This window comes from Henckelia pumila, chromosome 2 (assembly GCF_033568475.1).
Source record: "Henckelia pumila isolate YLH828 chromosome 2, ASM3356847v2, whole genome shotgun sequence".
Taxonomy (NCBI): Eukaryota; Viridiplantae; Streptophyta; class Magnoliopsida; order Lamiales; family Gesneriaceae; genus Henckelia; species Henckelia pumila.
The window spans coordinates 42,134,958-42,207,046 of record NC_133121.1 but is presented as its reverse complement, the minus strand read 5'-3'; the positions used below and the strand labels follow the sequence as shown (position 1 = coordinate 42,207,046).

The 72,089-nt window shown below is 38.4% G+C and overlaps 1 protein-coding gene across 2 annotated transcripts; it reads right to left on the bottom strand.

Moving 5' to 3' along the window:
- Nucleotides 1–34,379: 34,379 nt before the first annotated feature.
- LOC140880941 (aldehyde dehydrogenase family 7 member B4) lies at nt 34,380–48,428 on the bottom strand. Of its 2 annotated transcripts, none has more exons than XM_073285841.1 (15): nt 48,294–48,428; nt 48,013–48,149; nt 47,476–47,562; nt 47,231–47,362; nt 38,252–38,324; nt 38,130–38,152; nt 37,968–38,031; nt 37,760–37,805; nt 37,170–37,350; nt 36,659–36,835; nt 36,397–36,561; nt 35,565–35,705; nt 35,383–35,480; nt 35,025–35,174; nt 34,380–34,653 (listed from the first exon to the last, which is right to left on the bottom strand). In XM_073285841.1, the coding sequence occupies exons 2-15, from the start codon at nt 48,145–48,147 to the stop codon at nt 34,599–34,601; spliced, it is 1,527 nt and encodes a 508-aa protein (XP_073141942.1). In that variant the 5' UTR covers nt 48,148–48,149; nt 48,294–48,428; the 3' UTR covers nt 34,380–34,598. The 2 variants fall into 2 exon arrangements, with proteins under 2 accessions (XP_073141942.1, XP_073141941.1); XM_073285840.1 differs by having other exon boundaries at nt 48,224–48,325.
- Nucleotides 48,429–72,089: the final 23,661 nt, after the last annotated feature.

Sequence of the window (72,089 nt, the reverse complement as noted above, 5' to 3'; positions counted from 1 at the left end):
ATTCCGTATAGTTGGCGCCAGTCAGCTTGTTTTGTTCGAGGATCGAGAATAATGGATTTCGCGAATTCATTGTATGAAATACTGAAAAGGAAAACAGACATATATCAATGATTGTTTAACAATTTACTAAGACATAAAATAGGCGAATTTAATTTTATGAATCTCACTCCCACTATTTTAACGATTTCACCACCCTCTAGTGAAAACGGGAAACTTTTCCTTAGTGAGAACATGGAGTCCAATTGACAAACTTATGGTCCCGAATAATATCAGCCAACCATAATTCTCAAAAGGTAGAGCCCAATTGCTTCCAAAGCAACCCCCATGTATTTACCTCATGTCCAATAAGGGCCCAATAATATGACGCCGTTTAAAGTGACATGTCAAGATGACCCATCAATATTAAGTTGTGATGGACGGTCGCCATGTGGATCCCCCAATAATATGAGCCGATCCCATGGGAGTTCCACCCAACTTACAACATTTGTCGATCCAATGTACAGCTTTCCGACGGACGGGCCCCCCCAATAATATGAGCCGGACCGTATCCGCGGGTAGCATCACATACATTGACCGTTGATGGAAGGTAGGAACATTTAAACAATATTTAAATTTCCTTTATTTATCTTGATATAAATTTTAAATCATATTTAAAATGAGGGATTTTATTTAAAAAAATATTTGTCTCATCATATTTAATTTATTGCATGCATTGCCGGATTCACGCAATTTATGTCTAAACATGCATACAATCATAATATCACATATTATATAGGATGATCGATTCCATTTCTAATTGACCCGTGGTTGCCAATCACGGGTCTTAGTCCAATCCTAGGTAATATGCAGTATGCAAATGCAATCCTATTACATATGCTTCCAATTTACATTTCTTCAGTCTTCATTGTCTGCTGGGCCCACCATCTTCAAATCTTGATCTCCCACTAAATCTAATGTATTTACAATAAATAACACTGACAAGTAGGGGATACATTTTTAGGGGGTGGGAACGGGCTATAAACCAAGCCCACTTTTATTACATATGACATTCATATCGGGCCATAAACCAGGCCCATTAATAAAACCAACAACAATAAAGAGAAAATGTAAATTCCTAACATACACCTACAAAATTGGTCATGGCAATCGATCATCCTTATCCAATAACATTTAATTCAAAATTAATTTATTGGATAACATGCTGTGGCAATTCAAATTTAAACAAGATAAAATCATATTTTATATATAAAATCACATTTCACATATAAAATCATATTTTATCTCCATATCAAATAAAATCATATTTTATCTATAAAATCCAATTTTACAAATAAAATCATATTTTACTTAATATATCATAAGATCATATCTTATCATCAATTGTACCAAAATAATTGATTTCAAAATTCAATTTACGGATAAAATATTAAAATTTTCCAAAAATTCAAATTTATCCAAAATCAATTTTAAAATTTACGGACTCGAACAATTCGATCCGAAATCTCGTGAACCAATCAAAAACAATTTTTGACCGGACCAAAAATAAAATTTTAACATATTAAAATTAATTTTAATAAAATATTAATTTTTCCCGCGGGCCATCCGGGACACTCCCGGGTTGGCCCACACCCGGGGCGCGGGCCGGGGCAGCCCGGCTGCCCCCTTAGGGCAGCAACGCTTGCTGCCCTAGCGGCGCCTGGCGCCGCCGCTGGGCGGCGCTGTGCGCCGCCCTGGGCGGCGCCGAGCGCTGCCCTGCGCAGCGCCCAGCGCTGCGCTGGGCAGCGCACAGCGCTGCCCTGGGCAGCGCCGTGCGCCGCCCTGGGCGGCGCCGTGCGCCGCCCCTGGGGGCAGCGACCATCGCTGCCCCCTCCGGGCAGCGATCCAATCGCTGCCCGGGTTTCGCCCCCGGGAAAAAAAAAAATTTTTTTATTAAAAATATTTATTTTGTTTCATAAACCGAGACTCAAAAATTTTGTACAATTGATTAATTCAATCGATTGATCTGAGCAACCTGGCTCTGATACCACTGTTGTAAAACTGGCGAGTTCCCAGACCAATTACGATTGATACCCGGTGCAGCGGAAGTTTAAAATTTTTTTCATGGAACGTTTCCATGGTATGGGTATCAACCGTTCATCGATTGAATTACGTGTGTGTGTAAAATTTAAATAACAATTAAATAAATTTTACCTCAAATCTCGCAACGAGATTAATGGACACCAACAGATTTTATCTGTTCTTGTTGTCTCTCCCTGGAACCGATGAACTCCTTCAATCAGGTCCACGAACAGAGGTTTAATCCCTCTGATAGATTGCACTAGAAAATCTATCAGAAGTTTTCTGCGAAGAGAATAAACGAATCTGATTCGTTATTCCTTACTGCGATTCAAAATCACAGACCGGAATTTCTCTGTGACAGAGCAAGGGGGCGGCCGAAATATTATTTGAGAGGAACTAGGGTTTTCGATTTTTGCTCTCAAAAATTATGACCTATTGTGTGTAATTTCTGTACTGAAATAACTTATTTATAATGCAGGCCACTAACACCTTAGGGCCCATTAGTCATAAGTCAGGGCCCGACAAGCAAAGCCCGCTCGTTCAGAAATTAATATAAAATTCATCGTGACTCCGATTGATGAAACGATTTCACCAATGTGCACAGAAACCATTTCTGCACATTTTAAAGTCAAAATAAATTTTCCTGAATCCGAATTCAGTGGTTTCCTAAAATGTCCATCCCTATGTCATTTTAGGAAATCCTACTCCCTTACTCTTATTTAAGAAGTCCAACTCCTTAGTTCATTAAATTTAACTCTTTAAATTTAACTATCTCAACGGGGATTAAAACTCCATTACACTGTGTGACCCTCAATGGTTCAGGGATACAGCTAGCCGTGGGCTCACAACTCCTTGTGACTCGGAACAACACTTTCCGACTTGCCCAACGAATCATGGTAAAGCGCCTAGCAACATCGCCCCATGATTCCCTAGGTATCACTGATAGTGCCTACAAGAACCAGTAGATTTTGGTTAGCGTACAGTACGGTCCCTTCATCCATATATCCCGATCGAATCAACAACCATTGGTATATCGAGAGTCGCTCAAGATTCGATAACTATGCAATACATCTTGAAGATCAAATTAGTGACATCGCATGTGCTACTAAGAAACCATTTCTTAAATCACATCAAGTACTCTGGCCAGAGATTTGTCACACTAATATCTCCTCAGATCGCATAGGATATCCACACTCGCAAGTATGTGGTGAATCCTTGACAACAATGCATTGACTCCTATATGTGTCGTAACTGTACCCAATCTCGACACCTGATGACCCCCATAGAGTCGGTAAACGAGTCAAAGCACAGCACTAGCATATAGAGTCTCCATGATGTTTCAAGTCGTAAGGACTAATGGTGTACAACCAAAACCGCGGACTTAATCCACTCGATAAGTGATAACCACTTGGAAAGTCCGGATAGGGTAGTTCGATTATTCATCCTATGAATATCCATTTGCATGCTTCGAACATCTCCATGTTCCCTACCAATGAAACGTGGTACTCCGCATCGCAAATGCTAGTCTCAAACTCGAGCGATCCTTATCCTTATTATCGGACGGCTCAATCGACTAGGAACGGTTTTAGAATATACAGTGACTATAAGATGTATTTCATGATAGACATCTCCATGTTCTACCACATCTTACATACACTATAGTATATTCAAGGTCTTTATCAAAACAACAATAGTATATCACAATATAACAATATGAAGTAATATAAAGTCATTGCCATAAAAGTGTAAATAATATTAAACAAAAGATTGTTTATACAAAGAGTCAACAAAGCCCATAGCCACACAGTTGGCTCACTGGGCACCCACTCTTACACAAGTCAGCGAAGGTCTGGTTAGCAACAAGAGGGAGAGTTAGTCATGGGACTCGGTTTAAAAGTCAATTTCAGCATGTCAACCTAGTTATGTTAGAACATGTTTAGTTATCGAACTTTGTCATTATGTTGTTGTTGCATGTTCTCTACTTTTGAGCAGTGGTTGAACTCCAGAATTCCATGTACAAATTGGAGGAATTGAGTTGTAATGCATGTTTATATTTTGAAGCATTGAATGGCTTGAATGGAATTGGTTAGCCTTGCTTATTATTCTGTTTTTATTTTCTGGGCAGAGGGCGCGCTCGATCGCATGAGTACGTAGGATCGAGCGCGGCCCTTCAAATTTTCGAGGCAGAGAAGTTAATTTTTTTGGTGCGCTCGATCCCATGAGTTCGTAGGATCGAGCGCAAAGATTGATTTTTCCCGGCAGAACTTGAGGAATTTTTGGTGCGCTCGATCGCACAAGTTCATGCGATCGAGCGCAGCCCTATTTTAAAAAAAAAATTCTTGCTTTGTTTTTAGTATTGGATCTTGTTGCTTAATTGTTGACTAATCTGGGATTAGTTGTTTAGAACCGAGGTCTCACATTAAGTGGTATCAGAGAGTTAAGATTCTTGGTTGAACTAGAGTGAGCGGGGTAGTTCGAGTCCGCATGTATTGGCTCCTCGCATGTGTTTGAGTTCTTTAATTGTTTAATTAATACCATGCGAGCATGCTTTATTATTTGAGAATTAATCGAATTACATGAATTGAGATTTAATTTATAAAGCATGAACTACTTGAGATATAATTGCTTCTGTTATCGACTGGTATCCGGTATTCCAAGCGGTTGTAAGGGCACTGAATTGTAGCGATTGAGATATCTTGTGTCCTAACCTTTGATTATCAGATGGGTCCTCGTCGAGTGATTAACAGAAACACACCACCAGTCATTCCTACGACTGAACAAGCTAGCACTAAATTTGATCAGTTTGATGCTACAGCAACGCCAATGAAAACCTTGCTGAAGAGGTTTCAGTCGTTTAATCTGTCGTTGTTGATGGGTACTGAGAATCTAGTTGACTGTGAGAGTTGGTTGGATGACATTGATCAGTTTTTTGATTCCATTGATTACACAGATGACCGCCGAACCAGGTAGTCATTCATCAGCTTCGTGGTGTTGCTAAGAACTGGTGGATCATGACAAAGAGATCCATGGAGAACAGAGGTACAGTTGTCAATTGGTCTCTTTTCAAAACTGAGTTTTATAAGCGTTTTTTCCCTATTTCGTACCGGAAGGACAAGGGAGCAGAGTTTGCCAATCTAAGGCAAGGGAATCTGAATATTGAGGAATACGTAGCCAAGTTTGACAGCTTGTTGCATTTTTCACCGCACATTGCCGATAGTGAAGAAGCCAAAGCCGATCAGTTCATTAACGGCTTGAATCCCGACAACTTCACGTTGGTGAACACTGCTAGGCCAGATAACTTTGCGGATGCCATGAATCACGCAAAGAGAGCTGAAGCGGGCTTGTGGAGGCAGAGAGGTAATCAGATAGTGCATCAGCAGCAGAGGCAGTCTCAGAACCAACCATCTCAGCATCAGAATCAACCACCTCAGTATCAGAATCAACAGCAGATGTACGAAGGTGGAAATACTGGGGGAAACAGAAGGGATCAGTACAAAACAAGGGGGAAACAGTTCAAGAGGCAGGGGAACAGTTCTTCTAGTTCCAGTGGTTCCAAACAATTCGGTTCAGGACAGAGTTCTGGATCTTCATCCATGTACTACAGCAAGTGTAGGGGAAGACACTCACCGGATCAGTGTGTGGGAGTCTTCGGGAACTGCAACACCTGTCAGCAACCGGGACACTTTTCTAAGGTGTGCCCTCAGCATAGTAGAGATCGAACTCAGAGTGGGAGTTCATCTAGATCTACAGCTCAGCCTGAGAGGCAGTCTTCTGCAGTTCACTCTTTCCAGCCTCAGCAGCAGAATAGACAGGGAGGTAACCCTAGTGCGAACCAGCCTCCAAGACAGCAGGCACGAGTCTTTGCTCTGACAGAGGATCGGGCTCAGGCAGCACCGGATGATGTTATAGCAGGTAACTGTTCGATTTTTAGTTATTCTTCTCATGTTTTGATAGATATAGGTGCTTCCCATTCCTTTATCTCTGAGAAATTTGTGTTATTTCATGCTTTTCCTACTGAGTTGTTGCCTACTGTAGTAGTTGTTACTTCACCTTTGGGTAGAGGAATTGTTTTTGTCCGATTAGTCAGGAACTGTGAACTCTGTTTTGAGGGAAATATTTTAGAGTTCGATTGTATTGTACTTGGGCTGTCAGATTTTGATTGTATTATCGGTATAGATGCTTTAACCAAGTACAGGGCAACCGTCGATTGTTTTCTGAAATTTGTCAGATTCAGACCTCAAATGGCAAACAAGTGGAAATTCTTTGGTAAGGGTTCTCGATCTAGAATTCCTTTGATTTCAGTTTTATCTATGACTCGTTTGTTACAGAGAGGTGCAGAAGGATTTTTGGTTTATGCAGTTGATGTACTAAAATCTAGCCCAGCATTGGTTGATATACCAGTGGTTAGAGATTTTTCGGATGTGTTTCCGGAGGATGTTTCCAGATTGCCGCCTATTCGAGAGATCAAATTCAGCATTGACATAGTGCCAGGTACTCAACCTATTTCCAAAGCTCCTTATCGTATGGCACCTATTGAACTGAGAGAGTTGAAGGAGCAGCTTGAGGATTTGATTGCCAAGGGATACATCAGACCTAGTGTATCGCCTTGGGGTGCTCCTGTTCTATTTGTTCGGAAGAAGGATGGTTCTATGAGACTCTGTATCGACTATCGTCAGTTGAATCAGGCTACAGTTAAGAACAGGTATCCTTTACCCCGAATTGATGACCTTTTTGATCAGTTGCAGGGTTCTTCTGTCTATTCAAAGATTGATCTGAGGTCAGGTTATCATCAGCTGAGAGTGCGGAAGGAAGATGTTCCTAAGACCGCATTCAGAATGAGGTATGGTCATTTTGAGTTTATAGTCATGCCGTTCGATTTGACTAACGCTCCAGCGGTTTTTATGGGTTTGATAAACCGTATCTTTCAACGCTATTTAGATGAGTTCGTCATTATCTTCATCGATGATATTCTTATCTATTCAAAGAACCGTACTGACCATGCAGAGCACTTGAAGATCGTCTTGCAGATTTTGCGAGTTGAGCAGTTGTTTGCCAAGTTATCTAAGTGTGAATTCTGGTTGGATCGATTTGTCTTCCTCGGTCACATTATTTCTGGAGATGGGATTTCTATCGATCCCAGCAAGATTGAAGCAGTTATAAATTGGCCTAGACCGACATCGGTACCTGAGATCCGAAGCTTCATGGGTTTAGCTGGTTATTATCGCCGATTCATCAAGGGTTTCTCTTCTATTGTCAAGCCAATTACCCAGCTGACTCAGAAGAATGCGCCTTTCATCTGGACTGCAGATTGTGAGGCTAGATTTGTTGATCTGAAGAGGAGACTGACCAGTGCTCCGATTCTTTCTATTCCGAAAGGTACTGGAGGTTTCACAGTCTATTGTGATGCTTCTAACCGAGGCTTGGGTTGTGTTCTTATGCAGCATAATCATGTGATAGCGTATGCATCGAGGCAGCTGAAGCCGCACGAGACTCGTTATCCGGTTCATGATCTTGAACTAGCTGTGATCATTTTTGCCCTGAAGATCTAGCGTCACTATCTTTATGGTGAGTCTTTTGAGATCTTCTCTGATCATAAGAATCTTAAGTACTTGTTTTCACAGGCAGAGCTGAATATGAGACAGAGAAGATGGTTAGATCTGTTGAAGGATTTTGACTGCGAAATCAAGTATTATCCGGGAAAGTCGAATGCAGTTGCAGATGCCTTGAGCCGAAAGCTTTGTTCGTTATCTCTTTCTACTATTGGTGTTTCTCAGTTGATCTATGATTGTTGCACTTTTGGTTTAGAGTTTGAAACAGATAGGGAAACTTTCAGAGTGTTTGCTATTCAAGCCGAGCCGGAGTTGTTTATTGCGATCAAAGAAGCACAGAAGTCTGATACGAGCATTCAAGTTTAAGTAGAGAAAGTAAGATCTTAGCATCAGTCTGAATTCCAGGTTAGAGATGACGTTTTGTTTGTGAATAACCGTATTGTTGTGCCCGATAGTTCGGAGTTGAGACAGCTTATTCTCCGAGAGGCTCATTGCAGTCGGTTCAGTGTTCACCCTAGAGGTCCTAAGATGTACAACGATCTGAAGAACCAGTTCTGGTGGAAGAGAATGAAGAGCGATGTTGCGAGGTTTGTATCTCGGTGTTTGAACTGTCAGCAAGTGAAAGCAGAAAGGAAGCGATCGGGTGGTCTGTTGCACAGTCTATCTGTTCTTGAATGGAAATAGGATCACATTTCTATGGATTTTGTCATGAAGCTACCGTGATCTGTTCGAGGATGCGATGCTATTTGGGTAGTGATCGACTGATTGATGAAGTCTGCTTGTTTTATTCCGTACACGATGACGTATCGTCACGATCAGATGGCTGAGTTGTATGTTAGCAATGTTGTGAGATTGCATGGTGTTCCAAAGTCGATAGTTTCAGACCGAGACCCTAGATTCACTTCGCACTTTTGGCATAGTCTGCAAGAGGCACTTGGTACTCGATTGCATCTGAGTACAGCTTATCATCCTCAGACCGATGGACAGTCAGAGCGGACTATCCAGACGTTATAGGATATGCTGCGAGCGGTAGTACTAGACTTTGGCACTAGTTGGCAAGATTCTTTGCCTCTTGTCGAGTTTTTTTACAACAACAGCTTCCAAGCGAGTATCAGTATGGCGCCTTTTGAGGTTTTGTACGGTAAGAAGTGCCGATCTCCTTTGTTTTGGGACGATTTGTCCGAGTCACCAGATTTGGGAGCGGATATGCTTAGAGATATGGCAGAGCAAGTTAAGATCATTCAGTTGAGAATGAAGTCAGCTCAAGATAGACAGGCGAAGTATGTGAATGTCAGACGTAGACCTCTGAGTTTTGAGCAGGGAGACCGTGTATTCCTTAAGATTTCTCCTTTCAGAGGTACTGTCATATTTGGGAAGAGAGGGAAGTTATCTCTGAGATTCATCGGTCCGTATGAGATTCTCGAGAAGATAGGTGATCTTGCCTACAGACTTGTACTTCCTCCGTCTTTATCTGGTATTCACGACGTTTTTCACGTCTCTATGCTGCGAAAGTATCATCCAGATCCTTCTCATACTCATCAGCCTGATGAAGCCGAGTTAGAGGAGACTCTGAGTTATTTCGAGCGACAGATTCAGATCCTAGATCGAAAGGAGAAGCAACTCAGAACCAAGTTTATTCCGTTGGTGAAAGTGCAGTGGAGCTGTCACGGCGTCGAGGAAGCAACTTGGGAGACAGAATCCGACATGAAACTGTTAGAACACGTTTTCAGATCAGTGTGATATGATACCCGGAGCAGCGGAAGTTTAAAAATTTTTATTTTATTATATGGAACAATTCCATATCATGGGTATCAAATCCTAACGATTACAATCAACATGTAAAATAATAATAACAATTAATATTTTACCTCTTCAAGCTATGGCTTGATTATGGACACCAACAGAATTTTCTGCTCTTGTTGTAAATCACAGGAACTGATGACTCATTCGATCAACTCCTGAATTAAGTCCCCGAACAGAAAACTAAAACCCTCTGATTGATTGCACTAGAAATCAATCAGATGTTTATCGAAAAGATTAAATAGATTTGATCTGTCAATTAAGAATTTAATATTTCAGAAAAATCACACACTGAATTCTCTCAAAAAGGAGAAGGGAATTTCGAAAATCCCCTTAGAAAATATATTATGATTTTCGAAAATTGCAAGGTTGGAATCATTATTTTTTTCTAAAATTACACACACACATATATATATATATATATATATATAATTTCTAGACTGGATTAAGTTATATGTCTATTAGGACACTAACTCCTTAGGGCCCATAATCCATGACTTAAGCCCAACAAGCCAAGCCTGTTATTATAGAAATTAATATAAAATTCATCATAACTCCGATTGATAAACTGATTTTACCAATGTGCATAGAAACCATTTCTGCACCTTTTAAAGTCAAGATAATTTTTCTGAATCCGAATTCAGTGATTTCCAAAAATGCTCATCCCTATGTCATTTTAGAAAATTTCACTCCCTTTAGTTAAGAAGTCCAACTTCTCTTTCGTTAAATTCAACTCTTTAAATTTAACTATCTCAACGGGGATTAGTAATTCATTACTTGTGTGACCCTCAATGGTTCAGGGATACAGCTAGCTGTGGGCTCACAACTCCTTGTGACTCGGAACAACAATTTCCGACTTACCCATAGAATCATGGTAAGAGCGCCTAGCAACATCGCTCCATGATTCCCTAGGTATCACTGATAGTGCCTGCAAGAACAAGTAGGTTTTGGTTAGCGTAAAGTACGGTCCCTTCATCCAAATATCTCGATCGAATCAACAACCATTGGTACATCGAGAGTCGTTCGAGATTCGATAACTATGCAATGCATCTTGAAGATCAAATAGTGACATCGCATGTGCTACTAGGAAACTAAGTAACCTAAATCACATCGAGTACTCTGGCCAGAGATTTGTCACATTAATATCTTCTCAGATCGCATAGGATATCCACACTCGCAAGCGTGTGGTGAATCCTTGACAACAAAGCATCGACTCCTATATGTGTCGTAACTGTACCCAATCCCGACACCTGATGACCCTCATAGAGTCGGTAAACGAGTCAAAGTATAGTACTAGAATATAGAGTCTCCTGATGTTTCAAGTAGTAAGGACTAATGGTGTACAACCAAAACCGCGGACTTATCCACTCAATAAATGAAAACCACTTGGATAGTTCGAATAGGGTAGTTGAATCATCCATCATTCGAACATCTCTATGTTCCATACCAATGAAACGTGGTACTAGGCATCGCAAATGCTAGTCTCAATCTCGAGCGATCCTTATCCTTATTTGCGGACGGCTCAATTGACTAGGAACTGTTTAGAATATACAGTGACTATAAGATGTGTTTCATGATAGTGATCTCTCTTTATTCACTATCTCATCTTACTTATACTTTAGTATATTCAAGGTCTTTATCAAAACAACAGAAGTATATCATAATATAACAATATGAAGAAAGAAAAAAAATGCCATTAATGAATGTAAATTATATTAAACAAAGATTAATTATACATAGAGTCATAAAAGCCTTTAGCCACAAGTTGGCTAACCGGGCACTCACTCTTTCAATCTCCCACTTGCCCTAAAGCCAACTAGTCATACTACGTAGTCCCATTGCTTCGCGATGTTTGTCAAACAATGGTCCTGGAAAGGGCTTAGTAAGTGGATCAGCGATATTGTCTGCAGAGGCCACTCTCTCGACAGTGATGTCTCCTCTTTCCACGATCTCCCGGATGATGTGGTATTTCCTCAGTATGTGTTTGGATCTTTGATGAGACCTAGGTTCCTTTGCCTGAGCAATGGCACCAGTGTTGTCACAGTACACCGGGACTGGACCAACAGCTTCAGGAATTACACCCAACTCTTGGACGAAATTCCTCATCCAAACAACCTCTTTAGCAGCAGCTGATGCTGCAATGTACTCTGCCTTAGTGGTGAAATCCGCTGTGGTGTCCTGCTTGGAACTCTTCCAAGAGACAGCACCGCCATTGAGCATGAATACAAATCCAGAGGTTGATTTTGAGTCATCCACGTCGCTTTGGAAGCTAGAGTGGGTATAGCCTTCCAATTTCAATTCTCTTCCTCCATAAACCTTGAATACATTCTTAGTCTTTCTTAAGTACTTAAGAATATCCTTCACGGCTTTCCAATGCATTTGACCCGGGGTTGGCCTGATATCTGCTCGTGACACTCAGAGCAAAGGCTACATCCGGTCTGGTAGATATCATCCCATACATAATACTACCTATGGCTGACGCATATGGTATGTGTGTCATTTTCTCTATCTCTTCGTCAGTCTTGGGAGACATAGACTTGGATAGAGAAACTTCATGACACATAGGTAGATGTTCTCTCTTGGACTCATCCATAGAGAACCTCTTCAATATTGTAGTAGCCCGGTTCCATTTTACAAGATTAGGTGATTTTAAACATGTTAGAAAATGACATATAATTTTAAAAGTGTCAAAACATGTTTAAGGAGTCCTTATTTGGTTAAAATAAGTGGAAAATCAGATCTGGAACGTCCGCAAATGGTAGGATAGGTCCCGGGGGTCCAAAACCAGTTCGGAAGCACCCGGAAACAGTTCGGAAGAAGCGGTTCGATCGGAGCTTCCGAACCAGTTCGAAGCTTCCGATCCCCGTTCGAAGCTTCCGATCCCTGTCCAGTGCCAAGTGTCTTCGAGGATTGAACACGTAGCTGTAGGTGGAGATCGGAGCTTCCGATCGTGGCCTATAAATTGGCCATCCGAGAGCCTCATTTTTCATACCAAATCATATTATTTCTCTCTCGATTTTAGAGTATTCTAGGTGTTTTAGGGGTGATTCTAGCCTTCCTAGTCTTGGTCCGGAGGTTGGCGAGGCGCTCCAGGGTTACGGTGGAGTGGTGCCCAAGTTCTGGGGCAATCGTCATTAGTGGGCTGACGACGGACGCAGGTATAGCTCTGGCTCCTTATAGTAAATAGGGATTATGCTATATCATAGTTAAGGCTTTTAGAATAAAGTGGTAATGCATGAGTACTTTGCATTGTAGTGCGGACTGTAGGCTTGGACATAGTGCTGGTCTAGCTTGCCTAGTGTATGAGGTACGGAAGTATTATTCGAGATATCCAAATTGAGTATTCATGTATTATGTGTTTGCATGGATTATGTGATTGCATGTTTTATATGCCTTTATATATACAGCATGTCATGACTGTATGTTGCATACATGATCATATTGAGCTTTTACCTTAGAGGTATCCTGTAGTAGGGCGCTCACCCTACGAGTTTGTGGATGGTTGGATACGTAAGTCTTGTGTCAGGTCACCTTATGGTTGGACACATGTACTAGTATCAGGTCACCATTATCCACTGGGTATATGAGCCACCTTCTGATGCGACGGCGCAGTGTGCTATATACCCTGGGCCCGATCTATGAGCTTGTTTCTTGACCTGAGAGTCTTGGTACCTAGTTCACTTGCATACATGCACACATAACACCGTATACTCATACTCTCGTACTGAGCTTATCATGCTCACGTCCCGTACTTTGTTGTATCTGGACACCCTATTCCATGGGGCAGGTCTGCGGCTAGACGATGCGGGTGGTTCCTGGAGAGCTTAGGCGATGGAGGAGCAGCAGGGTTATTGTCTAAGATTTTGTTTCAGTTGTATTTGGGTTAATACACTGGTTTTATTCGATATGGTTGTAAACAATATTTTTATTATTGTTTAAGTTTCCGCTGTTATTTCTGATATTTTATTTGATTAAGTTAAATGCATGCTTAAGCTTCTGATTAGTAGGTGATCACGGTGCGGGTCACTACATTTATGGTATCAGAGCATGCATAGTAATCTTGGGAACTAGATTGTTGGAATTGGGTTTAACCTTTAATCATCATGTAGATGGCGGGTCATGGTGACGAGAGTAGTCAAGGCAGCATAGGTGGACGCTGGGGTGATCAGGACAATCGAGAGCATCGTCGGGGCCGTCATCACCATCGCCATGATGATCGCAGGCGTTTCAGCATGCATAGGTTTATGCAGATGGGTCCGAAGTCTTTAGTCGGAGGAGAGTCACCAGAGGATGCAGGGAACTGGCTACGACGTATAGAAGTTTGTTTCCAGGAGTTCCGATGCACTGAGGAGCAGCGGATGGAGACTCTTGATTTCCTGGTCAAAGGACGAGCTCGGAAGTGGTGGGATTCTACTTCTGCGCCTTTTATTGTAGCCCGTGGAGTTGCTACCTGGGATGAGTTCTGCACGGATTTTCATAAGCTGTATTTTCCTCCTGCTCTCCGACAGACAAAGACAAGTGAGTTGCTGGGTTTGCGGCAGGGATCAATGTCGATTGAGGAGTACCAGTTGAAGTTCTTTGATTTGTTGCCTTATTGCCCCCAGATTTTTGATAGTTCAGAGGTGAAGTATAATCTGTTCCTCCAAGGCCTTAATCCGGAGATTCATGACCGAGTTGCTATGGGAGATGAAATGACTTACGAGGGTTTAGTGAGTCGATGTCACCAGGCAGAGGACAGCATTCGACGCAATAGGTCATTCATCTCGTCAAGACCCACGAGTTCTTTGGGTCCCCGTACTCAGTCGTTTAAGAAATCCGGATCTTCTTCATCTACAGGATCTAGTGAGACTCGTCAGTCGGGCAAGAAAAAGTTGCAGTGTGATCATTGTGGGAGAGATCATCCCACTAAGAATTTTAGAGCCGCTGCTGGAGCTTGTTTCATCTGTGGAAGTGTTGATCACTTCAAGAGAGATTGTCCCAAGCGTAGCGGACAGAGTGGACAAGCATCTAGGATGGGATCTCAGGTGAGTAGACAGTCTGAGGCATCAGTACAGCAGAGGACCCAGAGTAGGCATCATGGAGATGGTCAACAGTCTCGGATGTAGGGTCAGATTTATGCTTTGCAGGGATCTCAGACGCAGTCAGAAAATAATGATGACACTCAGAATGATTTTGACGGATGATGTATTTGAGTATTCCGTTTGATAATTCTGTTTTGTGATAACAGAATGTTAATAAGTTATATTCTGATAATCATGTGGATTTATGATTTGGGAATTTTCTAAATTTAAATTCCAAGTATTTTCTGATCAATATTCAACTGTGTTGAATTAGTTGATATTTGCATAACCAAGGATTAGAGTTGTGCTAGTTTTTAGATGATCAGTTCTAGGATTTTTCCTTTGATTCAAAAAGTCAGTGATTTGACATAGTGCCAGAGTTGACTTGTTTCCTCAGATACTCAGTGTTTGAGTAATTGTTTATTGATGATGGATTTTCATCATACTTTTAGTGATGCATTATACCAGGTGCTAAGGACTGTGCTGGATTGTTCAAAGACGGGATAGGAAGCGCGACCTATGCCGGTGTTTTCTGGGAGGTTTATTCCAAATAGGCTATTGGGGGAGGCTACCTGAGTCTTGATATTTTGCACAGTTATAGCAAGGGGTATAATTACCAAAAGGAATATTCTTATGAATTTTATATTGGTACTGGATTAGTGCCAAGATAATTGAAAGTTATCGTCTGACTTTATCAGAGATACAGATTTTAGTTTCCGTTGACAGAATGGTCTTGGAAAGGATTCTTTGACAAGATTACATTCTGGATGGAAAGTTTTCGCAGGTGGTACTGGGGGAGAACCAGGAGATTCGATCAGTATAGTCTGGCCTTAGCAGAGTTTTAGATAGTGATCGGGGATATGATCAGCATGGTGATTTGGGTTTCTTATTAAGTGATTGTAAGACTTATTTGGGTGGTTTTCCCATGAGATTAGAGATATGATTTTGAGTTGTCAAGTTATTACAATTTTTCATCACGACACAGTGATGATTGATAATGAGAGAATAAAAAACTTGTTGTTCTTATTCAAGTCCATATCGGTACTTAAGATGTTTATTCAGTATTTTACTGCATTCAGTACTTAAGATTGTTCGAGGATGAAATATCTTAAGTAGGGGGAGAATGTAGTAGCCCGGTTCCATTTTACAAGATTAGGTGATTTTAAACAAGTTAGAAAATGACATATAATTTTAAAAGTGTCAAAACATGTTTAAGGAGTCCTTATTTGGTTAAAATAAGTGGAAAATCAGATCCGGAACGTCCGAAAATGGTAGGGTAGGTCCCGGGGGTCCAAAACCAGTTCGGAAGAACCCGAAAACAGTTCGAAAGAAGCGGTTCGATCTGAGCTTCCGAACCAGTTCGGAGCTTCCGATCCCTGCCAGTGCCAAGTGTCTTCGAGGATTGAACACGTAGCTGCAGGTGGAGATCGGAGCTTCCGATCGTGGCCTATAAATAGGCCATCCGAGAGCCTCATTTTTCACACCAAATCATATTCTTTCTCTCTCGATTTTAGAGTATTCTAGGTGTTTTAGGGGTGATTCTAGCCTTCCTAGGCTTGGTCCGAAGGTTGGCGAGGCGCTCCAGGGTTACGGTGGAGTGGTGCCCAAGTTTTGGGGCAATCGCCATCAGTGGGCTGACGACGGACGCAGGTATAGCTCTGGCTCCTTATAGTAAATAGGGAGTATGCTATAGCGTAGTTAAGACATTTAGAATAAAGTGGTAATGCATGAGTACTTTGCATTGTAGTGCGGACTGTAGATTTGGACATAGTGCTGGTCTAGCTTGCCTAGTGTATGAGGTACAGAAGTATTATTCGAGATATCCAGATTGAGTATGCATGTATTATGTGTTTGCATGGATTATGTGATTGCATGTTTTATATGCCTTTATATATACAGCATGTCATGACTGTATGTTGCATACATGAGCATATTGAGCTTTTACCTTAGATGTATCCTGTAGTAGGGCGCTCACCCTACGAGTTTGTGGATGGTTGGATACGTAAGTCTTGTGTCAGGTTACCTTATGGTTGGACACATGTACTAATATCAGGTCACCATTATCTACTGGGTATATGAGCCACCTCCTGATGCGATGGCGCAGCGTGCTATATACCCTGGGCCCGGTCTATGAGCTTGTTTCTTGACCTGAGAGTCTTGGTACCCAGTTCACTTGCATACATGCACACATAACACCGTATACTCATACTCTCGTACTGAGCTTATCATGCTCACGTCCCGTACTTTGTTGTATCTGGACACCCTATTCCATGGGGCAGGTCTGCAGCTGGATGATGCGGGTGGTTCCAGGAGAGCTTAGGCGATGGAGGACCTGTAGGGTTATTTTCTAAGCTTTTGTTACAGTTGTATTTGGGTTAATACACTGGTTTTATTCGATATGGTTGTAAACAATATTTTTATTATTGTTTAAGTTTCCGCTGTTATTTCTGATATTTTATTTAATTAAGTTAAATGCATGCTTAAGCTTCTGATTAGTAGGTGATCACGGTGCGGGTCACTACAAATATAGTGTCGATGTAGGTAGCTTGAGTGAGTCCTATCATTCTCTTAGATCTATCTCTATAGATCTGTATTCCTAGAATATAGGACGCCTCACCTAAGTCCTTCATCGAGAATCTACTTGATAACCATATCTTTGTTGACTGCAACATCCCTACATCATTCCCAATGAGTAGGATGTCATCAACATAAAGCACTAAGAACGTCACAGCATCCCTAACTACTTTCTTGTACACGCATGGTTCCTCCGGGTTCTTGATGAAACCAAAGTCCTTTATTGTTTCATCAAATTTTTGGTTCCAACTTCTTGATGCCTGTTTGAGACCATAAATTGATCTCTGAAGCTTGCATACCTTATGCTCGCTTCCCATGGATGTGAATCCCTCAGGCTGCATCATATAAATATCTTCCTTAATGTTTCCATTAAGAAATGCAGTCTTCACATCCATTTGCCATATCTCATAGTCATACCAAGCTGCTATGGCAATAAGGATTCTTATGGATTTGAACATTGCGACTGGTGAAAAGGTTTCATCATAATCAATACCTTGTCTTTGAGTATAACCTTTTGCCACCAATCGTGCCTTGTAGGTCAATACCTTACCATCAGGCCCAAGTTTTCTCTTGTATATCCATTTACACCCTATTGGAACAATTCCATCGGGAGGATCTACTAAAGACCAAACTTGGTTTGTATGCATCGAGTCTATTTTCGACTGCATAGCTTCAAGCCATAAATTCGAATCCGCATCAGAAATTGCTTCCTTGAAGTTTCTTGGATCACATCCAATGTCGGGTTCACTTTGATCCCCTTCAAGAAGTAAACCATATCGAATAGGAGGTCTAGAAGTCCTCTCAGATCTTCTAGAAAGAGACGTGTCGTTTAATGGTTCCTGAGGTGTGGGATCGTTATTTTGTATCTCGGGTTCTTCTCGAATTTTTTCAAGTTCCATCATCTTGCCTTTCTTATCAAGTAAGAACTCCTTCTCCATGAAGGTGGCATTCCTCGAAACAAACACTTTTGTTTCAGTAGGATGATAGAAATAATATCCGATTGAATTCTTCGAATACCCTACAAAATAACATAAGGTGGATCGATTATCCAACTTATCTCCCACTATCTGCTTCATATAAGCAGGACATCCCAAAATCCTCAAGTACGAATACTTAGGAGTTTTTCCAGTTCTTAATTCATATGGAGTTTTGTTCACTGCTTTAGTGTGGACATTGTTCAACAACAATACCGTTGTTTCAAGCGCATAGCCCCAAAACGAAGGTGGAAGCTCAGTGAAGCTCATCATAGATCGTGAAAGAGTGGGTGCCCGGTGAGCCAACTTGTGGCTAAGGGCTTTTATGACTCTATGTATAAAAAATCTCTTGTTTAATATAATTTACACTTTTATAAAGGCGTTTACTTTATCTTTTATCATATTATTATGTTGTGACATACTATAAGATGTTTAGATGAAGACCTTGAATATACTATAGTGTATGTAAGATGTGGTGGCACATGGGGATGGCTATCATGAAACACATCTTATAGTCACTGTATATTCTAAACAGTTCCTAGTCGATTGAGCCGTCAGTTAATAAGGATAAGGATCGCTCGAGATTGAGACTAGCATTTGCGATGCCGAGTACCACGTTTCATTGGTATGGAACATAGAGATGTTCAAAGCATGCAAATGGATATTCATACGATGAATGATCGAACTACTCTATCCGAACTTTCCAAGTGGTTATCACTTATCGAGTGGATAAAGTCCGCGGTTTTGGTTGTACACCATTAGTCCTTACTACTTGTAACATCATTGAGACTCTATATGCTAGTACTGTACTTTGACTCGTTTACCGACTCTATTGGGGTCATCAGGTGTCGGGATTGGGTACAGTTACGACACATATAGGAGTCGATGCTTTGTTGTCAAGGATTCACCACATACTTGATAGTGTGGATATCCTATGCAATCTGAGGAGATATTAGTGTGACGAATCTCTGGCCAGAGTACATGATGTGTTTTAAGAAATGGTTTCTTAGTAGCACATGCGATGTCACTATTTGATCTTCAAGATGCATTGCATAGTTATCGAATCTCGAACGACTCTCTATTTACCAATGGTTGTTTATTCGATCGGGATATATGGATGAAGGGACCGTACTGTACGCTAACCAAAATCTATTGGTTCTTGCAGGCACTATCAGTGATACCTAGGGAATCATGGGGCGATGTTGCTAGGCGCTCTTACCATGATTCGATGGGCAAGTCGGAAATTGTTGTTCCGAGTCACAAGGAGTTGTGAGCCCACGGCTAGCTGTATCCCTGAACCATTGAGGGTCACACAAGTAATGGATTTTTAATCCCCGTTGAGATAATTAAATTTAAAGAGTTAAATTTAGTGAATAAAGAAGTGGGACTTCTTATATCAGAGTAAAGGAGTAAGATTTCCTAAAATGACATAGGGATGGGCATTTTTGGAAATCACTGAATTCGGATTCAGAAAATTTATCTTGACTTTAAAAGATGCAGAAATGGTTTCTGTGCACATTGGTGAAATTGGTTTATCAATCTGAGTCACGATGAATTTTATATTATTTTCTGAACATGCGGGCTTTGCTTGTCAGGCTTGAACTTATGGCTAATGGGCCCTAAGCTGTTAGCAGCCCACATTATAAATAAGTTATTGCAGTACAGAAATTACACAACAGAGGCATAATTTTCGAAATTCACTAGGGTTTTTCTCCCTAGTGGCCGCCGCCCCCTCTCCCCTCTTTGCTCGAAAAATTCCAGCCTGTGAATTTTGAATTTGCAGTCTGGTTTAACGGATCAAATTCGTTAATTCTCTTCGTAGAAACTTCTGATAGATTTTCTAGTACAATCTATCAGAGGGATTAAACTTCTGTTCGTGGACCTGATTGAAGAATTGTTCGTCCATCAGTTCCTGGGATATACAACAAGAGCAGAGTTATCTGTTGGTGTCCATAATCTCGTTTCGAGATTCAAGGTAAAAATTTAATTGTTATTTAATTTTTACACGCACAATTTAATCGTAAAGTTTTGATACCCATGATATGAAATCGTTCCATATAAAATTTTAAAACTTCCGCTGCACCAGGTATCAATTATCAATTATGATTGATCTGATCACCATTTTTCAACAGTGGTATCAGAGCCAGGTTGCTCAGATCAAGCGATTAAATTAATCAATTGTACAAAATTTTTAAGCCTCGGTTTTTTGAAACAAATCAAATTTTTAAAATTAAATTTTTCGACGGGAAAAACATGGGCAACGATTGTCGCTGCCCAGGGCAGCGCACGGCGCTGCCCGGGATCGTCCCGGGCGGCCCGGGAAAATTTATTTTTAATTTTTTAATTAAAATTTTAATATGTTAAAATTCTATTTTTGGTCCGATCGAAAATTATTTTTGATTGGTCCACGAGGCGTCGGATCGAATTGTTCGAGTCCGAAAATTTTAAAATTGATTTTTGGATAAATTTGAATTTTTGGAAAATTTATAGATTTTATCCGTTAAATCAGATTTTATGAAATTAATTATTTTTGGTACAATTGATGATAAGATATGATCTTATGGAAATATTGAGTAAAATATGATTTTATGTATAAAATTGGATTTTATATGTAAAATATGATTTTATTTGATAAAAGGATAAAATATGATTTTGTATGTAAAATAAGATTTTATATATGCAATATGATTTTATCCTTTTAATTTAATTGCCATTGAATGTTATCCAATAAATTAATTTTGAATTAAATATTATTGGATAAGGATGATCGATTGCCATGACCAATTTTGTAGGTGTATGTTAGGGAATTTACATTTGTTTTTATTGTTGTTGGATTTATTAATGGGCCTGGTTTATGGCCCAATATAAATTGTCATATGTAATAAAAGTGGGTCTGGTTTATGGCCCGTTCCCACCCCTTAAAATGTATCTCCTACTTGTCATAGTTATTTATTGTAAATACATTAGACTTAGTAGGAGATGAAGATTTGAAGATAAAGGTGGGCCCAGCAGACAATAAAGACTGAAGAAATGTAAATTGGAAGCTCAATGTAATAGGATTGCATTGCATACTTGCATATTACCTAGGATTGGACTTAGACTCGTGATTGGCAACCACGGGTCGATTAGAAATGGAATCGATCATCCTATATAATATATGATATTATCGTTGTATGCATGTTTAAGACTAAATTGTATGAATCCCGCAAGCATACAAATTTTTAAATGATGAGACAAATTTTCAAAAATTAAAATCCCTCATTTTAAATATGATTTAAAATTGATATCAAGATAAATAAAGGAAATTTAAATATTGTTTAAATGTTCCTACCTTCCATCAACGATCAATGTATGAGATGCTACCCGCGGATACGGTCCGGCTCATATTATTGGGGGGGCCCGTTCGTCGGAAAGCTGTACATTGGATCGACACATGTTGTAAGTTGGGTGGAACTCCCATGGGATCGGCTCATATTATTGGGGGATCCACATGGCGACCGTCCATCACAACTTAATATTGATGGGTCATCTTGACGTATCACAATAAACGGAGTCATATTATTAGGCCCTTATTGGACATGAGGTAAAAACGTGGAGGTTTCTTTGGAAGCAATTGGGCTCTACCTTTTGAAAATTATGGTTGGCTGATATTATTCGGGACCATAGTTTGTCAATTGGACTCCATGTTCCCACTAAGGAAAACAGTTTCCCGTTTTCACTAGAGGGTAGTGAAATCGTTAAAATAGTGGGAGTGAGATTCATAAAATAAATTTCGCCTATTTTATGTCTTAGTAAATTAATTAAACAATCACTGATTATTGTCTGTTTCTTTTCAGTATTTCATTAAGATGAATTCGCGCAATCCACTATTCTCTATTCTTGAACAAAATAAACTGACTGGCGCAAACTATACGGAATGGTTCCGTAAGTTGAAGATTTTCTTGACCTTGGAGAAGATGCTCTACGTGTTATAAAAATCTCCTCCGAAGGAAGCACTAGCTGATATAAGTCCGGAAGAGTTGGCCAAACTTGATAAATGGTGGGACCATGATATCAAGGCCAAATGCTATATGCAAGCTTCGATCTCTGATGAACTCCAGAGGCGATTTGAGGATACCGTGAATGCTGCTGACATTCACGTACAACTCAAGGAACTTTTTGGGGCTCAATCGAGAGCTGAAAGGTTCGCTACTGTAAAAGAGCTAATGACGTGTCGCATGCGTGAAGGGACTTTGGTCCGTGATCATGGGGTACGAGTGATTTGGCTCATTCAGAAGTTGGTAACGCTTGATTTGGTGTTGGAGCATGAACTCAATGTGGACTTATTACTTCTCTCTCTTCTTTCATCGTTTGACGGTTTTGTGTTGAATTTCAATATGAACAAGATAGAGGCCTCCCTTGAAGAGATGGTCAATATGCTTGTAACATATGAAGCCACTTTAAAGAAGGATAAACCAGTTCTCTTGGTAGGCTCCTCTTTTTCTGCTAAGAAGGGGCCAAGTACAAAGGGTAAGAAACGTTCTGCCCCACCCAAGAAAACCGGACCCGAGAAGAAGAACAAGACAAAGGCTTCAAACATGTAAAAGTCCAAGGATGTTTGCCATCACTGCAAGAAACCCGGTCATTGGAAACGTAACTGCAAGGAATATCTAGAGCAGTTGCGAACTGCAAAGGGTATGTTCTATATTGAAATAAATGTTTCACTTAATACTACTTCTTGGGTATTGGATACCGGATGTGGATCTCACATTTGCAATGATTTGCAGGTGATGACAAGAAGTCGCAAGCTTAGAATGGGTGAGACCCAGCTGAGGCTCGAAAATGGTTCTAGAGTTGAAGCCAAAGTTGTGGGAGACGTTTATTTAATTCTGCAGAACGATTTTAAGTTACTTTTGAGAGATGTTTTATTTGTTCCAGATTTGATTAAAAACATTATTTCTGTTTCTATGCTTGATAGAGATGGTTTTTCTTGCAACTTTTGTGAATGGGATTTGCAATATTTACAATAATGAATGTTTGATTGGAAATGGACAACTTGAAAACGATCTATATAACTTAAAATTAAAAGACGTTCCAATAAATTATGTTGATAAACCGGTAACAACGAACAAAAGGAAAAACAATAGTCAAAACCCAGCAAACCTTTGGCATGCTAGGCTAGGTCATATTTCATCAAGGAGGATGAACAAGCTAGTGGGAGAGGGCATGTTTGATATGTCTGATATTAACTCTATATCTACTTGTGAGTCCTGCCTGAAAGGAAAAATGACTAAATCTCCTTTCAAAGGAAAACCTGAGCGTAGTCAAAATCTATTGGATTTGATCCATACGCATGTTTGCGGACCATTTAGAATTGGTACTCAATTTGGCCACACCTACTTCATTACCTTTACTGATGATTATTCAAGGTATGGGTATTTATATTTAATGAAATATAAGTCTGAAGCATTTGAAAAGTTCAAAGAATTCAAGGCTGAAGTAGAAAATAAGCTTGGTAAAAGTATTAAAGCACTTCGATCGGATCGAGGTGGAGAATACTTAAGTACCAAGTTTTTGAGCTATCTAAAAGAGAATGAGATTCTCTCTCAGTGGACTCCTCCTATGACACCTCAGCTGAATGGTGTATCGGAGCGTCATAATCGAACTTTGTTGGACATGGTTCGATCCATGATGAGCTTCACTGAGCTTCCACCTTCGTTTTGGGGCTACGCGCTTGAAACGGCGGTGTTGTTGTTGAACAACGTCCACACCAAAGCAGTGGATAAAACACCATACGAGTTATGGAATGGCAAAGCTCCTAAGTATTCGTACTTGAGGATTTGGGGATGTCCTGCTTACGTGAAGCAGACAGTGGGAGATAAGTTGGATAGTCGATCCACCTTATGTTATTTTGTAGGGTATCCGAAGAATTCAATCGGATATTATTTCTATCATCCTACTGAAACAAAAGTGTTTGTTTCAAGGAATGCCACCTTCTTGGAGAAGGAGTTCTTATTGGATAAGAAAGGCGAGATGATGGAACTCGAAGAAATTCGAGAAGAACCCAAGATACAAAATAATGATCCTACACCTCAGGAACCATTGATGGACACGCCTATACCTAGAAGATCCGAGAGGACTTCTAGACCTCCTATTTGATATGGTCTTCTTCTTGAACAGGATCAAGATGAACCCGACGTTGGATGTGATCCAAGAAACTTCAAGGAAGCAATTTCTGATGCGGATTCAAATTTATGGCTTGAAGCTATGCAGTCGGAAATAGATTCGATGCATACAAACCAAATTTGGTCTTTAGTAGATCCTCCCGATGGAATTGTTCCAATAGGGTGTAAATGGATCTACAAGAGAAAGCTTGGGCCTGATGGTAAGGTATTGACCTACAAGGCACGATTGGTGGCGAAAGGTTATACTCAAAGACAAGGAGTTGACTATGATGAAACCTTTTCACCAGTTGCAATGTTCAAGTCCATAAGAATCCTTATTACCATAGCTGCTTGGTATGACTATGAGATATGGCAAATGGACGTGAAGACTGCATTTCTTAATGGAAACATTAAGGAAGAGATCTATATGACGCAGCCTGAGGGATACACATCCATGGGAAGCGAGCATAAGGTATGCAAGCTTCAGAGATCGATCTATGGTCTCAAACAAGCATCAAGAAGTTGGAACCAGAAATTCGATGAAACAATAAAGGATTTTGGTTTCATCAAGAACCCGGAGGAACCGTGCGTGTACAAGAAAGTAATTAAGGATGCTGTGACATTCTTAGTACTTTATGTTGATGACATCCTACTCATTGGGAATGATGTAGGGATGTTGCAGTCAACAAAGATATGGTTATCAGGTAGATTCTCGATGAAGGATTTGAGTGAGGCATCCTATATTCTAGGGATACAGATCTATAGAGATAGATCTAAGAGAATGATAGGACTTACTCAATCTACTTACATCGAAACCATATTGAAAAGGTTTTCAATGGATGGGTCCAAGAGAGGACATCTACCTATGTGTCATGTAGTTTCTCTATCCAAGTCCATGTGTCCCAAGACTGATGAAGAGATAGAGAAAATGACACATGTACCATATGCGTCAGCCATAGGTAGTATCATGTATGGAATGATATCTACCAGACCGGATGTAGCATTTGCTCTGAGTGTCACGAGCAGATATCAAGCTAATCCCGGTCAAATGCATTGTAAAGCCGTGAAGGACATTCTTAAGAACTTACGAAGGACTAAGAATATGTTCATGGTATATGGAGGAAGAGAACTGAAATTGGAAGGCTATACCGACTCTAGCTTCCAAAGTGACGTGGATGACTCGAAGTCAACCTCTGGATTTGTGCTCATGCTCAATGGCGGTGCTGTCTCTTGGAAGAGTTCCAAGCAGGACACCACAGCGGATTCCACCACTGAGGCAGAATACATTGCAGCATCAGCTGCTGCTAAAGAGGCCGTTTGGATGAGGAATTTCGTCCAAGAGTTGGGCGTTATTCCTGAAGTTGTTGGTCCAGTCCCGGTGTACTGTGACAACACGGGTGCCGTTGCTCAGGCAAAGGAACCAAGGTATCATCAAAGATCCAAACACGTACTGAGGAAATACCACATCATCCGGGAGATCGTGGAAAGAGGAGACATCACTGTCGAGAGAGTGGCCTCTGCAGACAATATCGCTGATCCACTTACTAAGCCCTTGCCAGGACCATTATTTGACAAACATTGCGAAGCAATGGGACTGCGTAGTATGACTAGTTGGCTTTAGGGCAAGTGGGAGATTGAAAGAATGTGTTCCCGGTGAGCCAACTTGTGGCTAAGGGCTTTTATGACTCTATGTATAAACAATCTCTTGTTTAATATAATTTACACTTTTATAAAGGCGTTTACTTTATCTTTTATCATATTATTATGTTGTGACATACTATAAGATGTTTAGATGAAGACCTTGAATATACTATAGTGTATGTAAGATGTGGTGGCACATGGGGATGGCTATCATGAAACACATCTTATAGTCACTGTATATTCTAAACAGTTCCTAGTCGATTGAGTCGTCCGTTAATAAGGATAAGGATCGCTCGAGATTGAGACTAGAATTTGCGATGCCGAGTACCACGTTTCATTGGTATGGAACATAGAGATGTTCAAAGCATGCAAATGGATATTCATACGATGAATGATCAAACTACCCTATCCGGACTTTCCAAGTGGTTATCACTTATCGAGTGGATAAAGTCCGCGGTTTTGGTTGTACACCATTAGTCCTTACTACTTGTAACATCATTGAGACTCTATATGCTAGTACTGTACTTTGACTCGTTTACCGACTCTATTGGGGTCATCAGGTGTCGGGATTGGGTACAGTTACGACACATATAGGAGTCGATGCTTTGTTGTCAAGGATTCACCACATACTTGATAGTGTGGATATCCTATGCAATCTGAGGAGATATTAGTGTGACGAATCTCTGGCCAGAGTACATGATGTGTTTTAAGAAATGGTTTCTTAGTAGCACATGCGATGTCACTATTTGATCTTCAAGATGCATTGCATAGTTATCGAATCTCGAACGACTCTCGATTTACCAATGGTTGTTTATTCGATCGGGATATATGGATGAAGGGACCGTACTGTACGCTAACCAAAATCTATTGGTTCTTGCAGGCACTATCAGTGATACCTAGGGAATCATGGGGCGATGTTTCTAGGCGCTCTTACCATGATTCGATGGGCAAGTCGGAAATTGTTGTTCCGAGTCACAAGGAGTTGTGAGCCCACGGCTAGCTGTGTCCCTGAACCATTGAGGGTCACACAAGTAATGGATTTTTAATCCCCGTTGAGATAATTAAATTTAAAGAGTTAAATTTAGTGAATAAAGAAGTGGGACTTCTTATATCAGAGTAGAGGAGTAAGATTTCCTAAAATGACATAGGGATGGGCATTTTTGGAAATCACTGAATTCGGATTCAGAAAATTTCTCTTGACTTTAAAAGATGCAGAAATGGTTTCTGTGCACATTGGTGAAATTGGTTTATCAATCTGAGTCACGATGAATTTTATATTAATTTCTGAACATGCGGGCTTTGCTTGTCAGGCTTGAACTTATGACTAATGAGCTCTAAGCTGTTAGCAGCCCACATTATAAATAAGTTATTGCAGTACAGAAATTACACAACAGAGGCATAATTTTTGAAATTCACTAGGGTTTTTCTCCCTAGTGGCCGCCGCCCCCTCTCCCCTCTCTGCTCGAAAAATTCCAGCCTGTGAATTTTGAATTTGCAGTCTGGTTTAACGAATCAAATTCGTTAATTCTCTTCGTAAAAACTTCTGATAGATTTTCTAGTGCAATCTATCAGAGGGATTAAACTTCTGTTCGTGGACCTGATTGAAGAATTGTTCGTCCATCAGTTCCTGGGATATACAACAAGAGCAGAGTTATCTGTTGGTGTCCATAATCTCGTTTTGAGATTCAAGGTAAAAATTTAATTGTTATTTAATTTTTACACGCACAATTTAATCGTAAAGTTTTGATACCCATGATATGGAATCGTTCCATATAAAATTTTAAAACTTCCGCTGCACCGGGTATCAATTCTGATTGATCTGATCACCGTTTTCCAACAGATCGAACCATGTCCAACAATGTTCGATTGCGACGCTCCGAAACACCATTTAGCTGAGGTGTCATAGGAGGAGTCCACTGAGAGAGAATCCCATTCTCTTTTAGATAGCCCAAAAACTCGGTACTTAAGTATTCTCCACCTCGATCCGATCGAAGTGCTTTAATACTTTTACCTAGTTTGTTTTCTGTTTCAGCCTTGAATTCTTTGAATTTTTCAAATGATTCAGACTTATATTTCATCAAATATAAATACCCGTACCTAGAATAATCATCAGTAAAGGTAATGAAGTAGGTGTGACCAAATTTACTACCAATACTAAATGGGCCGCAAACATCTGTATGGATCAAATCCAACAGATTTTGACTACGCTCAGGTTTTTCTTTGAAAGGAGTTTTAGTCATTTTTCCTTTTAGGCAGGACTCACAAGTTGGTAGAGAGTTAATATCAGACATATCAAACATGTCTTCTCCCACTAGTTTGTTCATCCTCCTTGAGAAAATATGACCTAGCCTAGCATGCCAAAGGTTTGCCGGGTTTTGACTATCGTTTTTCCTTTTATTTGTTGTTGCCGGTTTATCAACATAATTAATTGGTACTTCTTTTAATTTTAAGTTATATAGATCGTTTTCAAGTTGTCCACATCCAATCAAACATTCATTCTTGTAAATATTGCAAATCCTATTCACAAAATTGCAAGAAAAACCATCTCTATCAAGCATAGAAAGAGAAATTCTTGTAAATATTGCAAATCCCATACAACTACCGTGTAGGACACACTTTAGCATATTGTCCAGGCTGATTGCACAAATTACAATTTCCTTTAACTCCCTTGCAGTTGTCACTAGGATGATTTCCCCCACACTTGTTACAAAACAAGCCCAAAAATCCCGAAATCTGAAATGAAACATACTGTCTCGATCCACTGAAGCTAGAGGAACCACTGTCATGCCTTTTAAACTATTTACCATTGGGTTTGAATCGGTCCCTTTGGCCACCACTGCTTTCACCTCCCTCATATCTGCTCTATTGCTGGAACTATGGCTGAGTGGTTGTGAGACCTCGGTTCTAATCATCTAATCTCGGGTTAAACAATAACTAAGCATAAAATATCCAAGATTAAAATCAATAAAAGAAAAAAAAATTGAAATGAACAGTGTCTCGCTCAATCGGTAAAACTCAACCGATCGAGCGAGCAAGTTTCTACATCCTGCTGTCCTCCTCAACACTTGGTCCGCTCGATCGGTAAACTTCAACCGATCGAGCGGGCAAGCTTTTACGAAAAAACAGAGAAAGGCTACAACTCCCTCGCTCGATCGGTCAAACTCTACCGATCGAGCGAAGGCAGCTCTGAACAAAACTCAGAATTATACTTGCCAACTCAACTTAATAAATCCATTCAATACATAATGAGGTACAAAAATACATGCAACAACAGCATACAAACGTCAATAATCGCATAAACGATACAACAGATATTAAGAAGTTCGAATTCTAAAACATGTTCCAACATATAACTAGATTGACATGCTGTTTCGACTTCTATATCGAGTCTCACTTCTATTCTTCGATCCTGATGCTAACCAAGTCTCCGCTGACTCGATCCTGCCCCACATGTTGTCAAGTACACATACAAAACAAAGCAACAGCCGGATAACTCCGGTGAGAATGATATTCCCAGTAAAAGCAACATAACATGCAATAACAAGTAATATCTCAATAACATGAAATAAAGACAACATATTCAATTTTAATACGAATGAAATGCATGTCTTTAAAATCGGGATATCAACTCTGATAAACAAGGGATTGCAGTTATGCTTTTGGGATCCCGAGGATGAGATCACGTAACAACTCACCGACTCTTCTAATCGAGGTGGTGCCACATATCTCCATCCTCTAGACTTTGGTGCGACTACAAGGAGTATGCTGACACTAGGTGAACTTCTACACCCAGGCCACTCGATTATATCCCCCAAATAGTCTAACAAAAAGGGTGTACAACCCGCTGAAAATCAAAGATTTAGGCTCGAGATGAATGCATAAGAAAAACGTAAAGCATTAATCCATATAACAAAAGTTCAAACAAAAAAATACAAGTTCCCCATTCTAGAACAAGTATTGATGCAAGTATGTGATTTAAGGGAAACTCAAGAACCAACTGTCTTGAGTGTTCTATCCCGCTAAAACGATGTCTGCTTATACATTTCAATTCGAATAGCTCCAACTCTGGATAAGCTACAGAAGAGGTTATATCAAAATTTATACAACCTAAAACAACAAAGGCTCAAGGAAAACTCTTTACCGCTCTTCATCCAACTCTTCGACGTTCGACTTCTGCTAACTCTGGCTCAACAAACTTCAAACGAATCTGTACAGAGGCAAAAGAAGATCACAATGACGAACAAACTCAATAGCCAAAATTTCAACAACTCAAACGGTTCAAATCCCAAAACTCAAACCGGCGTCATAACAGATATATACTGATCAAACCGGAAACATAGACAGCAGTACAACATCGCAAAAAACTCAAAACAATGCTAAAACATCAATAACAATCCAAATCTAACAAATCACAAAATCCACTTTTTCGAATCAACGACGCTCTATTTCAAAACTGACTGAGAATAATCGATAAAAACTAGCTCAAGAACAACATAACCGAAACTCAGTCGATTCTAACAACATCCAAAAATAAAAGTATAACTGATCGGAGAAATACTTACTATAGAACGAAGCTCTCGCTGTCGTGATCCCTAATCTACCTTCGGATTTAAATTCTACCGGACGGATCGACCGAAAACCGAAGAAGAAAGCTTGAAGATGGCGTTGGAAGCTCAACAATGGAGAGGAACCATGAAGAAGAAGGAGAAGAAGGGAATGAAGACTTAGTCAAATAATTTCCAAGTCCAATAATATAACAAACCCCTTTTTTGAATTTTAGTCCCTGAAAATCCAAAAATTACAAAATAGACCCTGATCAAAATCAAATCGGCTCTTGAATTCTGTAATCTCCGATTATCTCAAATAAACTCAATTAAGATAAAGCATGATATGATATGTTGATGCACGAACATATTTTGATGTCTTATGTGTCTTTGTGGTGGCAATACGGGAACGGTACTCCGGTTTGGGCTCCGGAGGCCCCCTCCCAAATACGGCTCAATGTACGGGTTAGGTACTCCGGGATGAGCTCCGGAGGGGCCTTCAAAAATGAATGAACGAATGTTATGAGGCATAATGTCATATGCTTGTTGATCAACAGGAACTACGAATGTGCCCATGGTTGCCACAATTTCACATAATTCATCACCCCAAAATGATAAGTTTTTATGTTATGTTCATGGTTTATGTTCATGGTCTGATGTTTGTCCAAGTTCCATGATTTTCATTAAATGTTATTGCAAAGGTTTATTTAAGAATGAAATGGTAAAGGTCTACTTTCAAGATTTAAAGTCAAGTAAGTTGATTTCTATGTTTAAAGTTACATGATGTTTACGTTAAAATTCTTCAAGTTCAAGGTATCATGTTATGTAAGTTCAAGTCATTTTAAGTTTAAAGTATTTGGAAGCTATTACGTTATCAATATGCATGTTTTTAATCTTGCTGAGTCGTTAGACTACTATACTTGAATGGTACAGTTGTATTAATAGAATCGATTCAAAAGATTTGGTAGCACGACTAAAGAGTCCAAGAGGCGAAGACATTGCATGACACGACAGTTCAGAAGCTCTGATATTTTAAAGAAAAATATTTTCATATGTTTATTATGATTATGCCATTAATTTATCTTACGCACAGTTTTTAAAGATCCAATTTTTTGTATTTTCGTTGTTAGTATTTTAAAAGGATGAGTTTTGAGGATTTCAACTATTTAATCTTTTAATGTCTATTTAATTTTGATATTGTTATCCGAGTTCTTCGATTATTTTCAAATGTAATTTATGTACATAGTTATTTATTTGAATTCACATTTTTTCATCCTCTTTAGATGTTACTAGTAAGTTTTGACGTGCCGTATTTTATATGGTCTTTGTTGTAGGATTGCATAGGTATTTCTTAGACATCCTGAACGTTCAGTCACGAGTTTTATTGTTATAGATTTATATATTAAACACTTTTGGAGTTAGTGTGATGCACTCTCTGTATTGTTTTAAGTTTAGAAAAATTTTCCCACTCTTTTTCCACAACTCTTTTATTAAATGTTGTAAAATACGGGACGTTACAGTTTGTGTGCGAGAAAATATTCTTGCTAGAACTTCAGAATCTCTCATATTTTTACTGGTCTGATCTGCTAGTTATATCTTATGATTGCAACGGTCATAAATATTTAAATTCCTGTACCTCCAAATATAGTAGTCGTTGCATTTTATTTTAGCTTATGACATCCGTACTAAAATTAGTGTGTCTACACATTCTTTGAATAACTGTTTGTACGAAAAAGGTTATCCATAAATCTTGTAGCTGATGAATCATCATACTCTTAAACTGATCATCTTCTGGGATTGATTAATTTGACTTTTCTAACTAATGACCAATAAGTTGTTCTTCTTTGTAGTTGGCTGACTTGGTCAAACTTGGTCCTTCAGTTCAGTTAGGTAGGTTCAGTTGTCTTTGGATTTCTATTCAGTTGAGTTACCAAGTCCAGTTTAGGTGACTCTTCCAGTTGACTTGCTTCAGAGTCTGGTCATTTAGTTGAGAACTTAACCATTTGTCTTTGGAGTACAGTTGAATACTTCATCCAGTTCATTTACTTTGTTGAGTAACTCTCAGTTTGGTAATTCAGTTCAGTTACTTTGTTGTCTGGTTTTTGCCTATGTAGTTTGTCAACATCAAAACTGTAAATGTTCTAGCGGAACAGTTTCGACGTTCATGGCATTGTATCGAAGTTCAGTTTCCAGTGGTGTTTCATATAAGGTTTTTCAAATTTGGTTATTTGTATTTGGATTCAATTTGGTTGTATTAATTTTGGATTTATGGTATGTTATTCAATTGATTTGTAATAATAATTAAGTTATTATTTCTACTACTTAATTTGTGTTATTAAGTTGAACATGCTTATTAGATTTGGCAATGACTCGGGTAAAGATGTACAGATCAAATGCTCTCCTACTCCACCAACTCAATCACAAATTTATAAATAAAATAATTGAATTATAATGACATTTTGGAGATAAATCCTAAACTCTCTCCTGCCAACTTGCTAAATATTGACATATATTGCAAATATTTATTTATTTTAAAAATAAAAATTGAATTTAACTTGATAATGAAACAAAAAAAAAAATCGAACTTACTCAAAACCCTAAATTTCGATTTAGTTTTCAAAAGACAAAACCGACTTGTGTACTTTAATTTAGAAAACCATTGGTACCCATTTTTGTACTTTACTTTAGCAAAGAGTAACCAAAGTTTAGAAGATCTAAAAATAAGTGATTGAAGATTTTTTTTATTAACAAATTTGTTACGAAAAAAATTAATAAGCACTTATTTTTAAAATTTGCAAACACTACTTTTATGAACCTAACCAAAAGTCAACACTCACATACAAAACCTATTTGTGTACTTGAGAAAACCGTACCTAATTAGAGGCTTGCAAACACGTGTTTGTTAATGTATGTATTATTAAATTAAAATTTTAAAAGATAACTTATATGTAATAGTTATTATTTTATTACAGTTTTTTTCTAAAAATAAAAAATAAAAATAAAACAACCTCAATTAATTAAAACTTGATGAGATAGTTACTTTTCAAAATCTGAAAATCAATTAAAACTATTAAATTGCACATTTGATTTAAAAATATCACTTTAATGTGTGAAGAGAAATTTTGTAAATTCACTTAAAAATACCAAAAATAATCAATTATAACATCCTCTCATTTTATTAAATAGTAATAAAAATCCATCGAGAAGCCATCAATCACAACTCCCAAATAATAAACATTTAAATTGGCCGAAGATAGACCAAAAAACAAATGTGCCTCCAACATAACTATAACTTAAATATCAGGGGTGGCAATTCGGGTGTGTCAGGTGGGTTCGGGTCGGGTTGACAAAAATAATTTTTAAAAAATTGTCAATCCGAACCCGACCCAACCCGAAAATGCCCAACCCGAACCCGAACCCGGCTAACCCGCCAAACCCGATCAATCCGAACCAACCCGATTTTATTTTTTTATTTTTAACAAAATAATTAAATAAAAATTCAAAACACTCAATAATAATATTAATATAATCACATAATAAAAAAATCTAAGCTTATATATAATTTAAATTTGAACTTTTAGTTGTAGAAAATTTAAAGTATACTTATTACAAAAAAAAAAATTTAAAAATAAAAATTGTACAAAATAAACATTAAATTACGAAAATCTATTATATCAATGTACAATAATTTTTTTTTCAAACATACAACGTATAAAAATATAGTAAATCTATCTTAATTTTATATAAATAATAATAATAATTAAAAGTTTCGGGTCATTTCGGGTCAACTCGGGTTGACCCAAACCCAGGTTAATTTTTTCGAGTTAGATTTCGGGTCAACCCGATTCGACCCAAACCCAAAAACCCCCAACCCTAACCCGATATTTTTCGGGTCGACTCGTATCGGATTGACAGATTGGATTGAGTTTTGACACTCCTATTAAATATCACGCTTTTGTGTGTGCGCCCGTTTAAAATGTTTTCCTTTTAAAAAGATAATTTTCCGGCTATCTCAAGGCGAAGATGAAAAGGTGTATGCAGTTTAATTAACCAGAATTGGGGCCTTTCTCATGAAAATTATCATGCACGAAGCTATGCATGAGACGAAAGTTCACTATATTTTAAAATAATAATAATAATAATAATCGTCTAAATTATTTAAAATTGAATTTAGAATCCAGAGCATCCAGCAAGAAATTAATTCCACGATTTAACTTCTGGAGTTGTTTAGTCTTCTTCCTCTTGTTCATAGTTACTACCCGAAGTTGATTCCTTGTGCCAAAGGCAGTTCGCTCCCGTAGTTGATAGTGCTGCAAAATCATAGGAATGCCACGCAAGCAAATTAAATTAATTTGGATGTGAAATGGGATTTATAAATTTGTAAGAATTATTTTGACTATTTGGAAAGTAGTGGGATTTGAAGTCCAAGTTCACTTCTCTTTGATGGGAGATTTCAACATAAATGAAATCTTGTCATCTTCCTCCAAATTCCAACCTAAGCTTTCAACTTTTCCAATAGTTGATGGGGAATTTATGATTAAAAAATAATAATTAAAAAACCCCACTAATTATTGGTAAATGCTTGCTTATGCTGGAAGAGAGGGAGGGAGCATTTGAATTAAAACTCATTTTAAAACCTTGAACATTTTTGCTTTGATGAAGATTAAAGGTGTAGCCTTACCAAGTTGATCGCCTCATATATTGTTTCCATGAGTCGCTTCCAGCTTCACGCCCACCTCCAGTTGCTTTCTCACCACCAAAAGCACCGCCAATTTCAGCACCATTGGTTGGAATATTAACGTTTACAATGCCACAATCACTACCTTGAGGTCTGTATCAAATTTATGTAGGTGAAATTTTGATTTGTTAAATACCAAATTCACACCGTGTTTTCAACTTCATGCAATCAGAACTAAATGTTATAAAGACTACTCTAATAAATGGTCAGTAATCCTAGCACATATCATGGTTATTATCGAAAATTACTGGAAATATACAAGAAGCAAAGCCATTATTATTCAAGCAGTTTGATCACTTACCCAATCCATTTGAACAAAATCTCAGGTTTGCGAGTGAAGATGGAGCTACTTAGACCCTGAGGTACCGAATTGTTTATTTCGATTGCTTCCTTCAAAGTCTACGAAAATTTCAAACCATGTGAATCCATTGTGTAACTCAGCTGGCAACTTTCAGACAAGTAGGACTTCGAATTTCTACATACCTTGAAATTCATCACATAAAGAACTGGGCCGAACAATTCTTCCTTGACAACATTGGCATCAGGAGTTATTTCAACTACGGTTGGCTGCACAAAGTTTCCTTGGGATTCTATGACAGATCCACCGACGATGATATTTCCTCCCTGGTACAATTTTTCAGGACTTGGTCGAGATAATGTTAAAATAAATAGAAATGTGAAGAACATAAAAATCAGTTGCTATTACTGAAATTTAGTGCACCAAGGCTGTCCTTCCCGGCCAGCATGAGACTACCAAAAAAGAACAAATCATTCATCTTATTCCGGAAACAAGTCCAAGCAAATGGGATACCATCAGTTAGTTAATGTGCTCCATTCCAAAGTTGATTAAATTCAAAAATATATTTTCTTCATTCGACGTGGTGGATAAATTTATAACTCGTTATAAAAGGAGCATGTGAATTGTCCAAGTAAATAGCCAGCTGGATAAATTTATGTTCTGGTAGATTTTATTTAAGTAGCTAGTTTAACTGAAAAGAAGAATGAAGCAAATCAGCCTTTATACGTTGATCTTGCCCAGAAAACCTCAGAAACATTGTCACGGCAAGTGGTGCATACAACACAAAAAGCATCAGCAATGCTCTAATTCCACCCTTGCTGAATAAGTTTTCAGACTAGTGAAAAAATAGTATAAAGCATGCTAATGCTAAAAGTCAAGGTTTCTACCCTTACGAGAAGAACCAAAGGAAATGAAAGACACTAACAAGCAAAAAGCATACCGAGTTGATTCAGAAATTAGATGTGTCAAGTGATTATATTGAAGTCAATGAAAAGTTTCACGAGAGACTGCACAAACCTGAGACTTGATTATCTGTATTCCCTTCACAAAATTCTCCTTTGAAGCAGGTGTATGTAGTGGCCCAAGTAGGGTGCCCTTCTCTAAAGGATTTCCTATCTTGACTTGTTTGTATACATCAAGTAATCGATCAAGTACTTTATGATAAATACTCTGGTGGAGAAGCTTCATTTTTAGGAGGGGGGGTATGCAAAAATTAGCACATGTACCTCATACGTTTCTACAGAAACATTGCATAGGAGACTAAAATATTTTAGAATACCAGTCTACGGCATGTTGTGCATCGCTGACCAGCAGTACCAACAGCAGCAAACAAAATTGATGGAACGGCAAGATCAATATCAGCATCATCCATGACAATGATTGCATTATTCCCACTTAGTTCGAGCAGGCATTTGCCATATCTTTGATTTACTGTTTGTTGCACCATTAGACCCACCTGAAACCAGCACATAAAAAATGATCAACAATGTAAATGCAGCTACTGAAACTGCCTGCCATAAATGTGTAGGCATTTGAATATTCTGAAAATTTTACCATAATTCTCCCTAAAAAGTTCCAGGAATAAAATACAAAAGCAAAATTGTAGTGAAAACATTGTGGCAGATAAAATCAACTGTATTTTCACCACAAGAAGATATAAAAGAAATGCGATTAGATGTAAATAGGTTTTGAGTTTTCATTACCCTGTGTGTGTGTCTCCACCAACACAAGCTCAAATATTTCTTGCACAATAGCAACAACTACATAAAACAGGTACGAAAGCAAATTACCTTTGAACTCCCAGTGAAAGAAACAAGAGGAATTCGTCGATCTCTGGCTATAGCTTGACCAATTTCAGCCCCTCCACAAAACGCTGTGAAAATTGCCCCAGGCAAATTGTTCTTCTCTAAAACACCAACAATTATCTTTGTCATTGCTATGGTAATCAAAGGGGTTGTTGGAGCACCCTTCCTGAATATTATACAAGGACAAGACTTAGTAACTATAACTTCCTGGCTCACTTGGCACCAAAAAAAAAAATTAATGTTGGAGAGTAAATAGAGGTTGAGTAGTGTTTGAAACAAGAGGGCAACGTGAAGATTGGACAAGAATTCAGTCAAAAAACTGAGATGTATTATCAATAGTTCCCCTGGACAAACAGGCAATTTGTTTGAGAAGAGGGCATGGAACATACCACAAGATGCAATCATCAAACCAAAAGAAAATCATGTATGGAACTTTGATTGATAAAATAGAGCGATAACTGAGGTTAAAGACAACATTTCGGGACATCAAGATTCAAGCATAAGTCATAGAAATGAATGTCTTTTATAAAATTTTGAATATTCTGTTTCTTGGAACTAATGAGCTAAGGACGTACCAGACAACTGAGTTTCCACACACTAGAGCAATGCATGCATTCCATCCTACATTAGGCACCAACGGAAAACATTACAATTTTGGCATTAGCTAAATCAAAACCAAAAGCAACTAGCTTTTTAATACAAGGTGGAAAAAGAATTGAGGCTCACCTCGCCTAACTAACATATCTACAAATTATTACTAAATATTAGTCCTGATGCACGTACCAAGCACAGCGCAGGGAAAGTTGAAAGCTGTTATAACACCAACTATGCCTAAGGGATTCCACATCTGTTGATTGAATGCATGTAAAATATTAGATATTGCTATGTATTCTGATGGACTTAAGATTTTGATCCTGGAAGTCCGTGCCAACAATTTTAGCATACCTCCAGCATCATGTGATTCGGCCCTGCCAACAAAGTAAACCATGTAACTAGAAGTATTTAAGCACTATGTACAAATACTTCAAATTCAGCTGATTAATGAAGAAATGAAGGATTGCGCTTACGCTCTGAAGGTATAACCGATCCATTCAGCTGGCGACTTAATCCCACAGCAAAGTCACACATATCTATTATTTCCTGGGATAAAATTGCTTTCATATGAGAAGAAAGCATTAAACATGTGATCTTGTTCTTTTTTGAAAGTTAATAAAAAAACCTCTAGGTAATGATCCTGAAAAATGTAATTGAGACAATTTTTACAGAGAAATTATGTGCACGAATTTTCTAATTCAGATATCTCGGAATACAGAACCAAAACAAATCCCCACCAAACATAAATATTATTCAATAATGTAAACTTCAATAACCGTATGTTTTCATTTCAAAAGGTACTCTAATACAGAAATGATCATGGCAGAAGCATAATGTGTAACTTATCAAACTTGAAAATCCTGCTAGTTTATTGGGTAACAATGTAACATAGGAGGCCATATTCATGTTTCGCATCATTGATCGAACTCTAGATTACCGGAGTTATTCTTGAAAAGGAAATCAAAAGCCTAACGAAAGCAATTCTTTATTTGATGCGTGCATCCCAACTCGCAACACTAACAAAACATTTCAACACCTCACCAAAAGTTTTCTACTAATTTCATGCTACATGAACTTTTCTATCTCCGTTTTGCTTCACAGATAGGTGATTGGTATCTTCTTGTGAGGTTGATCATATAAGCAGACAGAGTTACTTCTAAATCACATTTTCAGCCCCTGAATAGAGCACATATAAATGATCTTTTCATTCCTAGCAATGTTACAAGAAATGGCATGCGCATTTGGCTACATTATTTGTAGTTCATGCACTTACAGCAGGAATTTCCCTTCCTTGCTTTGTTTCTTTCCATATCAGTGCCTCGTAATTGTATCAATGGGTTGACATATGATGGAAAAAGTTTGTGAATAAGTAGAAAAGGTTGAATACTGAATTGAATATCAAACTGATTACAGAACTCTTAAATAGGGTCTACAAGGTAAACTAAAAAGGAAAGCAAAAAATCTGTACATAACTAAAGGATTAATCAAATTCCTAAAATCTGGTCCTATTTAAACTACAGAATCTTCTATACAATTGACAATATTCTATTCAACACTCCCCCTCAAGTTGGTTTGTAGATATCAACCATAGCTAGCTTGCTCCTGCCTTAACACTTAGAACTGTCCTTTGTGTAACCTTTTGGCCAAGATTTCAGCAACTTGTTCTTTGGTAGAGATGTAGGGAATACAAATCATACCACTATCAAGCTTTTCCTTGATAAAGTGTTGTCAACTTCAACATGTTTTGTTCTATCGTGAAGAACTGGATTGCGTTCAATTGAAATGGCAGCCTTTTTATCAAAATAGACCTTGATAAGAGGAGAAACAGTCACTTTTAATTCTTGAAGGAGTGTTTTTAACGAAATAACTTCACATATTCCATTGGCTAGAACTCTGAATTCAGCTTCTGCGCTGCTCCTTGCCACTACGTATTGTTTCCTACTCCGCCAATCACAAATTTTCCACCAACAAATGTGCAATACCCTGATGTAGACCATCTGTCAATGGTGCTACCTGCCCAATCAGCATGACTATAAACCTCCACATTCAACTAAATACCTTAAAATTTTGTTCATTGCATCCAAGTGTTCCTGTCCAGGAGAGTGCATAAACTGGCTCACCATAATAACTGCAAAAGTTATATCAAGGAGAGTATGGGACAAATAAATTAGTTATCCTACCAGCCTCTGATCTCTCTCTACCGAACTGTAGAAGTATGATGGAGAAAAGAATTTCTTGTATATTATTTCTGATTCACAATACACCTTTTAAGTATACAATGGTGGAAAGTCAATTCCAATAATTAAGAGATTATAAAATATCATAATATTATCCTACCATAATATACCAGCTACCAAATAATAAAAAATATATATTTGATACTAAACTACACTCCCCTCAAGCTTGTCCATAGATGTTTACGAGACAAAGCTTGCCTACAAGGAACTCATGAGTTTGTTCCAAAAGCCCTTTTGTGAGGATGTCTGCGAGTTGATGTGTGGTTGGAACATATTCAACGCTGATAACTTTACTCTCCAGCTTCTCCTTGATAAGTTTAGATCCACTACAATATGTTTAGTTCGATCATGATGCACAGGAATGTGGGCAATACTAATGATGGACTTATAATCACAATACAGTTGCATTGAATCTTCACACTTGATTTTCAATTCCTACACCACCCTATTTATCCAAATATGTTCACACTTCATGTGCCATAGCCCTGTGTTCTGCATCTTGCAACCATAGATTGCTTTTAATACGCCATGTTACTAGATTTCCCCATAACACAGTGCAATACTCTGATGTTGATTTTCGATCAGTAATAGAACACGCATCAGTGAATCCTCCCACTCGTCAATCTTCATAGTTCATTCTTTGCAAATAAAAGACCTCTCTCGGGATTTGTTTCAAGTACCGCAAAATTATATACACTGCATTCAAATGACCTTGACAAGGGACGTGCATGTATGGACTTACAAGACTCACATCGAAGGCAATGTTTGGATGACTATGAGCGACACACATGAGTTTCCCAACGAGGCGCTGATATCTTCCAGTAATCCACTGTGCACCTTCCAACATTTATCCTTTATTCCCTTTGTTCAACCGGTGACCTACTTGGTTTGCACCCCAACCCTAAAAGCTAGCTCGAATGAGGATTGCACAAGTCCATACATACAACTTCCAAGAACGTAATCCAGCCGATGTTGGACAACTAACACAACCCTCTCACGCTCAATAATGAACATCTGGAGCATGAAGTAAAAAGACAACAGGTGGCCCATCTATGAGCAATCCAACAAATAACAGTGAAACCTGGTCTCTATACCATGTAGAAGTATGAAGGAGAAAAGAATTTCTTGTATATTATTTCTAATTCACAATACACATTTAAATATACAATGGTAGAAAGTCAATCTCAATAATTAATTAAGTGATTATAAAATATCAGAATATTATCCTACCAATAATATATTATCTATCAAATCAAATCAAATAAAATATTACAGAATATATATTTGATACTAAACTACACGACGACATTCTTAGGTTTGGCATCCTCTAAGTTCAGGTTAGTTTCAAGAGTATCAGCTCCTTTGCACCCAAGTTATACAGTCTTTTTGAGTAGGTCAAGAACATACTTTCGTTGGTTCACAAATATTTCTTCCCTTGACCTTACAAACTCCATTCCAAGAAAATATTTCAAAGTTCCCAAGTCTTTAACTTCAAAACTTTCATCAATTTTCTGCTTTAGCCTTGCCAATTCTTCAAAGTCATCAACTGTCAGAATTATATCACCAACATATACAATTAAAACAGCAATTTTCCCTTTATCACTGTGTTTATAGAACATAGTAGGTCTGCCTGGCTTTGATAATACCCTTGAGCTTTCACAGCCTTTAAAAAGCGTTCAAACCAAGCCTCGGTGATTGTTTTAAACCATATAGAACTTTCTGAGTATACACACTTTGTTCTGACGATGCTTTCCCTCAAACCCATGTGGTTTGCTCGTAAACGCCTCTTCTTCCAAGTCTCTATTTAAGAAAGCACTTTTAATATCCCGCTGGTGTATGGCCAATTAGAATTAACAGTCAAATATAACAAGACTCAAGTATAGTTTATTATTTCTACAGGGAGAAAGTCTCCTGGTAGTAAATGTCGTAAGTTTGTGTAATGCATTTTTCAACAAGACGTGCCTTATATCGCTCCACACTTCCATCTGCTTGACACTTCATACGGAACAGCCATCTACACCCAACCGTCTTTCAAGCGCATACATTTCATACAACATTGCAAATTTCCAATTTTGATATCTAGTGCTTCATGAATATTTCTTGGAACAAGCAAATCAGATATATTTGAAGTAAAAGCTTTATGGTTAGGTCAAAGTTTATCATATGACAGGTATTTGGTAATCGGGTGTTGGGTTCAACTTCGAGTTCCTTTTCTAATAGCTATGGAAACATCAAGATCTGAACTATTGGAGGTAATCGCAAACAAAGTAGAGTTTAATGTACCTTGAATGTTCAGTGAGTTAATACTCGGGTCCTCTGATCGGCCGTGTTTGGTTGTAACAGTAGGCTCTTTATTTCTTTGACAAGTATTTTTCCTCCTATAAACCAGAAGCTCAGGATTTGATTGCTACCATGAGGCGAGGACTAGAGACTAGCTTTCTTGTTTCTAAAATTTCATTTCCTTGGCCAAAAATATAAGCATTCAAGTTACTTTCATGTGAGGTAATATGTGTCAAAATGGGTTAGGTCCGTCAGATTGGCCTGCCCCGTCATACAATTCTTCCTCTGCCCATCTCGCCAAATCCATCGCCGCCCGAGGAACTGTGCGAGGATCATGGATTCCAATCTTCTGTCGCACGTCTTCCCGCAACCCACTCAGAAAATACCTCAGCTCTTGCTCCTCAGGAAGGTTACCAATTTGAGTCAAGAGAACCTCAAATTGTTCGACGTAGCACGTAGGATGTAACCGACTGATCCCCTGATGCAATGATGCTAATAGTTCATAAGGGTTCGCCGCTCGTTTGCCACCGTATCTCTTAAGTAATTCATCCACAAAATTATCCCAATCCAATTCTGGAAATCTCGATCAGGTCCATCAGAACCAATGGACGGCCGACCCCTCCATGCACACGTATGCCAACTTTCCTCTGCTATCCGTGAGCGTGCCCTACAACTCAAAATACTGCTTGATCTTCCCGTGCCACACCAGTGGATCACCTCCTTCAAACGCCAGCAGCTCGATATGTTTCAAGGCATGGTGAATCTCCGGCACTCCCTCACGCATATGGACACCATGAACTCCCCCAGATTTCTAGGACCCATGGTCCTCCGAATGTGTTTCAATCTGTTCCCCTCCCGAAGTCTCCTTGCTCACCGTCTTGTCTCTCAGAAGTTGCTCCATCAACTCTTTCAACCCCTTCAACTCTCCCACAGATTTCGTCAATGAGGTAACCTCCTCTCGCAATTTCAACAGTTCTCCCACTGACTTCGATACCAACGCTACATCGCCCTGCACCTTGAACAACCCTTCCTGCAGGCCCATCACCGACCTCTCCAACGCTTCCACCTTCGCCTCTGCACGAGTGCTGGCCATCGATAACTGCTACGCTCTGATCCGATAGGTCGGACCAAATTGTTGTGATCAAAGAAGTGAAGTAATTCTGTGAACCTTTCAATCACAAAACAAGGAACGAATTATATATTTGTATATATCCTTGAATATTCAAATCTTACTCAATACAAGATTGCTCCCAGAGATTCACTCTGTGCACACTCCCTAGCTCACGATAGTTTCACTCAGAAACAGAACGTAATTGAATGCCCCCAACACCCTTTTAACGCCTTCTTATTCCTGCGGGTGTACACATTTTTTATTATGGGTTTTCCTTTGATACTTGGGCTCATAACTGCCTCTACACTTGTAACTGGGCTTTATATACTTCGGTTCATAACATGGGTGTTGGTGAAGATGGTTCTGGAGGTGTATAGGATGTAGGTGAAGGATGGGCGACAGCTTTTATGGGTTCAAATTGTGGTAGGGCAAGGCAATGAGTTTCCAAATTGTGAGATTCACTGAGGTCATAGTCTCCCCCTGAAAGGAAGAACTGGGATATAAGGGTACGTTCTCGAAAAAAATGACATCCACAAAGGTATAAAATTTCAAAGTGGCCAGAGAGTAGCACTTACCCTTTCTGGTTAGGAGAGTAACCGAGAAAAATGCATTTTATAGCTCAAGTTTCAAGTTTGTCTCTGTGTTTTTGTTAGATATGGACAATAGTGGAAAAACCAAGAATTTTTAAATGGGTGGTGGGATAAACTTCTTGAAGTAACTGTGTGGGAGTTTTGAAGCCTAGAATGCAGAATGAATCCTATTGATAAGGTAAGTATTACTAACGATAGGTTCTCTCCTGAAATAACGAGGAACATTATGAGCAAAGAGCAAAGATCGTGCAACTTTTGTGTCTGTTCTTACGCTAAGACACACCATTTTGTTGTGGAGTATCAACATAGGACCTTTGGTGAATGATACATAAAGGTGTCAAAATGGGATAGGCTCGTTGGGTTGGCCCGCCCCGCCCCGCCATATAAAATAGATGGGTTGGGTTGGGTTGGGTTGCCAATTTCCCAACCCACCAAATGGTGGGACGGCGGGTTGCTGGTCAGCCCGTCCAACCCGCCAAATTACACGTAAGCCCACCGGGTTGACCCGTCCCGCCACCTAAAATGGGTAGCCGATGGGTAGCCGAGTTGGTGTTTTCTCAACCCACCTAAAAGATGGGTCAGCCTGCCCGTCTAATGGTAGTTGCAGCGGGTTGTGGGCCGCCAGCCCCACTAGTCCGTTTTGACACTTTTACTGTCTACTGATACCTTAGCTCAAGAGATCATTTCCAAGGACAGAGCTCACAGCCTCGATAACTTTTTAGAACTTGAATTTTGGTCGAGAATTGGTCTGGATCATGAGGTTAAAGGTTTTAAAGAGTTGGCGTGTTTCGGATTTGTCTGTCAATAAGAAAACCCACTGAGAGTCTCATGTTATCATCAACAAACAACAAGAATCATCATGCGCCAGAAATATTTTTCACATTGATAAAATCCCCGAACATCACTATGGATGAGGGAGAATGGTCGAAATGTATGGTTGTGGTGTGAATGAGTTGCATGTGTGCTTTGAAAATTGGCAAACATCACAACGCAAGAACTTAGAAATTTTTTTTTTACAAAAGAAAACTAAACAACTTAAGAGATATTATTTCTGAATAAAGATAGAAAAACTTTTTCAAGGTATACAAAATTCGGGCGCCCTAGGCGATAGTACCATAACAAACATCACTCTCTTCATTCAAACTAGAAGAAGAAGTTGAAAAGCAAAGTGATTGGGCTTTCGGGCAGGTTTGGTTGAAATGTGAAAGCATTGAAGGGATACAGTCTCCCCGAGGCCAAATCCTTGAAAACACAAGAGCCAACAAGTTAGTTTAGTAATTGAATCCCGATTTAACTTACTAACTAATAACAAGTTACAATCCAAATCAAGCACTAACAAAACAGAATACAAGCAAACATCTGTAGAAAGATGTACAATTCTGGAGCCAAATACTTTGGAGCAAGAGCCATTTTTTATTCTCACCAAAATGAGCTTCATTGGCTGGGCAGTAGGAATCCAAGAGGCAAGAGCTTAAAATTTACCGTCATGTGCTCCGAGGAGCAGGACTCAACTATCCAAGAAGAAGATAGAGCACGCTACGAGAGTAATTCAAAGGAAGAATTACCTTTTAAGTGTGGCACTGCCAGCCCCAATAACAAAAGGATTGGGTGCTAGAAGGGACTGCCAAAAAATTGTTGAAGCATGAAGAGTTGTTCTTGCTGAAGGGTTGTGAATCTAACGCACTAGATTTTCTTGTAGCATTATTTGTCTGTCTGTCATGTGAAGGCTTTCCAGTTGGCTGGTTTACTATGAATCCTCCAGCAAGTTTCCAAGGAGTGAGTGAGCTTCTTGCACTTTTTGCACCAAGAAAGGTCCTGCCCCTGCCGACCGTTTGTGAGAGGGGGGATGGGAAGTGCACTGCCCAACAGATGAAAAGGATGGATTGGGTTTCCCAGAACATGGAGTCGAGGAATCTCCAATCTGTGGAAAGATGGCCCGCTGAAAGGTGAGAGCAAAGGCATCTAATAGTGAGGATGAAGGTCATCCCAACATCAATTACGTCGACTCTTCACATAGTGAACTACAGAAAAAAACCATCCAGCGTGGTGGGCATGGGCTTCGTAGATAAGATTTGGCCCCTAACTTCATTCAGTTGTTTATTCAGGGCCCATCAAAAATTTGAAAACGCTTCCAAGATGGCTTTGTAGCAGGCCTCATCATTCGAACACTTCCAATCATTGGCCTCAAATAGATCTAGTTGTTGCCAATGGCTTAGTGAGATAACATACGTCATGACAGGTCCATCACCTTACTTTAGATTGTTAAGGAGACTGTAAACTTCGAGCAACTCCGTTTTGTTTTCTTTGCAACAGTATGTGTAATGGGAGCCTCCCAAATTTCTGTTGACGGGGTATAAAGCAAGAAATTCTCTCTAATTTCAGTCGTCATCGAACTAATTAGCCAAGACATCACCATATTATTCTCAGACCTCCATGTATTGAAGCTTGGATCGGCTTTCTTGGGGAAGGAAGTTGTGCGAGAGATAAAGTCGTCTTTCCCTTTGCCGCAAATAAGCATCATTATGGACCGGGACCATTGTAGATAATTATTCTCATTCAGTTTGTGGTTTGTGATCGGAATAGAAGTGTTATCGGAGAGGATGCTAGGTGAGATTTGAGTGGTAGGTGAGGTGACCTCAGTGAGGAGAAGCGATCTGATGTTGCCATGCCGTATTTAACCTTGAAATGCAAGATATCCGGAATTTGAGATAGTTTCTAGGATGGAAGTGGCCAGATCATTAGTTGGGATTGCAATATCACAATTAAAGTATGCCTTGGATATCCTAAAAGAGATAGATATATTAGGGAGCCCACCAGTGGACACACCCATGGATCACCATCGTCTCTAATACAATGTCGTAAGTGATGAAAACAGCATGGAAGAAAGGTTAAGTTTCTAATATTTTATTATATCAGAAAATGATGCGGCACCTTGGGAACTTCACAGAGTCACTTGTCCCTAAGTCTAGATAAGATAAGATCTAAATACAAAGAAGAGATAAAGATTTCATATCTTCAATAGTTTTAAATGTTCTGAATGTTAATAAGCTGCAATAAATTTCTGGAACAAATCACCACTTCATTTAATTAGAATTGATTAAATGCACATGTTTCTATACTTATCTTTAAGAGAATGGTCACCGTATGCATTATTCAAAGTTTAACATAATCATGTCTAGCTGAATTTTCAAACGAAACTAACGATCTCAACCAAAGCCTGATGACATCACATACCTGAACTTCCCCTATTCCTTCTGCCAAAATTTTTCCCATCTCAAGTGAAACAAGGCAGCCGAGGTGATGAATCTTGGTTCTCAATGCATCACCGATCTGCCTGACAATTTCACCTCTTTTGGGTGCTGGAATCTGAGAAACAATGAGACAGAAAATATAACCATTAACCAATAATGCACAAACACAACTTTGAGCCTTTGGATCTTTGAGCACTATATATTTCGTTCTGAGAAATAATGAAAAACCTGCATCCATATCTTGGTGGCTTGGTCACAGGCTTGCATGGCTTCCTCATAGTCTTCAAGAGATGCTTCGGCAACTTCAGCTATAGTCTACATCAACCAAGCAAAATAGTTTATCACAAGTCTGGAAAAAGTTACCAAAGCACACGCAATCACTGTCATCATGTTGAAAAATTCCTCAAAACCTAACAAAATTTCTTATCCGATAGTTTCATAAATCATAAATACAACTATACCAAAATTTCAAATTACAAGTTAGAGCATCTCCGAAATTCCACTCTACTAAGAAACCCTTGTCGCTCATCAAGAATACTAAATTCATGTTCTCCCAAAATAAATAAAAATAAAAAAAGATAATGAAATTAGATTTAAAGTGATAGATTAAAGGCAGAATTTTTTATCACACTCAAATAGTTCTCGCATGCATTGCAGACTGGTGATTAATGACTAAAACTATCGCTAATTCATCAACACATCCAACGCCCAAAAAAGAAAAGGAAATTGAAAGAAGAAAAAGTAGAAACTTAATCATTAGCTAACCTGATTATCAGAAGGATTTACTGATGAAACCACCGGCCCATTCCCTTGCCATACTCCATTAACATAAGCCCCCAAATTCCTCGGCCCGATCCCGATCTCCTTCAAAAACTCGTATTCCTTCCTCGCGAAACTCATCGCTGCATACATTCTCAAAACAATCAATACTTCAAAATGCAAACAAAAAGGGAAAAAAACACACATACATACATACCGTAAGCAGGAGAAGTAGCACTCAATTCAGACATAATCGAAGAACTTGAGCCAAGAAAATCAAAACTTACCGCGAGCGGATCAATGCGCAGGGGTATAAATGGTGCCGATGGAAGAATGGAGAGACGTGTGAACTCGGACTAGTAACGAAATTATATTTTTTCATCCCTCGTTGGTAGCAACTCGAAAATCATGGTCCGGTCCCATCATTTACAGCGTTTTTAGAGGGCATAAAAAATCGAAATTGAAACTGGAATTATGTAATTTGAATATTATTTTGATGTTCCGTAGAAATTAAAAAATAATTGAAATTTGATAATATAAAGTTTGGATAATTTATATTTTGTAAATTTTTAAAAAGAACTTAAAATTTATGGGTATGGAATATAAATTTATTAGTAAAATAAATTTATTGTTTTTATAAACTAAATCGCATAAAATCGGACCAATTTTATAAAATTTCAATTAATTAAATGAAATCTCATCAATACAAATCCTTTGAAATCTTATTTTACTAGACACTAGAAACGTTATTTTCAATTTCAAGTCCAACCAAATTTCATCAAATTTGATGTGTCTCTTTTTTCCGCCCTCTCGGCTACTCCTCCTTATGTCCGTTTGTGAACTAATCAATGAAATCATTTAAGGCATCGTCACATGCACCATTCAAGCATAGTGAGTCTAAGGACTTAACAAGAAAACTTTCATTACATAATGATAAGTGCATTTTGTATGCATTAGTTCGTGATATTTTTATGTTTATTTTGTGTGCATTCATATTATTTTGTGTGTTATTATGCATGCACACAAAATAAACATAAAAATATCACGAACTATAGTGCAAACAAGCAAGAAAGAGGCGCTATCGCGCATAAAGATCTGAAGTTAGCGCAAAAGAAGATGTGAACCGCGCAAGATGATGCGCTATCGCGCATGGAGGAAATAAGAAGGCGCGCGCGGGCGAGATCTCTTCTCGCGCGCGCGCAGAAGGAAATTACAGAGAATCGTGAGTGGAGCGCGCGGGGGCGCGCGCGAGAGAAGGCCAAAGACTCTGTTCTATTGCATTGCGCGCGAGTACTCTTTCAGCCGCGCGCGTGTCGAGAAATCAGTTTTGTTCCGAAAAGTCCTATTTTCTGAAGGAAATTAATTGGTAGGCGTTCCGGACCATATATATAGAAGATATAACATATTTTTGGGGGTTCCGAAGTTCCAGAACGTGCACAACACAGAGGAGGCGGCTACAAGGCGTGGGAGAGAAGATTTCTATTTTCTTTTCTTCTTCTTTTTATTTTTGTTTAATTATTGTTTTTAATTATTGAGTAATTTAATTTCAACTAAGACGGCGTGATTGGGCCGAACAAATTTATGTAGAAAACTTGGATGTTTGTTTGGGATTTTTCATAGTTGATTTTATTTTATTGATTGTCAGATTTATATTTGTCTTGTGAATAGTCTGATCAACTGTTTTCTTGCATGTTAATCGATTCCAAGTCGACAGAGAAGGTATTGATTTCGATCACTCTGATAATTAACACATGGTAAAATCGACTAGAATTAGAATTCGGTTTCAGTGTGCGGTTTGGGTGTAAACTTAATTTTCATAAATATTTAATGCATTCAAATTTGATTAGAATTACGAAAGATTAGTTCATCAATATTTGAATATGTTTGATTGTTCAAGAAATAGTCCTTTGAACAAATTAGGAGAATTCCCGTGAATTAAGATTAAATCTGAGTCCTGAATCGACTATATGTTACATGATTTGTTCGTTACGTACGTGTGTCTTGGTTGTCTTTGTTTTAATTATTTTTATCTTCAGTTATTTTTATTCTTATTTCGTAAGCAGTTTTTATTTTATTTTCTTATTTTATTTAAATCAAATTTCTTTTTATAATTTTGTCTAGATTTAGCTAAATAATTAATTTTGAGAATTGACTGCTGTAAGGCCCGGGATTATTTAATTTTAATCTGGGAATATTTAATTGGGAATATTTAGAGTTTAGAATTAAATTCTAATATTCTTAAATGAATAAGGATTGAAATTGCATTAAATCGCTTTTTCGGGGACTGAATTGCAAATAGCCAAAAGTTCAGGGACTAAACTGCAATTTGGCTAATATTTATCTACACTTATACCTTATTCAGACCATTTACACGTGAATGAGCAGAAAAGAAAAGGAAGAACGGCTGAAACCCCAAAACTCCATTTTTGCTTGCTTCGATAACTCGCGCTCCGGTTGTCAGAAATTCCAGATAAATATATATCTGCGATCACCGCTATGAGACCTTCGTTTTGATACAAGTTTCATTCATCTTTCTCAGACTTTATTTGTATGTTGAAGATGGAAATTTATGATTTTAAGATATAAGCAATTATGAGCTGTATCGATTACGTATTTGTAGACGGTTCGAAAAAAGACGATCGTTCGGATTTTATATGATTTTATGAAGCAAAATTCGAACCCTACCCTATCTGATTATGATGTTTTTGATGATATTGATATGAGATTATAAGTGATCTTGATTGTTGGATTGTTTTGGATATTGTTTGGATTGCCAGTTTGTAGCCGTTACGCCGTCGATTTGCAAAATGTCAAGACTTTGATATTATTGATTAAAAGGAGCATGGTTTGAGTTGCATCTGATATTGTTAGTTATTTGATATGTTATTTCTCAGCTTTCAATCGAAGATTGACGATTCGAGAATCCCGATTCGAACCGAGAAAGAGTTGAAGCAAGGTTTGCTAGTATTGTATTTGAAATGAAGTTGAGAAGCTGAGCAGATTTTGACATGTTGTTGTTGATTGTATTTACAGATTTGAAGTACTTTCAGACTCGACATCGAAAGGTATAAATGACAGCTATCCAGATGGGATAGAACCCTCGAGATAGCTATTATTCTCGAGTAAATCACATACGTTCTTGCTATTGTTTTGTTATGTGCTTCTATGTGATTTATATGAGTGTTGATGCTTTGTTTGAATATGTGATTACATGTTCAAGATGTTTTACAGTCTTTAATGCATACAGCTTATGTTGCATTAATCTTGAACTCCAGCCTGTAAAGCATAAAGGGCAGATTAGCCTAGAGTGCGAAATGACATTTGGAGAATTATAGTTGAGTGGCATGGATTGCAGCCTTAGCTTTCAGAGCCAGAAGACTCTCTATAATTGCACCAAAGTCAGAGGATTAAAATACTTGATGCCGCCTCGATTGGGAGTGTCGGCGGTTTGATAGTTATTTTATTCCTCGGGATCCCAAAGAACCAAGCTTTATTGATATCAGCTTTGATAGCCTATTCTTCAAAAATGCATTGCATTTATTTTATAGCATTAGATGAGATGCTATTGTTATTGAATGTTTTGTTATTTATACTGGGATTTTATTCTCACCAGAGGTATCCGGCTATTCCTTTGTTTTGTATGTGTGCATGGCAATAGGTGGGGCAGGATCTGGTCAGAAAAGACAAGGATAGCTCGAGATAGAGTCTTAGCATGTGAGGACACGGGTTTTAGCAGCAAAACATGTACTTTGAGTGGATAAACATGTCAGAAAAGAATACAAGAATGTTGTATAAGTTGTTAACTACATGTGTAACTTGTGTAGGAAAGCTTATTAGATTGCATGTTTCTTATTTTGGAGCTTGTATCAAAGTATGTGGATGTATGTTTCAAGTTTGACAGCAAAAATCTTCCCTGCTTTTTCTGGAAAATGTAGCCCGCTCGATCGGTAGAAGTTCGCCGATCGAGCGAGGCCCTTATTTGCAAGGCAGAGAAATCAAGTTTTGTTGCCCGCTCGATCGGTAGAAATTCACCGATCGAGCGAGGCCAAGATTTCCCTGGATCCGAGAGCTTCTAGTTTGAGCTCGCTCGATCGGGCAACTTTTGCCGATCGAGCGAGACACTGTAGCTTTTAAAAAAAAAAAAAAAAAAATTTTAGCTCTTGGATCTTTATATCCTTTGTGTACTTGATTCATTGTTGTTTATAATAAATTGCCCTAAGAAAATATTAGCAACCCGGGTCCCCACAACAGGTGGTGTCAAAGCCTAAGTTTCTGGATTTAGTTAGAAGGTAATGAGCGGGGTAGATTGAGTCTGTCTGATTGTTTGATATTATGACATGAGATGACATGTTGTATCTGATTATGTGCACTACATGCTAGCATGCTTTATATTGCAATAACTATGTGATTGCATGATTATGTGCTTTCATTGCTACTACATGATATATATGCAATTGTATTCCAGAGTATCCTCAGTCAGAACCTGAATTCTCATGAGAATGCATGAGAATGCTTATCAGAGAAGGATGGAATAAATTGCTGCATGTGATATTGTTTATGCACTAATCTGTTTGACAATCAGATATGCCTCCCCGTAAAGCACCGGCCATTTGACAGCCATTAGTGGTTCCTCCAGCTGAACCAGCACCAGTACCATCGCCAATGGTTGAACCCCAGAATGCACAGGGTAGTACATCTGCTGATCCTTTGAATCCTACTTCTACTCCAATGGAGACTTTGTTGAAGCGATTTCAGTCATTCAAACCGCCAAAATTGAAAGGAACAGAAAACTCAGTTGATTGTGAAAATTGGCTTGAAGATATAGAACAGCTGTTTGAATCACTCGACTATACAGATGATCGTCGTATCCGACTGGTAATACATCAACTTCATGAAGTTGCCAAAATTTGGTGGATTACTACAAAACGGGCATTGGAACAATGAGGTACGATTATCACCTGGACTGTCTTTAAACCTGAGTTCTATCAACGTTTCTTTCCAGTCTCCTATAGGAAGGATAAGGGTGCTGAATTTGCCAATCTAAGGCAAGGAAACTTGAATATTGAGGAATATGTGGCCAAATTTTCAAGTCTTTTGAAGTTTGCTCCATATATAGCAGCAATTGATGAAGCAATGGCAGATTAGTTTATCAATGGCCTTAATCCTGACGTGTTTTCATTGGTAAACAGTGGAAGACCAAATACTTTTGCTGACGCCTTGAATAAAGCTAAGGGAGCAGAAGCGGGGTTATTACGACAACGAGGAACACCGTTCATTCCCCAACCATTTCCACAGCTTGTATCAGCATCACTTCCACAGAATCCGCCACAGTTTCAGCAACCATCTCTCAGAGTTGAGGGAGAAAGCAGTGGCAGAAAGGATTCTAGATTCAGGCCAAAAGGGAAGCAATTCAAGCGGGCAGGTAGTAGTTCTTCCAGTTCTAGTGGACAATGACAGTTTGGTACAGGTCAGGGAACTGGTGAATCAGGAGTGTTTTGTGGTAAGTGTGGTGGACAACATGCTATCGATTAGTGCAAAGGTGTATCAGGTAATTGCAATATTTGTCGCCAACCAGGTCACTATGCCAAAGTATGTCCCCAACGAGCTATCGGTGAAAGTTCTTCTCGACTAGCATCTCAGGCAGAAAGGCAATCAGTGCATTCATTCCAGCCTCAGCAACCTCAGCAACAGCCCAGAGCAGGAGGAAGCCAGACTGTGACTCAACCTCCTAGACAACAGGCTCGAGTCTTTGCACTTACTGAGGAGCAGGCTCAGGCAGCACCTGATGATGTCATAACAGGTAACTGCTCTATTTATGGTTATCCTGTCTATGTTTTGATAGATACATGTGCATCACATACATTCATCTCTGAAAAATTTGTTATGATGCATTCTTTATCTTCTGAGCCATTGCCTACTATTGTTTCTATTTCTTCACCTTTGGGTGAAGGTATTATCTCTGTTAGAATGATTCGAAATTTTACTTTGCAATATGAAGGGAATGTGATTGATATAGATTGTATAGTACTTGGATTATCAGATTTCGATTGTATTGTTGGTATAGACATGTTAACCAAGTACAGGGCAACTGTAGATTGTTTCCAGAAAGTGGTTCAATTTAGACCAGAAATGGCATCTGAATGGAAATTCTACGGTAAGGGTTCTCGAGCCAAGATCCCTTTGATATCTGGGTTATCTATGACCCGTTTATTGCATAGAGGGGCAGAAGGATTTCTGATTTATGCAGTCGATGTATTGAAATCCAGTCCAGCAGTAACAGATATTCCAGTTGTACATGAATTTGCTGATGTATTTCCTGATGAAATTCCTGGTTTACCTCCAGTCCGAGAGATAGATTTCAGTATTGATTTAATGTCAAGTATGCAACCAATATCCAAAGCTCCTTACAGAATGGCACCTATTGAATTGAAGGAGTTGAAGGATCAACTGGAAGAGTTATTGGCCAAAGGGTACATTAGGCCGAGCGTTTCACCTTGGGGCGCTCCGGTACTATTTGTACGAAAGAAAGATGGTTCAATGCGTTTATGCATTGATTATCGGCAATTGAACAAGGTAACAATCAAGAATAAATATTCATTGCCTAGAATAGATGATTTGTTTGATCAATTATAGGGTTCGAGCATCTATTCTAAGATTGATTTGCGATCTGGATATCATCAGTTGAGAGTACGAGATGAAGATATTCCAAAAACTGCTTTCAGAACAAGGTATGGACATTATGAATTCATCGTCATGCCTTTTGGTTTAACCAATGCTCCTGCAGTATTTATGGGATTGATGAATCAGGTATTTCAGAAATATTTAGATGACTTTGTCATTATCTTCATTGATGATATCTTGATATATTCCAAGAATGTGGATGATCATGCAGAACATCTTAGAATCATTTTACAGACGTTGAGAAATGAGAAATTATATGCCAAGTTATCGAAATGTGAATTTTGGTTGCAGAAAGTTGTGTTTCTAGGGCATATTATTTCAGGTGATGGGATTTCAGTGGATCCAAGCAAGGTCGAGGCTGTTTTGAATTGGCCTAGACCTACATCAGTGCCAGAAATACGGAGTTTTATGGGCTTGGTAGGTTATTATAGACGTTTTATCAGAGATTTCTCCAGCATTGCGAAGCCTATTACACAATTGACTCAGAAAAATAAGCCGTATGTCTGGACTGAAGCTTGTGAAATGAGTTTCTTGGAGTTAAAGAAGAGGCTTACAAGTGCACCTGTCTTGACGATTCCATCAGGTACGGGTGATTTTGTAGTATATTGTGATGCTTCTCACAAGGGTCTGGGTTGTGTGCTTATGCAGCGAGGGCATGTTATTGCTTATGTTTCGAGACAGTTAAAGCCACACGAGACTCGATATCCTATCCATGATTTGGAGCTTGCCGCTATTGTCTTTGCATTGAAGATATGGCGACATTATCTTTATGGTGAGAAGTTTGACATCTTTTCGGATCACAAAAGTTTGAAATATCTGTTTTCGCAATCAGAATTGAATATGAGACAGCATAGATGGCTTGATTTACTGAAAGATTTCGATTGCGAGATTAAATATTATCCAGGAAAATCTAATGCAGCTGCTGACGCCTTAAGTAGAAAGGTATGTTCTTTATCCTTGTCTACGATAGGTGGATCTCAATTGGTGGAAGATTGTTGTATTTCTGGATTAATATTTGAAACAGATATGCGACCTATTCGTGTTTGTGCTATAAGAGCTGAGACAGAACTGTTAATGAGAATCAAAGAAGCACAGAAAGAGGATCAAAATATTCAGAAGTCTATTGCTATGGTCAGATCTGGTCATCAACCTGAATATCAAGTCAGTGCTGATGATGTTTTATATGTGAATAACAGAATTGTTGTTCCAGATGTTTCAGACTTGAAACAGCAGATATTGAAAGAGGCTCACAGCAGTCGATTCAGTATTCATCCTGGTGGCAGGAAAATGTATAATGATCTAAAGACACAGTATTGGTGGAAACAGATGAAAGCAAATGTCACAAATTTTGTATCTAAATGCTTGAATTGCCAACAGGTAAAAGCAGAAAGAAAGAAAATAGGTGGTCTATTGCAGAGTCTATCAGTTCCAGAATGGAAATGGGATCACATTTCCATGGATTTCGTTACACAGCTACCACGTTCATCCAGAGGGTGCGATGCCATTTGGGTGATTATTGATCGTTTGATGAAATCAGCATGTTTTATTCCGTACAAAATGACGTACAGACATGATCAGATGGCAGAAATCTACGTCAGAGAAGTGGTAAGATTACATGGTGTGCCTAAATCTATTGTTTCAGACCGAGACCCTAGATTTACATCACACTTTTGGCATAGCTTGCAACAAGCTCTTGGTACTCAATTGCATCTGAGTACAACTTATCATCCTCAAACAGACGGGCAGTCAGAGCAGACTATCCAGACACTTGAGGATATGTTGAGAGCTGTAGTACTAGATTTTGGTACTAGTTGGCAAGATTCATTACCACTTGCAAAATTCTCTTATAATAATAGCTATCAGACGAGCATTGAGATGACTCCTTTTGAAGAATTGTACGGAAAGAAATGCAGATCACCGTTGTATTGGGATGATATCTCAGACGTACCAGATGTTGGGCCAGATATGATCCGAGAAATGACAGAAAAAGTGAAGCTTATACATAAAAGAATGAAAACAGCTCAAGACAGACAAGAAAAATATGCAAATATCAGACGACGACCTCTATCTTTTGATCAGGGAGATAGAGTTTTCTTGAAAATTTCTCCGTTTAGAGGTACAGTCAGATTTGGCAAGAGAGGAAAGTTATCTCCACGTTTTATTTGTCCGTATGAGATTATTGAGAATATAAGCGATCTTGCTTATCGACTCGCTCTTCCTCCATCTTTGTCTGGTATTCATGACGTATTCCATGTCTCTATGCTGCGGAAGTATCAGCCTGATCCTTCCCATATTCTTCAGCCTGATGAAGCTGAACTTGATGAGACTCTCAGTTATTTTGAGCAGCCTATTCAGATTCTTGATCGCAAAGATAAACAGCTCAGAAATAAGACAATTCAGCTAGTCAAGATTCAGTGGAGTCGGCATGGCACTGAAGAAGCGACTTGGGAGACTGAGTCATATATGAGACAGAGATTTCCAGAGTTGTTTCTTTGATGTGAGTTCTTATTCTTCTTTATGTTATTTCATTCTCTTATGTGTATACAGATTGTCTATACAGCTTGCTTATGATTTCGAGGACGAACTCATGTCTTAGTGGGGGAGAAATGTAAGGCCCGAGATTATTTAATTTTAATCCGAGAATATTTAATTGGGAATATTTAGAGTTTAGAATTAAATTCCAATATTCTTAAATGAATAAGGATTGAAATTGCATTAAATCGCTTTTTCGGGGACTGAATTTCAAATAGCCAAAAGTTCAGGGACTAAACTGCAATTTGGCTAATATTTATCTACACTTATACCTTATTCAGACCATTTACACGTGAATGAGCAGAAAAGAAAAGGAAGAACGGCTGAAACCCCAAAACTCCATTTTTGCTCTGAAAAAGCTTCGATAACTCGCGCTCCGGTTGTCAGAAATTCCAGATAAATATATATCTGTGATCACCGCTCCGAGACCTTCGTTTTGGTACAAGTTTCATTCATCTTTCTTAGACTTTATTTGTATGTTGAAGATGGAAATTTATGATTTTAAGATATAAGCAATTATGAGCTGTACCGATTACGTATTCGCAGATGGTTCGGAAAAAGACTATCGTTCGAATTTTATATGATTTTATGAAGCAAAATTCGAACCCTACCCTATCTGATTATGATGTTTTTGATGATATTGATATGAGATTATAAGTGATCTTGATTGTTGGATTGTTTTGGGTATTGTTTGGATTGCCGGTTTGTAGCCGTTACGCCGTCGATTCGCAAAATGTCAAGACTTTGATATTATTGATTAAAAGGAGCATGGTTTGAGTTGCATCTGATATTGTTAGTTATTTGATATGTTATTTCTCAGCTTTCATTCGAAGATTGACGATTCGAGAATCCCGATTCGAACCGAGAAAGAATTGAAGCAAGGTTTGCTAGTATTGTATTTGAAATAAAGTTGAGAAGCTGAGCAGATTTTGACATGTTGTTGTTGATTGTATTTACAGATTTGAAGTACTTTCAGACTCGACATCGAAAGGTATAAATGACAGCTATTCAGATGGCATAGAACCCTCGAGATAGCTATTATTCTCGAGTAAATCACATACGTTCTTGCTATTGTTTTGTTATGTGCTTCTATGTGATTTATATGAGTGTTGATGCTTTGTTTGATTATGTGATTACATGTTCAAGATGTTTTACAGTCTTTAATGCATACAGCTTATGTTGCATTCATCTTGAACTCCAGCCTGTAAAGCATAAAGGGCAGATTAGCCTAGAGTGCGAAATGATGTTTGGAGAATTATAGTTGAGTGGCATGGATTGCAGCCTTAGCTTTCAGAGCCAGAAGACTCTCTATAATTGCACCAAAGTCAGAGGATTAAAATACTTGATGCCGCCTCGATTGGGAGTGTCGGCGGTTTGATAGTTATTTTATTCCTCGGGATCCCAAAGAACCAAGCTTTATTGATATCAGCTTTGATAGCCTATTCTTCAAACATGCATTGCATTTATTTTATAGCATTAGATGAGATGCTATTGTTATTGCATGTTTTGTTATTTATACTGGGATTTTATTCTCACCGGAGGTATCCAGCTATTGCTTTGTTTTGTATGTGTGCATGGCAATAGGTGGGGCAGAAGCTGGTCATAAAAGACAGGGATAGCTCGAGATAGAGTCTTAGCATGTGAGGACACGGGTTTTAGCAGCAAAACATGTACTTTGAGTGGATAAACATGTCAGAAAAGAATACAAGAATGTTGTATAAGTTGTTAACTACATGTGTAACTTGTGTAGGAAAGCTTATTAGATTGCATGTTTCTTATTTTGGAGCTTGTATCAAAGTATGTGGATGTATGTTTCAAGTTTGACAGCAAAAATCTTCCCTGCTTTTTGTGGAAAATGTAGCCCGCTCGATCGGTAGAAGTTCGCCGATCGAGCGAGGCCCTTATTTGCAAGGCAAAGAAATCAAGTTTTGTTGCCCGCTTGATCGGTAGAAATTCACCGATCGAGCGAGGCCAAGATTTTCCTGGATCCGAGAGCTTCTAGTTTGAGCTCGCTAGATCGGGCAACTTTTGCCGATCGAGCGAGACACTGTAGCTTTTAAAAAAAAAAAAAAAATTTTTTTTAGCTCTTGGATCTTTATATCCTTTTGTGTACTTGATTCATTGTTGTTTATAATAAATTTCCCTAAGATAAGATTAGCAACCCGGGTCCCCACAACTGCAGTCCTTGTGGGATCGATATTTGGACTCTCAGTCCACTTTGTTATTACTTGACCTGGTACACTTGCCAGTAGAATTTATTCACACCGATTTAGCCGGTCAAGTTTTTGGCGCCGCTGCCGGGGATTGTTTAGTTAATATTAAGATAGATTATTTGCTTGAGACTAGACTTTTTTTTCTATCTTTTCGTTCCCTTTCTTAATTTTTTAATCTTAATTTTATTGTTTCTTAATTGTGAGGTACTTGGAGATGGATCATCGACAGGTGTTCACAAGGTTTGGCCAACAATATTTGGAGCATTTCTATGCTGCTTGGGGGAGATTCAATGATTTGGCGAACAGATTTCAATGCCATCAGTTTTCGACTTACACCCTCACTAAAATTTTTTATGGTGGTTTGGATGAGATTACAAGAAGTTGGGTAGATTCTGGAGCTTTGGCCACTGGCAGTCAATTGTTTAGAAGAGATGAAGACAGTGCGATGCACTTGTTAAATGATATGGCAGATTTCGACTACCATTGGCATTGTGATCCTTTATTGCAAGGTTGGAGTCACAAAGATCCTCCAGATATCAACTCTAAAAATTTTGCAAACCAACCACCGGAGAGTCAAGAAGAGTGTGTAGGGTGTTCTGAATATTATATGGCTCAATTGGAGAATCTTTTGCGGCAACAGACAGAGACAAATCAATTTTTAGAAAGCCATATCAAGTCTTGGAGTTTTTTGGATGAACAGATTGCGCTTCTTAGAGAACCAATTTTTGAGATCTGCCAAGAGAGTGAAGTAACTGAGCCAGCGCATGAAGAAATAATTTTTGAGGAATTTTCTTGTGAAGAAGAGCCAATAGTGGACTTGGAGGAGGAAGAAACATACAAGGCTACAGATTTTACCTCGTCAATGGTCGTTCCATGTACACCGTTAGAAGATTCTTTCTTGTCATTGACGCCACCTCCAAAATATTCCATCCTCCATGAGCTTCAGCCTGCAATCCGAGTGTCCTTCCAAACTAATCAGTTCCGAGTGAGTGTTGTTGGACCGACAAGCTTAAATTGTCAATATCACGCCAAGCTTGAGGGCGAAGGAAATCAAGACCCATACGTAGAGTCGTATGATTCTTACTATGGGCGGCAGCCGCTCTTTAATGGTTGCTTCTGCATAGCCGGGTTGTAGACTATAAATTTAGCGCTGACTGGGAGGCAACCCAGTGTTCTTTTCCTTGCTCTTTATTTTAATATTTGTTTATGTTTCTTTTTATTTGAATTTTTGTTTCTTTCCTATTCCAATTTTCCGAGCCTGCCGATATACACAGTTTGCTGCTGCTGTCCCAGCTGATACTGTCAAGAAGGAAGAGGATGAATCGAAAACCAGGGGAGTGTTATTTTTGTTCTCATTGTGTTTTTTGTTCGTCTTTACATTTGTGTGTTTGTTATGCATTATGTTCATTGTTCTAAAGCATTGACGGCAATGCTTTGGATAAGTATGGGAGGTAGACTAGTTTATTGCATTGTTTGTTATGTTTGTATTTCATCTGTCATGTTTTGTGTTTGTTTGCATCTAGTCTATTTTTGTTGTTGTTTGTTTTGTCTTGCATGAGTAGGATGAGTCATAATAGCCAATGATGATGAAGTTCATTTGAAAAAAAATTGAATTTTTGAAAAAAAATTTGCTCTTGACTGGACATGAGAAACTATAGGTTGAACCGTGAATATTTATAAGCACTTGTGTTATACCAGTGGAGTGTAACGAAAGATTTGATGAAGTTTCTGTCTGTTTGACCATTGCACGGCAATAGGTGGTTTGTGGATCTTGATTGTGTTCTATGAATTTTAATAAGACTCTAGTTTACACTAATGATCTTGGGCGCACCTAGAGAAAATTTTTTTTTTACAACTCCATCCGGGCTTGGACAATGATTGAAATCCTAATCATTGCTCCATAGCTAAGTATGTGGGTAACATGGGGTTGATGCTCCATTTGGGCTATAGACGAGGGGATAAAAATAAAATAAAAAAAAAGAGAAATTTTTTTGAATCCTATCTTAGTTATAACTAAGTCTGCGGGTAATTATTGGGGCTAAAAGAAATAACGGGTGCAAAATCCGGAGGTGTGTAATTCATTATCTCAAGGGAGGTGGGTTTAGTCTAGAGGTCGTTGGAAAGAATGAGCACTTGAAGAGTGAAACTTGCACTGATTTGTTATAGGTTGCTAAGCAGTTTTGAGATGAATTCGGTCTAAGTTGCATGAAACTGGAATGACATTTCACACACACACACACACGTTCACGTTAAACCGAAGGTGTATTATGAAAAGTGGAGAGCGTGTGTGATTTTGTTTATGTGATTGAACTTCTCGGAGGCTGTGCACTCTCATGAATCGTCCTTACTTATATTTTTGTGTGCATATTGTTTTTGCATTTCTTGCTCGAGGGCAAGCAAGATTTAAGTATGGGGGTGTTGATAAGTGCATTTTGTATGCATTAGTTCGTGATATTTTTATGTTTATTTTGTGTGCATTCATATTATTTTGTGTGTTATTGTGAGGACCCAGATTCTAATCTTTCAAACATAAATAAATCATGTAATCAAAAGAAATAAAAATAATCAATAAGACATTTAGCGACGCACACCTTACATTCGGCGACGCAAAACCACGTCGCGCAAAGTAGATTTTTTTTTTACAAGGGGGGATGCGCGGGCGCGCATAACGCCCTGTCTGGGCCTCCGAGAGAGTGCATGACGCGCGGGCGCGCCTTCCGGGCTGCGCGGGCGTGCATGGCCTGCTGTTTCTGCACCAAAAATGACTCCAAGAGTGTAATATCATACCCATAAGGACTCTAACATGATCCAACTAATATTTTTCCAACAACGAGGTATTCAAATACATAAAAATATAGAACAAGCATCGATTCTAAGTTCTACAATTCAAAATGGAATACAAGGGAGTTCGAATACAAGGTATGACTTCTAAAACCAAGTCCTCACTCTATCACTTCTAACTCGATCTAGGCATGCAGTTTCTAACTCGATCCTGCCCACCTGCCGTCAAGCACACATAAAAATAAAACGACAGCCGGATAATCCGGTGAGAATATAATTCCCAGTAAAAGAGACAAAACATGCATATCAAATAATATATCGAACGCGATATATGAAACAACCAAACAATAATTCCAATAGCATGTCAATAACCCAAATCAATTGCATAAAGTGCAATGCATGTCTTTAAAACAAGGATTATCAAGTCTGGATAATCACAAGGTAAAAGTTCTCTTTTCTCAATTGGGATCCCGTGGACAAAATATCACCAACACATTGACTCTCCCGATCGAGGTGGATGATGTATATTTTACTCCTCTAGACTCTGGGCACCTATAGAGAGTAGTTCTCGATAATTGGTAAAAATCTGCTAACCAATGTCACTCAACTATAGTCCATAGAACGTCTAATTCTTATGGGCCTCTCTTGCCCATAAAACCAAGGTAATTGGCTCAATATGAATGTGATGCAATATTAAAATAAGCCAACCAAGTTTATACCAACAAATAACATGAAGTATGTGATTTCTTTTGGGCACTTGAATTAATTCAAATTCGAGTTAATCGTCCCATTCATTCAATTGTCGTCTTCTTACCTTTTCAAGTTCGTCGGGAATTCAAATCTGAAAAAGACAATCGAACTCAATCAATATAGAATAAAAACAAGTCGAGCCATCTCAATAAATTCAATACTATACCGTCTTTAACTCTTGAATCGGTTCAAAGCTCCCAAGTTCGTTCCAAACCCGAACCTTCAACCCAAATCTGGAAATATTGAACATACGGATTCGATATCAATCTACTAATTCAAACAAAATCCAAAGACCCATTTTCGAATTTAAGCTCCAAAAATCATATAAAATCCAAACTTCATTTTTTTTCCGAACCGACTTCAAATACATGATCTATGCTAACTCGAGAACAACATACTCCAAGATTATCAAATTCTAACAACCCAATAAAATTCAAAGTTCGTGGATCGTAGCAAAACTTACGTCAGAATGAAGCCCTCGTTGCGGTGATCATGAATCTCAACTCGAATCTGAAATCTAACGGTCGGATCGGGCGAATCAAACGAAAGAAAAGCTTGAAAATCGTTGGCCATGGCTTCTTGGTTCGTACGTGAGGGAGAAGGAAGGAGAGAGGAGAAATGAGTGATGGTGAGAAGTAGATTAGATAATAACAATAATACCCCATAGACTAGTCAAGTGTCTTAATTGCAAACCGGTCGCTAAAACTCCAAATCAAATCAATTCCATCTCGGCTCAACTAATTCCCATCAATTAAATTCTAATAATTAATAAATTCCACTAATCCCAAAAATAATTAATTTCAGGGCCTTACAATTCTCCCCCTCTAAGAATCGATTTCGTCCTCGAAATCAAAGCAGTTACATCTCAGAAATAAGATACAGTTCGAAGACTGCTATAATAATTCTTCTTTTAATTAACTCTAAAATCTCGGTTCTAATCAAACTCCGCTACTTGTATCGTTTCTTCAAATTCGTATCGGCTCAACTACACAACTCATCTGAATCGGTCTCGCTAAAGAGTTGTTTCTATGTTCGGTCAACTCTGAATTGGTCTTCTCAACAAAGCTGGCGACTCATCAATTCTCGTCTCAATCTCAAAGAAATTTGCGAATTTGGTAACAAAAGATGTGAAGCACGTCGAGAATACCCAAAGAATACGGAGAAACAAAGTGATGGAAACAAGGAGAACTGAAGGAGTAAAAGTCGGTAGGTGAGATCGTCTATCTCCTCTAGAATCTCAAAGGAACCTGTGAGTTCATCGAGACAGTTCTCTCCCTTATCATAACCGCCACAGCCTCGAAAAAGAGGAATCTTCTGAATTACTCGGCCTCCCTGAACATAAGTATAGAGGTCTGCGTCGGAAACCGAATAATTCGTTCATCCTTCTTCTCTAATCGTCTTCATCATAGACAGGAATCTCCATCCATCTATCGAACCTCGAATCAAATCTGATCCCAAGTCAGGGAACTCAGAAAATCATCACAATTCAATCGAGATTCTCGTTTCTTCTCATACAACTCATTAACAAAAATTGATATCAAGATACTCGTCTGATAGCTGTTGTACAAAAACTTCACAAAATATAAGAAATCCATCCAGCTAGTGCCAAAATCAAGCACTACAGCTCCGCATATCCTCTTAAAGTCTATATCGCTTATTCTTGATTGTCCGTCATTCTGAGGGTAATAAACTGAACTCAATTATAATTCAATAACAAAAGTCTCTTAAAGACTGAGTTCAAGGTGAGAGTTAACTCAAAATCTCATTCTGAAAGAACAAACTTGACAGGTCAACTATCTGAAAATTCTTCTGACAACAATCCCAATCATAGTGTCGTATCTGAAATCCATTCTGCACGGAAATACAGTAGCAGATTTCTGCAATCGGTCTAATAAAACTCAGATAACTACTAATTTCCAGACTGATCGGTAGCTTTGGACAGGTATTCGTCAAAAAGTACTCTTCTTTTCATTCTGACTATTAACTGTACCACAGACAGTCGGTTCCTTCTCTCTATCACTATCAAATGCGAACAGACTAAGAATTACGAAATCATACTTCGAACCTCAATCTTCATCTGTTCCTATAAAGGTCGATTCCTCAATCCTCTGAATATCTTTCGATCGTCTGAACGAAATAATAATAACTGCAAAGTTTCAATCTCATGATATCTGTCTCAATCAAAATCTTTGTCACAACAAAACAATTACTCACAACTGAGGTATCGTCACTATCCTGAAACTCAGACTGTGCCCAGTTTCTGACTCTTCTTCAATAAATTCTCCAATTCGAATCTGTTTTCTGTGTTATCTCCATCTTCTAAATCAATTCTGGCTCAGTTCGGATAAAAGAATTCTAATAGACTTCCTATATGTTTAAGACTCTAAATCAGAAGTGCAACACTCGTCGGCCGACGAAGTCAAGGGTAGTAGATAAAATAAGAACAGATCCATCGGCTCAAAGAGAATAACGGTAGTAGATAAAATAATAATTGATCATTCTGTTCAAACCTCAATTGTTGCATCGCAATACTTTGGATCATACTGAAATTCACCATCAGATTCTTCATTATATCAATTCTTTTCCTCAATCTCAAAATCAGTTCGGCTGTAAAACTCATACTTTGACTTCTCGGTTCAGAAAGGACTTCAAAAAATTTCACTGGAGATAGTGATGTCCGATCTTACAAGCAATAAGATCACTGTCAATTCAATATCGTGAATCGGGTGTTGAGTCTTGTACTGCTTCAGCTGCTACTATGACTGAGCTATCACAGACTTCCACTGAATAAGAACACCTCTAGAATCTGGATACGGAGATGCAATGCACTGAAGATCATCAGTACAAAGAAATAAGAAATACTGGAGCTCGAGTCGATCTCTTCTTCATACCAAACAACTGATCTCATAAGATTTGGTTCAGGTACAATTGCGTTCTCTGGAGTTAGATGAGAAATCGGTTTCTCGACGATAAGAATCCCTCTAAAATCTACTATAGAACTCAGAATCTTCAGTTCTCAGGTACGGACGTCGGATTGGCTTCAATCAAAACAGCTTCGGTCTTGCAATAATCACAGAAATTCCAGCTCTAGAATTAATATGATCGAGGGAAGGACATCTCGATACAATCAAAATTCAGACTTCAATAGTATAACATGCAATGTCTCGGCACTCAATTCTGCAAGACCATTCTACAATACTCTATATGATCAGTACTATTCTTCGAACAGAACCGAAAAGATCGATAAGAATTTCTAATTTCATCTAAATACCTCTGGTAGATTCAGTTCAAAAGATTTACAATACTGTAGACGAGTTTCACTCCAAACGGTACGACTATACTCCAAGGCAGTCATACTTCGATCCAAGTCCAGTCTTCAATACTTTTTTCTATCAAACTCTCAGCTGATGATGTCTGGTCTCAAGTCATTGCTGAATCTAACCCCATGACTCAGATATAATCCATAAATCTCATCCGGATGATAACAACAATCCTCTACCCACTGGTTTATCAACCAATTCAGGCTAGATTCTAGGACATCAGCTGTGAACAAAAGAATTCCTCCGCAAAATACTGAAATCATAAGGTCATTCGGCAGATCAACTAACAAAGAATCCTGGAATCGAGAATCCTTATCGGATGATTTCCGTTCGTCTATTGACTCGGATCTGAATCTGTCAACTTCCTGAAACAATCCACAGTAATCCTGTACTGGATAAAGCAGTTAACAGAAAATCAAATCGAAATCTGATAACTGAAGTACGATACTGCTCAGTTACAATCAAATCAAAATATCAATCAAATCAGAATCTGAAGTACAATACTGTTCGGTTCCAACTCATCCCATCAATTCAAAGAATTGCGACTACTGATAATCAAAATTCAACAAACCGAGATTCATCAATAAATATCAATAAGATCAAAGATAAGGTGCGTAACCGATCATATCAGAATAAGAAGAGAAACCATATTCCACTGTTTCCTGCGGTCATCATCGGTAAAATCTGAGTCTGATCCTTGATAAGAGTACGGCTAGAATCTGGTCGGAGTTAAAGACACAAGGCAATTCCCTTCGGAGATCTTCGATAATATCATGATGACAAACTCTGGCATAGTGTCCGGGCTGATGACAGACCTGACAGCGTCTTCTGATCTCCAGGCACTGCTTACTGATTCCATAAACTGTTTTCTCTTCGATTAAAGATGGTCTTTACGTCCCTCTAACTCTGATCAAACGGTGAAAAGGAATCTGTCGAAGAAATTCGGGTGGAAGTGAATTCTAAAATGATCGAACCTTGATTCTCTAATGCTCTCTTCTTCAAGTTCTACCAACTTTTATCGATCCTCTAAGTTGGTACCACACTAACCAAATTCTTTGGTCATCTGTGTAGTTCAGAGAATCATCCAACTGATCGATCTCTTCCATTCAACTTCTGCGTCCATAGCATTCTCGATACTCTTCAGAATTGGTAATCTAAGCGACTAAAACCTCCTCGGTAGTACTCCTATCGGTGTCAGAGTGACATGTATCAGAGCAGTGGTGGTACGATCTAGATCAGTCGAAGGAGTTACTGCTGGTTGTCGTCTGCTAAAATTCTTCAGGAGACAATTCTGACATTCAGTATGACAAGGATACCAAATCTCCAGCTAAAATTAAGTGTTCCACATCTCTATTCGATAAGTTCATTCAACTACCATTCACTAAATTTCGGATCTCAATCGGATTCTAATTCACATCGCCAACAATTTCTGATCTGCTAGCTCAAGCAGACGGTGGAACTCGGATCCGAAATTAAAGTACAGTTCATATTTCAAGTAATTTATGCTTTAAAATTTAAATCACATAATCATGTAATTCCAAGTAACTCATAAATAATAAAGCATGCTTCCAATCAAATCAAATAATCGTGCTTCGAAAATTAATCGCAACTCATGTAATTCAAGTAATTCTCAATCAATAAAGCATGCTCGCACATATTTAAATAATCATTTAAATAAATCAATCACATGCGAGAATTCAATCCATACGGACTCGATCTACCCCGCTCACTCTAGTTCAAATCCAAGAATCTTATCGCTTTGATACCACTTAATGTGAGGACCCGGATTCTAATATTTCAAACATAAATAAATCATGTAATCAAAAGAAATAAAAATAATCAATAAGACATTTAGCGACACACACCTTACATTCGGCGACGCAAAACCACGTCGCAAAAAGTAGATTTTTTTATAGGGGGGATGCGCGGGCACGCCAAACGAGGCGCGGGCGCGCATAACGCCCTGTCCGAGCCTCCGAAAGAGTGCAGGACGCGCGGGCGCACCTTCTAGGCTACGCGGGCGCGCATGGCCTGCTATTTCTGCACCAAAAATGACTCCAAGAGTGTAATATCATACCCATAAGGACTCTAACATGATCCAACTAATATTTTTCCAGCAACGAGGTATTCAAATACATAAAAATGTAGAACAAGCATCGATTCTAAGTTCTACAACTCAAAATGGAATACAAGGGAGTTCGAATACAAGGTATGACTTCTAAAACCAAGTCCTCACTCTATCACTTCCAACTCGATCTAGGCATGCAGCTTCTGACTCGATCCTGCCCACCTGCCGTCAAGCACACATAAAAACAAAATGACAGCCGGATAATCCAGTGAGAATATAATTCCCAGTAAAAGAGACAAAACATGCATATCAAATAATATATCGAACGCGATATATGAAACAACCAAACAAGAATTCCAATAGCATGTCAATAACCCAAATCAATTGCATAAAGTGCAATGCATGTCTTTAAAACAAGGATTATCAAGTCTGGATAATTACAAGGTAAAAGTTCTCTTTTCTCAATTGGGATCCCGAGAACAAAATATCACCAACACACCGACTCTCCCGATGAGGTGGACGGTGTATATTTTACTCCTCTAGACTCTAGGCACCTATAGAGAGTGTTTCTCGAAAATTGGTAAAAATCTGCTAACCAATGTCACTCAACTATAGTCCACAGAACGTCTAATTCTTCTGGGCCTCTCTTGCCCGTAAAACCAAGGTAATTGGCTCAATATGAATGCGATGCAATATTAAAATAAGTCAACAAGTTCATACCAACAAATAACATGCAGTATGTGATTTCTTTTGGGCACTCGAATTAATTCAAATTCGAGTTAATCGTCTCATTCATTCAATTGTCGTCTTCTTACCTTTTCAAGTTCATCGGAAATTCAAATCTGAAAAAGACAATCGAACTCAATCAATATAAAATCAAAACAAGTCGAGCCATCTCAATAAATTCAATACTATACTGTCTTTAACTCTTGAATCGGTTCAAATATCCCAAGTTCGTTCCAAACCCGAACCTTCAACCCAAATATGGAAATGTTGAACATACGGATTCGATATCAATCTACTAATTCAAACAAAATCCAAAGACCCATTTTCGAATTTAAGCTCCAAAAATCATATAAAATCCAAACTTTGTTCTTTTTCCGAACCGACTTCAAATACACGATCTATGCTAGCTCGAGAACAACATACTCCAAGATTATCAAATTCTAACAACCCAACAAAATTCAAATTTCGTGGATCGTAGAAAAACTTACGTTAGAATGAAGCCCTCGTTGCGGTGATCGTGAATCTCAACTCGAATCTAAAATCTAACGGTCGAATCGGGCGAATCAAACGAAAGAAAAGCTTGAAAATCGTTTTCCATGGCTTCTTGGTTCGTACATGAGGGAGAGGGAAGGAGAGAGGAGAAATGAGTGATGGTGAGAAGTATATTAGATAATAACAATAATACCCCATAGACTAGTCAACTGTCTTAATTGCAAACCGGTCCCTGAAACTCCAAATCAAATCAATTCCATCTCGGCTCAACTAATTCCCATCAATTAAATTCTAATAATTAATAAATTCCACTAATCCCAAAATAATTAATTTCAGGGCCTTACAGTTATTATGTGTTTTATTGCATTTGTGTGCATTTCATTCTCTGGGTTCTATTTGTAGGAAAAATAAAATTTAAAAGAGTTTTGAAGAGAGGAGAAGAGAAGAAAAGAAAAGAGAAAAGAAAATAAAAGAAAAAAAAATAAAAAGAAGAAGATTGAAGCGCGTTTGCACAACATATTGTGCAAACAAAATTGTTTGCATTACATGTTGTGCGTTTAAGAAAGAGGCGCTATCGCGCATAAAGATCTGAAGTTAGCGCAAAAGAAGATGTGAACCGCACAAGATGATGCGCTATCGCGCATGGAGGAAATAAGAAGGCGCGCACGGGCAAGATCTCTTCTCGCGCGCGCGCAGAAGGAAATTACAGAGAATCGTGAGTGAAGCGCACGCAGGCGAGCTTCTACCTCGCGCGCGCGAGAGAAGTCCAAAGACTCTGTTCTATTGCATTGCGTGCGCGCGCGTGTCGAGAAATCAGTTTTGTTCCGAAAATTCCTATTTTTTGAAGGAAATTAATTGGTAGGCGTTCCGGACCATATATATAGAAGATATAACATATTTTTGGGGGTTCCGAAGTTCCAGAACGTGCACAACACAGAGGAGGCGGCTACAAGGCTTGGGAGAGAAGATTTCTATTTTCTTTTCTTCTTTTTTTTATTTTTGTTTAATTATTGTTTTTAATTATTGAGTAGTTTAATTTCAACCAAGACGGCGTGATTGGGCCGAACAAATTTATGTAGAAAACTTGGATGTTTGTTTGGGATTTTTCAGAGTTGATTTTATTTTATTGATTGTCAGATTTATATTTGTCTTGTAAATAGTCTGATCAACTGTTTGCTTGCATGTTAACCGATTCCAAGTCGACAGAAGAGGTATTGATTTCGATCACTCTGATAATTAACACATGGTAAAACCGACTAGAAATAGAATTCGTTTTCAGTGTGCGGTTTGGGTGTAAACTTAATTTTCATAAATATTTAATACATTCAAATTTGATTAGAATTACGAAAGATTAGTTCATCAATATTTGAATAGGTTTGATTGTTCTAGAAATAGTCCTTTGAACAAATTAGAAGAATTCCCGTGAATTAAGATTAAATCTGAGTCCTGAATCGACTACATGTTACATGATTTGTTCGGTACCTACGTGTTTCTTGGTTGTCTTTGTTTTAATTATTTTTATCTTAAGTTATTTTTATTCTTATTTCTTAAGCATTTTTTATTTTATTTTCTTCTTTTATTTAAATAAAATTTCTTTTTATGATTTTGTCTAGATTAAGCTAAATAAATTATTTTTTAGAATTGACTGCAGTCCCTGTGAGATCGATACTTGGATTCTCAATCCACTTTACTATTACTTAACCTGGTATGCTTGCCAGTAAAATTTATTTACACCGATTTATCCGGTCACATAACTAGTACATAGATAAACCATGATGCATAAGCGTGACTAGAATATAACATCATACATATGAAATCATGGGCATAAAAATCATTCATTTTGAGTGATGAAATACATTCAAATGTGGCAACAATCATTTATGAGCACATTGGGTTCTCGTGATCATGGTTGTTGTACAACAAGCATATAACATTTGGTACAGCTCATACCAGCCGAAGCCAATATATGTATCTTCTCATACCGACCGTGAAACGACCCTAAATTATACTTTAATTAATTCTTAAAAAAATGCGGATTTAAAAAAAAAATATTTTGTCATGACCCATATGTTTCTACTGGTAACCACCTGTTTCAACTCATCAAATAAATAAATCAACACCAGACAAGAAATTAATACGATAAGAACATGAATTTCCAAAACAATACCAATCCCAAACGAAAGCGTAAAAATAATGAACATAGTTAAATAATTTACATGCCATAAATTACAATCTATAAGTTCTTACATTTACATCTACCCAAAATACTAAAACAAAATTAAAGACTTCAAAACTTCTACGTTTAAATAACTTCTGCGGAAGACTAGCATAGGTCGGAGGAATGTGTCATACCCGCATCGCAGTCCACTCGAGAATCATGCCCCTCGATCTCAACGAAAGTCTAACTTGCATCAAGCAAAGTAGTGAGTCTAAAAGCTCAACAAGTATAAACCTTGGAATAATGAGAGTTTAAAATATGTGTAATACTTAAAATATTAGTACATACATACCTTGAAGTTT

What these genes read in the sequence shown, in the direction of transcription:
- LOC140880941 (XM_073285840.1), bottom strand. Translation starts at nt 48,257, where the DNA reads ATGTCTGAATTGAGTGCTACTTCTCCTGCTTACG. An exon ending in TGCTACTTCTCCTGCTTACG is followed by an intron (nt 48,150 to 48,223) that starts GTATGTATGTAT and finishes GAATGTATGCAG; the next exon opens with CGATGAGTTTCGCGAGGAAG. An exon ending in ATCGGTTATACCTTCAGAGC is followed by an intron (nt 38,153 to 38,251) that starts GTAAGCGCAATC and finishes CTTTGTTGGCAG; the next exon opens with GGCCGAATCACATGATGCTG.